Source organism: Camarhynchus parvulus, chromosome 24 (genome assembly GCF_901933205.1).
Source record: "Camarhynchus parvulus chromosome 24, STF_HiC, whole genome shotgun sequence".
In the NCBI taxonomy this organism is placed as follows: Eukaryota; Metazoa; Chordata; class Aves; order Passeriformes; family Thraupidae; genus Camarhynchus; species Camarhynchus parvulus.
The window spans coordinates 1,673,460-1,741,230 of record NC_044594.1 but is presented as its reverse complement, the minus strand read 5'-3'; the positions used below and the strand labels follow the sequence as shown (position 1 = coordinate 1,741,230).

Genomic DNA, 67,771 nt, shown 5'->3' with positions numbered 1-67,771 from the left:
CAAAAAAACCAAAATCCAGGTGGGTTCTGCACAGAATGGAACCCAAATTCTGAGCTCAGGCTGCTGAATTCGGGGAGTCCCAGGAGTTTGCGTTCAGAACCAGCTTAAAATTAATAAAACATAAATAAAATTAATGAAAGGATTACAAATTAATGAAATTAATTAATGCAAATTCCGATTTCCAGCCTCTTTCCCGAGCAGAGGGCGGCCCTGGCAGCCTGAGGATCGAATGGACCTGGAGGATTTTAACACCAAAGTTTTCTTTGAGCTGCTGCTGAGGCAGTCCCAGTCGGTCACCGCCACCCTGGGCCGCTTCAAAGAGGAGGTAAAAATTCGTATTTTCAATCAAAATAAAATTTATTCGTAATGAATTCATTTTTCTGCTGCTGCTTTTCACGTAGAAAAGCCTGAAATTGAGTCTTTTTCTCTCTATTCCCATCACTTCATCATCAAGACTATGAGGTAGAATTTTTATTTCGAGTTTCTTTAAATAAATCTGTCCTCATTTTATTAAATATTTTCTAAAAGTGAGGGGTTTTAAGTTAAGAAGAGGAGTTTTAAGACAAAATACTTTTATTTTCTTAGGATTTTTCCTCTTGGTGCTGAACTGACAATTTTTGGGAAGAGACTTCACCTTCCAGCTTTGACTTTTTATCTGTAAAATGAAAAAAAAATTGGATTTTCTGCACTGGAGAGCTGCAGGTTAAGCTGAGGAGAGGCGAATAAATTATTTGATGAGCGGGTTATTAAAATTTTATTGTAAATAAATTAATTTTGCTGCTGAAATCAATAGGAGAGCAGTTCACAGCCCAAATCTGAATCCGCCTGTGGCGCTCTGGGAATTCCAGGTGAAGGTTTTAAAGACAGCAGAGGGAGCTGGATCACAGTGAGCATTTATAAATAAATAATTGTATTATCAAAACGATTAAATAAAAATAATGAAATAATAAATAACGGGGGAAAATCATCATTCCCCAAGCCGTCATCGATGTGTTCACACCAAAAATTGTCCCCAGAGTTTGGGGTTTCGTAAAAAAAAGGAAAATTTCACCAGCTCCAAATTATCCCTTCACTCCTAAAATCGGCTTTTTTATTTTATTTATTAATTAATTTTTATTTTCTTTTTTGTGCCTCAGGTGAAAGTTGTGTATCAGAGGGTAATGAATGAAATCTCCTCGCTGAAGAACCTTTGGCTGAAGGCTCTGAGCATCCCAGCCAAGGGGGAGGAAGAGGAGGAGGAGGAAGAGGAGAGCACAGTGGGAAAAGAGCAGGTAGAGCTCAGCTCAGCAGGAGTTAGAGGTGGAAAAAATGAAATTTGTACATGGAACAGCAAGTTGAATTCATACATGGAATAAATTGGATTTATACATGCAAAGGTGAATTGAATTTATACATGGAATAACAAAAAAAAAAGTTGAATTTATACGTGGAGCAGTAAATTGAATTTATACAGGAAATAGCAAAAAAAAAGTTGAATTTATACATGGAACAGTAAATTGAATTTATACAGGAAATAGCAAAAAAAAAGTTGAATTTATACATGGAACAGTAAATTGAATTTATACAGGAAATAACAGCTTGAATTTACATATGGAATGGTGAATTAAATTTGTACATGGAATAAATTTAATTAATACATGGAACAGTAAATTGAATTTATACATGAAATAACAACTTGAATTTACATATGGAATGGTGAATTAAATTTGTACATGGAATAAATTGAATTTATACATGGAACAGTAAATTGAATTTATACATGAAATAACAGCTTGAATTTACATATGGAATGGTGAATTGAAATTAGTACATGGAATAAATTGAATTTATACATGGAACAGTAAATTGAATTTATACATGGAACAGTAAATTGAATTTATACATGGAACAGTAAATTGAATTTATACACGGAATAACAACTTGAATTTACATATGGAATGGTGAATTGAAATTAGTACATGGAATAAATTGAATTTATACATGGAACAGTAAATTGAATTTATACACGGAATAACAACTTGAATTTACATATGGAATGGTGAATTAAATTTGTACACGGAAAGGTGAATTGAAATGAATACACAGAATAAACTGAATTTATACATGCAAAGGTGAATCAAAATTAATACCTGGAGTAACAAGCTGAATGAAATTAATACATGGAATAACAAATTGAATTTATGCATGGAATGGTAAATTGAATTTATACACAGAAGGAAAAATTGAATTCTCTTCTAGAAATTTTAGGCACAGCCACGTCAAATGTCACTGTTAGTGCCGCAGATATTTCATATTTTACAGGCTGCAAAACAATTTGTCCATAAACAACAGGTGACACCCAAAACCTGCAAGGGATCAGAGCAAAATAACATAAAAATTTATATGAGAAAGGCGTTAAACATAAGGCAATATTCAAATCATATTTGCAACATTTCCACGAACTTGGAGGGTGTGAAAAAAACGGAGAGTTTGGGACAATAACCACTGGAAAAGGCTTTGAAATTGCTGCAGGATTTATTGGATTTGGGACAAATCTATAATTTAAGATTTACATAAAAAGGCAGGGGATGCCAGGAGGTTTAATTTCACAATTTTAGATTTTTTGATGGACATCAGAGAGCCCCATTGCTGTTCCAGGCGCCTCTCTCTGGGTCCCCTCGGGGATTTGGGAACTCCCAGAGCCCCAGGCTCCATGGCATCAGTAAAATCCCAAGCGATCCACAGGAATTCATCCCCCAAAAACTGATCCCACTGCTCCACTCCGTGCTTCAGATGCTGCAGGAAAACAGAAAAAACAATTTACCACCTGAGAGCCCAGGTAAGAGAAAAGCCCTGCCACTCCCCCTTGTTTTATTTGTACATCATTTCAGCGTAAAATCCACAAGATTCTCCTACAAATCAGATTTTGGTCCCGTTTTGTTGAGGAGCTCCGTGGGCTTAATGAGCAAATTAAATTGGGGGAAATTCACCCCAGGGTGGGATGAGCTCGCAGCACCTCCTCTGCAGGGTAAATAAAAACTGAAATCATTCTGACTTTTCTTCCTTTGCCCACCACCGTTTCACCTTGCCTACAAAATTCCCCGTGCCAGAAACGTTTTCTCCAAAACCACCATGAGAAAGGGATTGTGTAATAAAAGAACATTTCTGGGTTTCTCTGAGTGAAGGAGCCCCCAAATCACCTGAATTTGCAGCTCTAAATGCCACTTTTCCACACCTCGTTTATGATTAGATTCTCTAAGAAAAGTAAAAATTTAGACATTTCCTTCATTACCTTTATAATAATTCACAGCGCATCAGCAGGGATTCATGGTGCTTTGAAAAAGATTGAAATAAAGATGAGAAATGCTCAATAAAACATATAATATATGCTCAATAAAATCAATAGACTAAAATTGTTTTATCCACTCGTATTGCTGTGTTACCTCTTGGACAAAAAGAAAAGCAATTTTTTAAAATCTAATTAAATTAATTAATCTAAAATTCTACTGTTCTTGCAGCAGAATCACACAACAAGTGGCTAATGAAGAAAAACCAGAATTTCCTTCCCCTCCTGAGCAGCAGTGGGAGGCACAGCCTTGCACAGAAGGCACAGTGAGCAGAATTTCTTATTATTTACTATTTAATCTTATTATTTCACTACCTTGTACAGTGAAATTTGCCTCTCTGGTTGGCTGCTGTGACGATGAAATTTTAATACTGCCATTTCTTCTCTCTCAATTTCAACTTTTCCCTGGTTTTTTTAGCCCTGGAGAGGAAACTGTGAGTTCTCTGTCCCCTTCAGAGCTGGAGGATAAAGCGGATGCGCTGACTGAGGAGCTGCTGCAGATTGCAGAGGACGAGGAGCAGTTTTTAAACAGCAAAGGCAACGAAGATCTGCTCTCTTATTACCTTGAAATAACCAGCCTGGAGAAGGAGAGCTTGGTGAAACAAATCGATGCTTTAGAAGAGGAAATAGCCCAGGGCAGAAAGTCATGATGCTCAAAACTCCCTGGTTTGATTCCTGCTCTGGGAGAACAGAGATGAGGGATGTGGGACTCAGGCAGCTCCTCAAAATGCAGTTTATTACAAAAGGCAGTTTATTCCATCCAAGGTGTCACAGCAGTCCAGGGTGACAGAGCTGTGCCCACAGCTGTCAGCTCCAGCTGCAGGCAGGCCTGGAGACCTTTTAATTTTGGTTACCTTGCATTATATCCTTTTCTTTTGGTCACAACGCATTCTATATTTTTCTTTGCTGAGCCTCTTCATACAGCAGAACCAATCTATACCTTAACCTTTATCTATAACCTATCATAACTACTGTAATTACCATATTCATGTTACTGTTCTCTAATCACTAAAAGTCAGTACATTACAGTTTAAACTGGAAGTTGTTTTTCAGTTTTCTTGCAGTAGAAAATTATTTTTCTACTTGCAACTTTGCTGCCTTGTTTGCCTGTGCTCTCTTTCTGCTTGGTAAAAACATCTTCTTGTTCAGGGTGGGTTTATCCTTTACTCTAAGCCATAAAAACCCCTTCTAACTAACACACCCTTTGCCTCCTTGGTTATCCAGTAAGATTGGCTCAGCAATTCTTTTCTTCTGTATCAAAACTTGCTTTCATTTCTATTCCTTCTTCAGATTCTACATTCAAAAATCTTTCTGCTAAGCACACAGATCTGTGAGACTTTCTTGTCAAATTTTCATCCTTCCCAACACTTCTCCCCTGCATTGGGCATTCATTAGGCTCCAGCCCAAAGGAAATCTCTATTTCTGCTTTAATTCCAGTGTGTCCAGCCCAAAGGAAATCTCTATTTCTGCTTTAACTCCAGTGTGTCCAGCCCAAAGGAAATCTCTATTTCTGCTTTAACTCCAGTGTGTCCAGCCCAAAGGAAATCTCTATTTCTGCTTTAACTCCAGTGTGTCCAGCCCAAAGGAAATCTCTATTTCTGCTTTAATTCCAGTGTGTTCCTCCTCTCCATCCCAAAGGCTCACTAAATCAGGAGGGCCAGCAGTGCAGGGATTGGAGTGACACGATTTTGGCCAGAGGAAATGACATCTCTGGCCACATCCAAGTGCTGAGAAGAAATATTGCAGCAAAAGCCCCGACTCAGAGTTTCCAGGAACAGGAGCAGAAAATAGAACCACTCAATTCCTAGTGTGAAATAAATTATTCCTTCAACTAATGCATCACTCCACGAGGTGTTCTGAGGCCTCTGCAGCTGAGAGCTGCAGTTTTCTGATCTTATGACACAGCAAAAACTGCAGATATGCAGATAATTAACTTGGGTTAATTATAGCTGTTTAATTACATTTAAAATGGAAGAAATATTCTTTTCCACCATTGAAGCAACTTCTGAAATTGCCTTATTCAGCTCTGTGCTGCCACCCACCCGGAATGCACTGTCCAGGACCATTCCTGCTCTTCAACCTGGGGAATCCATCTGTCCTCCCAAATTCCAGAGCCAAACCCCAAAACATGAAATATTCAATATTTCCCAATACCAGCTCAGCCTCCAGTGTAGATAAAAAGTGAGGGAAGAGCAAAGTCACTCAAAACTCTTTTTTCCCCCCCCAACAATACAAAACTCGTGGGTGCACAGCAGAATTTAAATATTTTTGTGAGTCATTAAATACCCCAGATATTTCTGCTGGTGATATTTGGGTCTTGGCTCCTGACACCTCTGCCAGAAGGAAGCAAAGTGTTTTTCAAAGCAGCTTGGGGGTGTTTTTATCTTCCTTCCCCTGCTGGTGTTTCCACCAAAAAACTCCTGAACACCCTTCAAGGCACCACCAGCAGCTGGCTTTGATAAAAAAACATCAGCAGATTTATTGATTTATGCATTTCCTTTTTAACTCACAAGCAGGGTCTCACATTACATCTTCAATCTTATGTTAACATCAATTAAAACACATTTAAAATCCTGGAGAAAAAAAAAAATAAATCCCCCAAAATATTCATAAATACGGAGTCAGAGACAGGGATCAGCCAGAAGTGCTGTTTTTATGAGGTTTTGCAGTGCCAGCCTTCACCCCCTCACAAAATCAGGGCTCCAAAGTCCCAGAGGAGCCCTGGCTCTACCTCTTGGTGTTGATCCAGTGGTACCTGTCCACCCGCGGGCCAGCGAAGGTGGCCGTGGGTCTGTAGGTCCTGTAGCCCCTGTGCTGGCCAGGGTGGGAGCCCTCGGCCAGGTGGGGCTTCCTGTGCAGGTACTGCCACCAGGGCTGGGGGGGAGCCTTGCAGAAGTCACCAAACTGAGCAGCAAAAACGGGGGAAAACAAGGTTAAAGTGTGCTGGGGAGGGAGGGGGAGCAGTCAGGACACCCCAGTCCCACCCCACTCCTTCCTGAGGAAGCTGAGCCATCCTTCTGCCTCCTCCCAAAGCTCATCCCACCCACAGCACTGCTGAGGCTGGGAAAGCCTTCCAAGGATCAGCCCAGCTCCGCCCTAGGCCATGTCCCCAAGTGCCACATCCTTTAAACACCCTCCAGGTGACAGCATCAGGGCTGGTCACCACCCCACGGACAAAACTCCGTTCTTCAAACACTTCATACACTGCTCATCCCGCCCACAGCACCGTGGAGGCTGGGAAAGCATTCCAAGGACAAGCCCAGCTGTGCCCTGAGCTGTGTCCCCAAATGCCACAACTTCTAAACCCTTCCAGGTGACTCCATCAGGGCTGGTCACCGCCCCGCGGAACAATTCAATTCTTTAAATAGTTAATACATGTGGAGTGGTATAATGAGAATTAGTTAGCAAGAAATGGGGCCACAATTCCTAAACTTTGCTTCACAAAGCGTGGGCAAGCGTGACATTGAAAACCAACTTTTATGGGACAGTGACACCACGTGCCAGGGCTGGAAAACCCTGCCAGGGGAGAAATCAAACCTGAACCTCCCCTGGAGCAGCTCAGGGCTGTTTGCTCCCATCCTGTCCTTGGGAGAGAAGCCTGACCCCGCCTGCCAGAAGCTCTCTGGAGGGATTTTAGGGTGAGGAGCTGCCCCAGAGCCCCGGCTCACCTGGTAGATGCTGTTGGGGTTGCTGACGGTGGGGATGGCTCTGGGCTCCCTGCTGAAGCTCTCCTCGTCCGAGGAGCTGCTGGAGTGATAGTCCAGGGCTGCCCTGCCCACGGCCAGGCTGATCTGCTGGGGCAGCTCGGGGTTCTCCTCCCCACCAAAGTGTGCCACGGTGAAGGGCCGGCTCCTCTCGCCGTACCTGCAAGGGCTCACCTGAGTGCTGCTGGCACTGACAGATTTCCTGAAAAAACCCTTGGCCAGGATTTTCCTCCTGGGAAGCTGAGAAGCCTCAGAGAAAAAAATAACAATGATCTGATTTGCTTCTCCTGTGTGTTGCTGCTTTGGAACACGTTTGGAGATTGTTTCATTAGTTTTTACTGTGAGTTGTTTTCACCCTTCGGTGAATCAGTGCCAAGCTGTGTCAGGACTCTGGAGAGCATCACAAGTTTTCACTATTATCTTTTTAGCCTTATGTAAGCATCCTTTCTATATTCTTTAGTATAGTATAATTTCGTATTTAACATAATTTAATGTATAATATATATTTATATATATCCTATATCATCTACACGATAATATCTATCATATACTCTATATTTTATATATCATATATAATATAAATATATAATAGATATTTTATATAATACATTAATATACACTATATATAATATATAGTATATATACTATATGCTATATATAATATATACTATATATTATATATTATATATACTATATATAATATAGTATATATACTATATATAATATAGTATATATGTAATATATATTATATAATATGCGTAGTATATTATATAATTATATATACAACACATTTAATATATTCCATATACTAGAATATAGTATAGATATTATATAATTTATACATTTATATTATATACTTCTATTAATGTAAATATAAATATATAATATAATTATATAATATTAATATATTATATAATTTAATATATATCATATTAAATTATAATATACTATAATTTAATATAATATAGCAGACTATATCATAGTATAATATAGTATTATAAAATAACGAATTAGCCTTCTGAGAACGCGGAGTCAGATCCATCGTTCCCCACGAACCCAGCGCCAAGGCACGCCCTGGAGCTCACCTGCAGCACACCTGGAAGGGATCCACCCACAGCGTCATCTCCTTGGGCAGCCCCAGCAGCTCGAAGTCCACGTCGCTCTGCACACACGCCTGCTCCAGCAGCGGCTCCCGAGCCCGGTGCCTGTTGATCCTGATGCACCTGGGGACAGCAGAGACGTCACTGCGGATGGCACTGCAGCCCTGCAGGGTCTAATCATGCAGAGCACGCCCAAAATCCCAATTTATTGTCTCAGCACTTTTAACTTGTTGATGCAGGCTCTCACTCGCAGCCCCAAACAGCAATTCAGCCTCACGAGTTGATTCATCAGCTCAAAGAGGACTTCGATTTTAGTTCTCTTCAGTAGCTGATGAGGCAAGTCCCTGCTTTGAGTGTTTAAAACAAAACCATCCCAAAAGTCGCTGTAAGACCACCTGAATTCTGCATCCTGGGAGTCAGGGGCTACTTGAGACATTTGTCTTAATATTTCCACCTCAGTTCTCTAATCCCACATTTACAGGTAGAAAAACCATTTCCACCTCACTTCTCTAATCCCACATTTACAGGTTAAAAAAATATTTCCACCTCACTTCTCTAATCCCACATTTACAGGTTAAAAAAATATTTCCACCTCACTTCTCTAATCCCACATTTACAGGTAAAAAAACCATTTCCACCTCAGTTCTCTCATCCCACATTTACAGGTTAAAAAAATATTTCTACCTCAGTTCTCTAATCCCACATTTCCAGGTAAAAATAAAAATATTTCCACCTCAGTTTCCCACCTCTAATCACACATTCACAGGTTAAAAAAAAAAAAAGTAATTTTCACAAATTAATAATTTTTCCTTCATGCTTAAGGGATATCTTGGTGGTTCCCTCTGCATTATTTATTTCACTTTAAGGCCTCTTGGATGCCAACCTGAGGCTCCACATTCTCTCCTGAGCCCCCCTCACCTGAAGGCCTGCCCTCGGGAGGGGTTGTCCAGGTACCAGTGATTTTTGTACTTTTCAAACAGCAGCGTGGTCAGCTTGGCTGCAAACTTCTCCATTTTGTGCTTGCTCAGCCTGTCCTCCCTCTTCACCAGCTTGGTGATGAAGAAAACCGTGGCAGCAATTTCATCTTTCATCTTAAATTGGAGCACAGGAGGTGCTGGAGCAGGGATGGAACAGCACAGCAGAGATTTAATAACATTAAGGCACTGTCAGCTTCCAAAAACTGATGCTGCAAAATCCACACAAGCCAGGAGAGAAAGAGCCTGGATGAGCCTGACTGCCAAACAGCATTTTAAATTTAGTTTGGGATATTAAAACCACTCTAATGCATTACTAGAAGGTATCTGCACTAAGCAAATTAGAAGATAAAAAAGAGTTTTTCTTAAGACATAATAGCTCTTATTTTTCACATACATTATAAGCAGCAGACCTTACAAAGAGAGAGCTTTTATATAGAAAAAAAAAAAACCAAACAAAATACCACCTTTTCACAGCAGAGACAGTAAAAACTTGAGATAAACTTCACAAACAGCTTAAAGAGGCACCAAAAAAAACCAGATAAAACCCCCCAGGGCCCTGGATCAGTCACACAGGAGCAACCCCAACAGCCAAAAGCTCCCTCCCTCTTTCCCTGGTAGAGCTGGGTCAGGTTTTTATGGAACAGGACCCATGTGGAGCTGAGGAATGTAAGAATCTTCAGGTGTGCAGGAGCTGCAGGTGTGTGCTGGATTAATTAACAACCTGTTCCAAAGATATTCCCAATCTCCTTGGCTTCATTCCTGCATCAGCTCCTTCTCTGAGCTGACAAAATTGGGAAATGTCAAAAAGCAAGGTTTTCCACTTTAAAATTAGGGGTGATGCACATAACTTTAAATGTCTAAGTTCTTCTCAGTACATTTAATCCACTCTGGATTTCCTAGACAATCCCAGACTCACAGATTGGGATTCCTCTAGGGATGATTTTTTCTTTCTGGCAAAGTCTGGATATTAAGTCTGATTTCTTTGATTTCACATCATTTTTCCTCAATATCCTAGTAAAAGCCATGACCTCTTCCTCTCGCCTTTGATTTCCTTTTACTCTTGAGCTACCCAAGCTAAAGCAGCAGCAGCCGTGGTGGGGAGTGCAGAATTCCCTCATCATTCCTCACCCTGGCACATTTCAGCCCCAGGAATTCCTGGACCAAAACTGGCGTGGCCATAAAAGAGCAGCCAACAAACTCTGCTCCCGCTCATCCCCAGCTGCATCCAAACAGGAATTCCTCTCATCCCAGCAGATTTAGCAGAACCCAGCATGGACAGTTCTGAGGAGATAAATGAGATGTTTGTGCCTTTTGGAACATGATGCTGTTTTAATCCTTATTAGGAACAGGGAAAAAAAAAGCCAAACCACTAAAAACCAGCGCCTGGATATCCATGGGACTGATCCAGAGCTCTCTGAAACCAGGGAAATGTGTCCAAAGCCTTGAGTGGGACTGGAATGGGCCCCCAGCTGGGCAGGGGCATTCTCAGCCAGATTAAATGAGCTGTCCCTGGGTCAGCAGGCAAGCCCAGGCTTGAGCCCGGCAGGGACAGACCCAGGGACAGTTTCTGTAGTAACTGCAGCCCAAACCAAGAGCAAACACTGCTCCCCCAAGCACACTCTGTCTGGAGCCACCCCTGCAGGACTTTTATGCAGTTTTCCTGCTTTAAAGGAATAAAATGGGAATAAAGAAGCCAAGTGCAATCGCCCCTCTGCAAGGCATTTGATTTTTGTGGGTGATGGAAGGCAGGCTGTTCCTCCAGGTAAGCAGCTGCAGTTTGTAGATATTGATATAAAAATCAGAAAGGCTGAGTGATTTCCATAGGGAAAAACATCTTTGGTGACAATCTCCTGAGGGAAATGCAGCTTGCTTTTGTTTGGTCACTGTCCTGGTCACATCCAGAAGTACCAATCCCATGGACCACTAAATCAGAGGCAGAAGAAACCTCCTACCTGGAGGTTACAAATTTACACACCTGCACTTAAGCCATGCAGTCTCTGTAAAAAGAATTATTGTGGACTGGAGTGAACCAGAAGCTGATTCTGATCACCACCACAAAAATTGTGAGGGTTTGAGTACTCCATATTGCTAGAATTTGATTTAAGATTTAGTGATTCAAGTAATAAAATAAACCTAAAAACCCCAGTGGTGTTGACCCAAGATGTTCTAAAATTAAACAACAAAGGAAAGACTGCAAAGCCCCCTGGGTTTATTTTATGGAGTCTAAGAGCTGTTGCCATAACTCTTAAAATTTTCTGAGTTTGCTTCCTCTGTGTGTGTGTGCCATGATTTTCAGAGCTGGACAGATCCAAGAGCAGTGGCTGGGCAGACCCCAAAAACCAGGGGAGAGGTGCAGGAGGTGGCACAGCACGGGACACTCACCCCGATTCTGGGCATTCTGGGGATTCTGAGCTCTTCTGGGGATTCCTGGTGGGAATTACACCAGCCTGGAGCCCCAGGGCCACCAGCTGGGACTGCCACCAGTGCCACCAGGGCTCACCCTCCCCTGGGGCCGTTTGGGTGGAAATTCCAAGCTCTGGGTGTGTTTCCCATGTTGGCTTTGCCCATGGAAACCTCTCTTGCAACAAAGCTCCCACGGCTGGGGCCACCTGAGCTGTCCCCAGGTCCCTCTGGTGGGGTGGCCATGGTGACAGGAGTACACAAAGCTCCCAGGCGGGGCTGGCCTGGGGACACTCGGAGCCAGGAGCCCCAGGGGAAAAGATGGAAGCAACTCAGGAGAAAAGGTGGGAACATCCCAGGAGAAAAGGAGAGAACATCTCAGGAGAAAAGGTGGGAACATCCCAGGAGAAAAGGAGAGAACATCTCAGGAGAAAAGGTGGGAGCATCCTCAGGGAAAAGCTGGGAACATCCCCAGGGAAAAGATGGGATCATCCTAGGAGAAAAGGTCAGAAGAAAAGATGGGAAAATCCCCAGGGAAAAGATGGGAACATCCCAGGGGTAAAGATGGGAGCAACCCAGGGGAAAAGATCAGAAGAAAAGATGGGAACATCCCAGAAGAAAAGATAGGAACATCCTTAGGTGAAAAGATGGGAATATCCCAGAAGAAAAGATGAGAGCATTCCAGAGAAAAGGTGGGAACAACCCAGGAGAAAAGGTGGGAGCATCCTCACGGAAAAGATGGGAACATCCCCAGAGGAATTCTGCCAGGGAAAGGCTCCTGAGGAAGGGAACAGGGAGGAATCTAAATACTAAATATAGATACAAATATAATACGTAAATATATTTAAACTATATAAGTATATGAATATGAATATAAATATATATTTATTGTATATTTATATACATCTAAATATGTATATTAGATGTATATTTGCATCTAATAGAAATTTATATCTAATATATATTTACCTCTAATTTATATTGGGTACATATGTAAATATGTGTGTTTACATATAATGGAAATACACCTCAAATATAAATATAAATATAAATATAAATATAAATATAAATATAAATATAAATATACCATATACATATACATATACATATACATATACATATACATATACATATATACATATAAATATAGATATGAATATAAATATTTGGAATTTAGCAGAATAAGGGTGATATGACCAATATTTTCCATTATTGCCAATTCTTTATTATTTTAAGAGCATTTGAGGAGATGGAGAATATGAATATAACTATTGGAAGTTTTTTCTTTCGTTGCAGGTTTGCATTCCACGACTCCAGGAGAAGTGCTTGGTTTGCAGGCAGTGTAGTTAGCTGATTGTCTCCATCATCCCACAATCACTAACCTCACTGCCATCAAAACAAGGCACAGCATTCCCTGCTCCAGCCTCGGCCTGGAAACTCCCAATTTCCTACTGCAAAACCATCAATAATGGGATTTATCTGCAGCTTTGTTCCCAGAGTTTTACCTGCCCGTGTCAGTGTGTGCTACATGTTGGTAATGGGAAGTGAAACCTTGGATTTCTTGAAGTTGGTGCTAAAATCTTCAGGAATTTTCCTGGACCAAGAATCCTGTTTTAAATGATTAATTTACTGTATACTTAATTTTTAAGACAAACCGACTGGCCTGTGAATTATTCTAGGTTGCATCCTTCAGCTTCTCTGCCAGATATCAATGATTTTCTATTTTTTATTCATGTTTTATTAAGCAAGGCAAGTGAAGGGAGTTCTGAGCAATGATTAGACTCAAATGCAGCATGGTGCTGTGTAGTAATTTGTATTTTAGTGTTTTAATTACTTTGCCTTTGCACCCTTGAAATGGTCTTTATGTTGTGTTCACTGCAGCTTTTATAAGTAAAAACTCCTGAAATGTGGAGTGGATATTAAACTCACTGTAGGTATAATCACCACTTAGCTTAAGTAAGATTTTTAATTGGAGAAAATAATGATTAATGCCAGAACTTGCTGTAGGAGGGGATTTTGGAAAGAAAAATAGGGGTGAAATGTAGGAGTGTGCTCTTTGTTGATGAAGTGACAAAATTATAATTTGTTTTTTTCAAAAAGGAAAGAAGTTTCTCTCCTGGATTAGGCGAAAAAAGCCACCTCAGGCTTGGGGGATTGTGGTGGTGTTTGAGGGTCCCAGGATTGGGAAGAGATGAGAATCTTGACTCCATGTTTCAAAAGGCTGATTTATTATTTTATGATATATATTATATTAAAAGAAAATTGTATATTAAAACTATAGTAAAAGAATAGAAGAAAAGATTTCATCAGAGGGCTTGAAAGGAATAGAAAGGAATGATAATAAAATCTTGTGACTGACCAGAGAGTCTGAGACAGCCGGACTGTGCTTGGCCATTAATTAAAAACAACCACATGAGACCAATCAAAGATGCACCTGTTGCATTCCACAGCAGCAGAAAACCATTGTTTTTCTTTTCCTCTGAGGCTTCTCAGCTTCTCAGGAGAAAAGATCCTGGCAAAAGGATTTTTCATAAAATGTGTCCGTGACAGGAGACTTCACCTCAAACTTCAGGATAGTTAATTGCACAGGAGCCAAAAAGTCCTGCTTGGGCAATTAACTAAAAAAGGAGTGAACAAAGAAACTAATTGCTTTTGTAAGGTGTTTTCTTTACCAGGAGCAAGAACTTCTGGTACTTGGTTTTCTGTTTGTTATTTTGCCTTCTATTAAACCTTTTTTGTTTCTAACACTGCAGCAGAAGCCATTTTGCTGATTTTTATGCCTCCAAGGTTAGCTGAGTTATCTTAGGTGTGTTATATTGGTTATATTGAGTTATATCTATATATAGGTGTGTTATATTGGTTGTATTGTGTTATATCTACATATAGGTGTGTTATATTGTTAAGTGTATTATATTGGTTATATTGTGTTATATCCATATATAGGTGTGTTATATTGTTAGCTGTGTTATATTGGTTATATTGAGTTATATCTATATATAGGTGTGTTATATTGTTAGGTGTGTTATATTGGTTATATTGAGTTATATCTCTATATAGGTGTGTTATATTGGTTATATTGTGTTATATTGGTTATATTGTGTTATATCCATATATAGGTGTGTTATATTGTTAGGTGTGTTATATTGGTTATATTGAGTTATATCTCTATATAGGTGTGTTATATTGTTAGCTGTGTTATATTGGTTATATTGAGTTATATCTCTATATAGGTGTGTTATATTGTTAGGTGTGTTATATTGGTTATATTGAGTTATATCTCTATATAGGTGTGTTATATTGGTTATATTGTGTTATATTGGTTATATTGTGTTATATCCATATATAGGTGTGTTATATTGTTAGGTGTGTTATATTGGTTATATTGAGTTATATCTCTATATAGGTGTGTTATATTGTTAGCTGTGTTATATTGGTTATATTGAGTTATATCTCTATATAGGTGTGTTATATTGGTTATATTGTGTTATATTGGTTATATTGTGTTATATCCATATATAGGTGTGTTATATTGTTAGCTGTGTTATATTGTTAAGTGTGTTATATTGGTTATGGTGTGTTATATCTCTTATATAGGTGTGTTATACTGGTTATATTGTGTTATATCTCTGTATAGGTGTGTTATATTGTTAGCTGTGTTATATTGTTAGCTGTGTTATATTGGTTATATTGTGTTATATCCATATATAGGTGTGTTATATTGTTAGCTGTGTTATATTGTTAGCTGTGTTATATTGGTTATATTGTGTTATATCCACGTATAGGTGTGTTATATTGAGTTCTATTGGTTATATTGTGTTATATTGGTTATATTGTGTTCTATCTCTATATTGTGTTATAGACCTCCGAGAGCTCATTAGACCTGGCTGGAAGAAGGGGCAGGAGCAGTGACAGGCTCTGCCCTCAGCCTGGCTGCCAGGCAGTGTGGTTAGCTGATTGCCCAAAGCAACAATCACTAGCCACACAGCCAGGTGAACAGGTCTGGAACGCTGGGAGCAGGAATTTGGGAGCAGGAATCAGAGCCCCAGCAAGGCTGGGCACACCAGAGAGCAGCACCAACAGACAGGCAGTGAAATAAAACATGACCTGCTCTCCTGCCAAGCCAATTTTCCCAGTGATCCACCTCATTTACAGCTCGTTTCTATTGAAAAACATGAGGATAAAATGGATTTTTCGGTTTTTTCTGCTCCAAATTTGCAGGTTTTGACTCCCATTCTGACTGGGCCCACCAAGACCTCTGTTCTCACATGTCCCTCCATTTATTCTTGTTGAATAAATGAAATTAAAGCCTTTAGTGGCAATTGTCCCCATCCTTGGAGAAGCTGGGCTGGAGTGGAAATGGCCTGAAAGAGGAAGGAAACTTCTGCTGGAGCCCCAGTTATTGACTTGGTTAATTACTGTGTCTCATCATATAAATAAAGCAAACTCAGATTTTCAGCCTGCCTCTGCAATTCTCCCTTTTTTTATTCCTAATTCTAGTAAAGCACTCCCCATTTTCAGGGAAAAGCTGGGTTTGGGAACTGGAAGTCGACAGGAGTAGAAATGGCCTGAAAAAAGATGGAAACTTCTGCTGGAGCCCCAATTACTGAGCTGGTTAATTAGTGTGTCTCACCATCAAGAGAACACAAATAAAGCAATTTCAGGCAAACCATTAAACACAAAAATTGCATTTTCAGCCTGACTCTGCAATTATGATTTTTTTTCCCCTAATTTTAGCACAGCACTCCCCATTTTCAGTGGAGAGCTGGGTTTGGGAGCCAGGCCAGGCAGAGCAATCTGCAGGAGGTGCTGAGCTCTGCAAGCCTTTCCTGCGAGTCAGCAATCCCCCCTTCCCCATCAATAATCCCAAAAGGAATCTCATCCATCACCAGCCATTAGCCTGCTCTGAATTCTGCCTGCAGCCAGCAACAGTTCACTGAGGCTCCCCTTCTTTTTATTTTTTAATTTTTTTTTATTTTTAATTCCTTGGAAGGTTGGACTTGATGGGTTTGGAGGGGTTTTCCAAGCAGGGATAAAAGCCAGGGTTTGCAGCTTTGGGCAGCCATAAAGACTCATTTTAAGCAGTAAATGGCTTTACACAAATATAGGACATCCCAAAAGCATCCCATAAGTCTAAGAAAATTCAAATTAATGCAGTGGATAGAATAAGAATAATGTTCAGGTTATTATCAGTCACGGATATTGCTTAGTGTTCAAATCCAGATTTCAGATTTGATTGAGATGTGAACAAATCCAAAGGAGCAAACCCTGGAAATTGTATAAATTGGGAAGAGAATGTGGGTTCATCCAAAAAATTCCTTAAGCAAAGAGGATCCTGCAGGCTGGGGAATTCCAGGCCAGGCACAGGAGGTAAATGAAGTTTAAGTGAGCTAAAAGAAGTTATTAAGGACAATTTTCTACATCAAAACCACAAGAAATAAGGCAGTGAGTCTAAATTCCTCAGTTTAATATGAAAGGAATCTTGACAATCTGGCCATTGTTATTTTTTTAATTTTTATTTTTTCCATTGCTGTCTCCAAGTTTTTACTTGCTGAAACACAAACACTCAGTTTATAACCAAATTACCAAACTGGCCGCTCTGCTCCCTAAAAAGCTCTCAGAAACTGGATTTGAGCAATAAAGCAAGAATTCCATTTGGGGATTTTTATTATTATCAGCAGTGAAATATAGATTTACTGATTTATAATGGTTTGGCCTGGCCTGGCCGGATGTTTATCAGGAGAATAAAATCCAGAAGAAAGAGGTCTGGATTCTATTAAGGCTTTTCCTTCCTCCTGCTGTAATTCCCAGGATACAAAGCAGAGACAAACGAGCTGAAGGTTAAGAACCAAATATCTGAATTAACACAATTTAATTCCTCAGTTGTACAGAGTAGCGCTGAGATATTAAAGCTGATAAGTGCAGAGATTGGAGAAATAAGCTGGAAAACAAGATTTCAAAAGGTACTTTCAGGAATGACGTCTTCATTTTGGACATAAAAGCCTCCATTTTTCCTTCCTCCTTATTTAAGCTTTTCAGTTGGTTCCTATTAAGCACTTCCTCTTCTCAAAGTTTATTAAAATGCTGAACTAAGTCTGTCTGCTTGGCTCAAATTCTGGGTTTTATTTCCCTGCGTCTAAACACTCAGATTCTATTTAGGGGAAAAATATGTCCTGGATAAAATTATTATTATTACTATTACTATTATCATCATCATTACCATTCTTTTTATTATCATCATCATTACCATTATTTTTATTATTACTAGTACTACGACTACTGCAATAACTACTCTGTTTTATGCTGTACTAATACATATTTTTACAAGATTTAGAAATGAAAAGGCTCCTGCTGTTTCTCTATACTCCTCTCCTTTATTTTCTGTATATTTCCCATTTATTTCTCAATAGCGGCCAAGAGAAGGAAATGGAAGCTTCACCATTTTTTAATTTTGCTTTCATTCTGGAAGGGGTTCAGAAAGGCAGGGAACAGAGCGGTTGTGGAAGAACTTTTATTTTTCTGGAAAAGCCAGGAAACATCAGAGCCTGCTCCTGTTTCCCAGGCGTGACACACCCTCAAAGCCAGCAGCTTTCCAACACTTCCCTCTGGAATTCCTGAGGGAATTCCAGCCTGGACTGAGCTGATTTCGTGGCATTTTAAGGATTTTCTTCCCCTTAAAATTCCAATTTCAGAATCAGCTTCTTCCCTTAACCTCCCAAGAGCAGCTCAAAGTTTTAAATCTTCTATAAAACCATCGATCTTCTATTTTAAAGCATCAGTCCTGGCTTTTCTCTGCCTGAACAGATTCACTTTGCTGCTTTTCCTGGGAAAATGTCAGCATCTCTTGCATTTTTTCCATATTTATCATTGGTTTGTGCATTCCAGAGCTTTTCCTATTTCATTTTGGTCTTTTGGGCATTACGGTGGGCATGACAGATGAAGGAAAGTGGTGAGTAAGCCACCTCTGGAAGAACTGACTTCCCTTTACATGTGTTGAGAGATTAATGGCAGTTTCTGGTTTTATAAACTGACCAGATTTATGGTCAGTTGTTGCACAGATCATGATTTAAAATCTCAGCTTTTCCTTTTCCTCCTCCTGTATTGAACACTACAGGTTGGTTTGGCAAGGAATTTGCTGCTTGTTTCACTGTTTGGGGCATTTTTTGGTCCAGGATATGGCAAAGCCTTTCTGTTGCTCTGCTCAGTGTTCTGTTTAACCAAAATAATGCATGTCTGAGTCTCACATGCAGCAAATGTGCAGCAATTTTGCAATTAAAATACGTGACAGCCTGAGCCATAAACAGAGCTGGATGGAGAGCCCGGGCTGCAGGAATCAGGTGCAGAGCAGCTTCCCAGGAATCCATGCAGGAATCACAATTCCCTTGCTGTGCTTCCCTTCCCAGGGCTAAGAACACCGAGATTTTGGAGCCAATCCCAGGATTTTGCACTTGAAGTGTTCCTTGTGGTGATCCCTTCCTACTCAGGGTAGCCAGAATATTTAGAATAGATTCAAGAATATAGAATATAGAATGTAATATAGAATATACAATGATTCTGTAGTTAGATTTAGAACAGTTAGCTTTTGAAAATAGTCAGTTTGATTTAGAAAACTGGGATTGGGATGGATTAAATTGGCTGGAGTGGCAGGAAACCATAAAGCTCATCCTACTTCTCTGCAGCAAATCAATCCACAACGGGGGAAAGAGAAGGAAAAACCTTTCCAAAAAAACCAACGAAACAAACAAAAAATCCGAATAGTTAGATTTAGAAAACTTTTCTAAATCTAAAAAAATCAGGGATGGATAACAAAGTCAGTGGTTGGCTGGAGCAGCAGGAGACCCTAAAGCTCATCCCGCTTCTCCGCAGCAAATCCACAGCTGGGAAAGCGAAGGAAAAACCTTTCCAAAACAAACAAAAAAAAAAAAATAAAATAATCCGAAACGGGCAGCGCGGGGCTGGATCCGCCCGTGGGTGGCTCCTGGTGGGCGGGGGGTGGGATGGGGCTATAAGGCGGGCTCAGGGGGACGCGGGCAGAGCGATGCGGGGCTCGGGGAGCGGCGGCCGGACAAGAGCGCTCAGCGCCGGGACAACGCCGGCTCCGCGGGGCCGGGGCTGAGCCGAGGAGGAGGAGGGAAGGAGGCAGAGAAGGAAGGAAGGAAGGAGGAGCTGTCGCTGTCGCTGTCACTGTCGCTGTCCCGTCCCGGCGGAGCGATGCTGGCGGCAGCGGCGCTGTGCGCGGCCGCGCTGGGCTGCGCGGCGGGGGCGCGGCTGCTCAGCGGTAAGAGGGGCTCAGCATCGCCGGGGATCGCTGTGAGATTGTGCGGGGACCCTCTCTAACCCAAAAAGACCCCCCCGGCCCCGCCACCCCCGCCTCTGTGGCTGGGAGGGTCGCGATGCGCTGTCGCGACATGGGCAGGGATGCTGTCGCGACATGGGCAGGGATGCTGTCGCTTGGCGGTGGTGCAGGGGGAGGTTGGGTTCGGTCGTTCTGGGGGTCTTCTCCAACTTTTCCGGCCGGTTTTCCCCGCCGCCCTGCCCCGGGGAGCTCGCTGGAGTCAGATCCCGAGTGAGGAGCACAAGGAATCCTTTCAGGCCGGCTCGGAGCTGCACATTCCGGCTCCCAGACCGAGCACTGAAATGCAGCCAGGAATCAGCTCCAGCTAATTTCCTCTGCTGAAAGCGATGGCGAGCTTGGCTGATAAGGCAGAGACTTTCTTCCTCTGTTTTTTTTAATGAGGAAAGAATGTGTTTGTGTATCAGGGAAGAGCTGAGTGCAGTTTTTGTGACAGTTTTGAGAGTTGCAGGTTTTTAACGACACTGTGCTGTCTGTGTTTTCCTTTTTGCCTCTCCCAGCAGCAGTGGACATTTCCCTCAGAAGAGGTAAGGGGCTTTGCCTTTTTCTCAGGGTGTCAAATTGCCAAGAGAAACACAGGCTGTGCTAGAAATGAATTTTTTAATAGTGCTGTTGGAGTAAAAATCCTGCTCCTATTGTAATCCCTGTGCAAAATGTTAGCAAACTCCATTTCTGGCTATTCAACTGCTGAAAAATTCCAGTGTGAGCGGTGTTTAAACTCCCACTCCTCCAGTGACCAACATAAAAGGACAAAGCAAAACCAGCAATGATCCCATGGCAGGGTTTATAGTGACCTGTCCTTGCATTATCCATTTGTTCCAAGCACACCACAAGTGTTGCTGAATGTTTCCCTTCTGTAAAAACATGTAGGTTAGCAGATTGTGCCTGCAAAGAAATATTTACTGAGCAAAACAAAGCTGTTTGTTTCCACAGTCTAAATATTGGGACTGCTCTGCTGAAAAAAACACCCGAGTGCATCATTTTGGATGATGTGTCTTTTCACTTTGATCTTCCCTCGGAACCAAAATAAGCTCTGCTGCTTCTGCATGAGACAGTCCTTGGCTTGTGACAGCCTGAAAACAGACATTGTTTACTCCCTGGGCGGGCAGAAACATTGCAGAGCTGGAAATTGGGCTGTGGGAACTCATCTTGTGATCCCCAGTACAGACGCTGGAAATGCAAGAGTTTGAGGTTGGATGTAAATCAGAAATTCTGCCCTGTGAGGGTGGGGAGGCCCTGCCTGGCCAGAGCAGTTGGGCATGTCCCATCCCTGGGAGTGCCCAAGGCTGGACTGGGCTTGGAGCAGCCTGGGATGGTGGGAGGTGTCCCCATGAGAGGGTTTTAAGGTCCTTTCCAACCCCAAATATTCTGGGATTCTGTGGCACTGCAATACCCATTGAACTATTGCATATTGATATATTATATCTATATTATATCTATATTGCATAGAGATATTATCTATTACATCTCTATATCTATATTGCATAGAGATATAATATGCAATATAGATATAAATTTATCTATATTGCATCTTTATATATCTACATTGCGCTGAGATATATATTATATATATAGCATACCTATATTATATTTATATTACATATTGATATATATTATTTCATTTAGATATATATTGCATAAAAGATAAATTCTTGCTATCTCTGCTTGTATAAGGAAATCTCTAATTTTGACCATTTAACTCCTTAAAATAATGATTGTTTTAAAAGCCTCTTGGAACCCTCGCAAGGGAGCTTTGTTTTTTAAGAGGTTGCAGGTGCCAGCTTGCTCTGGCACAGTTTCTTTGGGAGGAGCTCACAGGATCTGCAAATCCCAGAAAAATCATGAGAAGAGCAGGGCATGAAAGGACCTAAACTTTGAGATTCAACAATAAAAATGTGGAGGTGCCATTTACCAGCCCAGTAATACAAGAAACTTTTACCTGTGTTGTGTTTTCCACATAAACAGCACAAAACTCATCCAAACTGATGGTTTATTTTAATTTTGGTGCCGTTTAGTGCCATTCCCGTGACAGTTTTCTCTTTCTCCCTGCAGGGCAGACGGTTTGCAGGCGTGGGACGCAGAAACCCTGCTACAAAATCGTTTATTTCCACGATGCCTCCCGCAGGACCAGCTACGAGGAAGCTCACCTGGCCTGCAGGGCTGACGGGGGACACTTGGTCAGCATCGAGAGCCCGGCGGAGCAGAGACTGATTGAATCCTTGATCAGGAGCCTCCTGGCCTCAGATGGAGACTTCTGGATAGGGCTCAGGAGGAGGAAGGAGGAGGGGGACAACAGCACTGAGTGTCACAGCTTCTACTCCTGGTCAGATGGGAGCTCATCCAAATTTCGGTGGGTACCTGGGAGTGGGACTGGCAGGGCCCTCAGGAATTCAGGATTTTGTCCAATAAATCCAGGCAGGGACGTCCCAGCTGTCACTTGTGCTCCTTCTGTGTTGTATTTTCTGAGAGCCCCGCTGTTGGGAGGAATGATGACTCTGACTCCATGTTCTCAGAAGGCTGAATTATTATTTTATGAGCTATGTTATATTAAAGAATGCTATACTAAACTATACTAAAGAATACAGGAAGGGTACAAACAGAAGGCTAAAAGATAATAATGAAAAACTCGTGACTCTCTTCTCAGAGTCTGACACAGCTCCAATTGGCCATTAAGTCAAAACAATCCACATGAAACCAATGAAACAATGTCCAACCACATTCCAAAACAGCAAAACACGGGAGAAGCAAATCAGATAATTATTGTTTTCATTTTTCTCTGAGGGCTTCTCAGCTTCCCAGGAGAAAAATCCTGGGCAAAGAGGATTTTTCAGAAAATGTGACTGGGATACTTCTGCACCCATCCCATCACCCTCCTGGTGCTGCTCCATGGGAGTGGCTGCTTTAGGCTAAATTGATCATTTTTGGGGGCTAAAAGGAGGGGAAACAACAAGTGGTGTGGCCTTAAAATCTCTGATTAAGCAGCTACAAATGACCTGAAAGTTCCTACACTGCAGATCCCATAAAGTTTATACCTGCTGTCCTGAAAATGAAAAAATTTATTCCCCTACTGAAGATTCCTGCACTGCAGATCCCATGAACTTTATACCTGATGTCTTGAATAATAAAAAATGTGATTCCTTTCCTGAGGGAATAATATTTTTTCCTGTGAGACAGCAAAATATTAGAGCTGCAGAATTTATTGCAGCCGTGGAAAACTAAAGTTTTCACAGCAATTTTTAGATTTCTGCCTCCTTGTCTAAGGAACCACAGGATTTGTTATAATTAAATTATAAAAGCAACAACATTGACACCAATTTGCATCCTTATATCAGACATGTAAAACCACCTTGAAATTTTGACCTTTTTGCTCTGGGAGCAGCCCATGAGGCATTTCAGTCACTCAGAAATGAACAAATAAAACCAGGTTTTAGCATTATTTGATATTTTCAAGTCTCTCCTGTGGCTCGGATGTTGGGGGTGGATAATGGGAAGCTGGAACCAGAATCTGCTGCTAAGAAACAGGCACAGCTTTCCTGCCTTCCATTGGTGAGACACTCTTCTTTCTGCTGAATGACAAAGCCAAGGAAAACACCAGGGGAGGAAGGAAGTGAGGGAGGAATAGAGCATTGGAATGGCTGGAAAAACTCCATTTAAAATGGGTGTTCTCCCGTGCTGAGTACCTCGGGATATCTGGAATTATTTATGTCCTATCCATAATTTTTGGCAGGCAGAACATTGCTCATTGCAGAATCAGTGGGGATTGAACAATTGGCAAAATCAGGGCACTTTTAGAGGTGTTTTCTGAGCTGCATAAAATATCTTTTCACCAACAGTGATATTACAGTGCTGCCTCCTTGCTGAGCACTGCCTGGAAAAGCAGCACAGGTAGCTGGTGGTGAGGTTTATTCTTAGAAAACAAAAAAAAAAAGAAATTATCTGCAAGACTGTGGCGGTGCATTTCTGACAGAGGAAGCCAGGTTCTGCTTCAGATTTTTCATTTTTCTTCATTAAATAGGTGCCAAAATTCTGCAGGCGCTGAGGCTGAGAGAGCAACAATGATGATTTTTGCACAGGTTTAAAATTAAGTGTTAAAACTGAGTTCCTCTGCAAGGCTCAGTGAACTCAGGAGAACTTCGACTTTTTCTACACAATTGCAGCTCATTTTGAGTTACTTTAATGTTCAATAAATTACTTTGTCTATGAGAAAATAGTGAATTCCAAACCCACATTCTTAAAGATGTACCCAGGGACCAGAACTGAATCCTCGTGTCTGGTTTATTCCATGCTTTCCATGCTCATTGCCACTACATTTAAGAAATAAATTTGTTTTAAAATAGTTATAAAAATCTGTTAATTGCACTAGCTAAGACCTTTTGGTAATGCTGACTGGGACAGGAAGGAGGGAAGGGAAATTGTGAGGAGCTCAGCCCTTTGCTCGCTGATATTTGTCAAACACCTGTCTTGCAGAGGTTGGAAAAATCTGAATTAAAAGAACAAATAACTGCATTTCATCCCTCCCATTTTACATTTTCAGTGGAGGGAAATTTCCCTTCAGAGGGAAATTTCACCCTTTGCTCACTGAATTGTGGAACGTGCTTGTAGTTGAATTGAATTAAAGAAGACTCATCCCTTTTCTTTTCAGTGGAATTTCGCTTAGATATTTCCGTCAAGAACGGCGTTGTGAGGAGCTCAGCCCTTTGCTCGCTGATATTTGTCGAACGTGCTTGCGGAGTTTGAAAAAAATCTGAATTAAAAGAACAAATAACTGCATTTCATCCCTCCCATTTTCCCCAGTGGAGCTGCAGGCTGTGCCATAACCCCTCTAACTCTGCTTTTTTCCCCCCTCCAAGCCGCTGGCAGGTGGCCCTGAGGTGGTTTTTGTGTGTTTCCCCAGGAACTGGTACGTGGACGAGCCGTCGTGCGGGGCCGAGGTGTGCGTGGTGCTCTACCACCAACCCTCTGCCCCGCCCGGGGTGGGGGGCCCCTACATGTTCCAGTGGAACGATGACAGATGCACCATGAAAAACAACTTCATCTGCAAATATTCCCTGGGTAAGGAGGCTCTGTGGGGTTGCAGGGCCCCGGGAGGAGGAATGAGGAGCGCGGTGGCCGAATACGGAAATTATAGAGGGGCTTGAGAGGTGGCCTGCAAGCCAAGCTGAATTAATAGAATAAATAACAATTGATGATTAAATAACGATTGATGATTAAATAATAATTGATGATTTTTGAGTATATCCACAGCAAGGAAGGAGACAAGGCTGGGAACAGGTTAGGAAAGATACATGAATATTTTTGTAAACTGGACTATGTGCATCAGTAGATGTGTATGCGTGCCTTATTAAATTTCTGTTAAACTCACAATTTTACACAGCAATTGTGTAAAACTTACAGAAATTTCTCTAAGTTATGCAGAAATTCTGTTTTACAGAATTTACAAAATTTCTGTAAGTTTACAGAAGTTCTGTGAATTTACAGAAAATTGTTAATTGCTTTGCACCAATGAATATAATAAGTTATTGTGGTACAGTTAATGATTTAAGATCAGGCTTTGTTAAGAGTATAGAAGCTGGGGAACACTCAGAATAAAAACTTTTTCTCCTTAGATATTGAGTGTGTGTGTGTGTGTCACATCCAACCTAACAGGGACAGGAAACCCTCCCTCAGTTTTTAATTAATGCAGCAAATGAGGAAAAAATCCCAGTGTCTGTAGCTGCTTGTGGTTGGCATAAATTCCCTGGGGGTTTTTATGAGGGGTTTGAGGTCTCAGATCGGGGGAGAACACAGAAGAACAGTGCTCAGGTTGGAAATTGTGTGTTTCACTCATGGGGAAATTCTGCATTTCTCTTTTCTTCCAGAGAAGCCAACAAGAGCTCCAATAGACAATTCCCGAAGAGGTGAGTTGGACATTGCTGTTTGGGAATTAAAAAAAAAAATTATTGAAATATTTTAATCATTAATTATTTCAATGATTAATTATTTAATTATTTTTTTTAAAAAATTATTTCCGCTGCTGGCTTGCAATGGAAATACTCTGCCATTCATTGCCAAAGACACCCAAAAAGAATCTCCCCTGCAGTTTGCACTTTCCCTGTGCTGTTCCATGCTCCATCCTGCAGGGAAAACCCTGCTGCAGGTGATGCAGAGTTGGGTGATGCTGCAGGGATTGAAGTGCAATATCCCAGTGCACCTCAAACATCTTTGCAGCTCCCAGCCTCTTCAATCTCCTCACAGCCTCACATTTTATTATTAAAAAAAAAAAAAAATCTGCAGAATTAATGAAGCTGCTTCTTTCCAGCTGTGGCAACAGAGCCCTGGAAGCCAAAATTCGCAGAGGAACGCTGGAGGAAAGGTGCCAATGGAACAGCTGGGAGAGCCAAAGGTAAATTCTGCTCTCAAAACCTCATTTCAAGTGTTTGGCTCAAAATGTGGAAGGCTGAATATAGAAAGCAACCTCTGGAAAAAAAACTTCCTGCAAGTGTTTCCCATGACAGAATAAGGAGGTTGCTCTGGAGGTAAAAATGTTCAAAATCCAAAGCTGTGCCAAGTATTTTGGGTGTGAAAAAGCCACTTTTATTATTTATTTATTGTGAATTATATTATATTTATTGTGAGTGTTATATAATGAATATTATGTTATTATTGTTAATTTTATTATTATATTTATTGTGTGTTATATAATGAATATTATATTATCATTGTGAATTTTATTATTATATTTATTTTGAATGTTATATAATGAATATTATATTATTATTGTGAATTTTATTATTATGTTTATTGTGAATGTTATATAATTAATATTATTATTGTGAATTTATTATTATATTTCTTGTGAATGTTTTGTTTGTACACCTGTGATTAACCATGAAAAATTTGCAATTTCTTCTCATGACCCTGCTTCATTTTTACCCCCAGAACCTGTTCAGGGCCTTGCCTTCATCCTTATTTCCAGCGTTCCTGTGCTGCTTCTCCTGCTGGCCATCACAGGCATCTCCTGCTTTTGGCTGCTCATGAAGAGGTGAGTGGCATTTTTCTGTTCTTTCAGAATGAGCAGTGACACCTTGTCCTGTTCACAGCTAATTTCACCATCCTGTAAAAAGCTCTGACAGGAGTGTTTGCAGCCAAAGAAATGCTGAAAAACTGGGGTTGGTGCTCCAGGCTGAGTTAATTGGAAATAAAACTCTAAGTAAATCACATTATGTTCTTTTCTTGCATTCACAGACATAGCAGGCAGGGAAAAATATCACCAAGATTACAGTTTTGATGTGTTAACCCTTCTACTTTTTTATTAAAGTTTTGAATTTCAGAAGTTCCCCTTCAAAAGCAAAAAAAAATGCAGCAATGGAAATAAAAGAATAAGAATTTGGAGCAGAGAATGTTTAGCAATGTCCTCTCCTTGCTTTCCCTGTGTGCACAGCAGCTTGGGGAGGAATGCTGGCTGGGATTTGGGAATGTCAGGAGGAGTTTTGTTGCCCCAGCATCTGCAGGTCCTGGCCTGGGATTTCCCAGGAGAGCCAGCTGGAATAAGGAATGTCCTGAGCCCAGCTTTGCTCAAAGCCCATCACCAAATCGCTGTCAGAGCTCTGCTTTGTGTTTTCCTCTGTGCTGTTTTTGTGGTTTTTCCTTTTTGCCCTCCTAAGGAGACAGGAGCTGCTGGATGTGGGCCTCAGCAGGTCCTGCCCTGGGATTTCCCAGGAGAGCAGCCTGGATTGGAATAAGGAATGTCCTGAGCCCAGCTTGGCTCAAAGCCCATCACCAAATCGCTGTCAGAGCTCTGCTGTTGGTTTGTGTTTTCCTCTGTGCTATTTCATGGGTTTTTTCCTTTTGCCCTCCTCAGGAGACAGGAGCTGCTGGATGTGGCCCCGAAGGGTGACAGGACGTGGCTGCCCCAGCCCGGCAGGGACAGCCCCAGGCTGGACATCTCCAGGGTGATCCACAAGCAGTCTGAAGCTGACCTGGCTGGGGCCAGGCCTGGCACAAAGAATTCCTCCTTCCGTGCCCAGGAGGGGCTGCAGAGCCCCTGCAGGGACCCCCAGGACACCTCCAGCAGGGGCTGGGTGACGCTGGCCAGCACGGAGAGCGGCTTTGTCACCAACGACATCTACGAGCTCTGCGGGGACCGTGTGGGCAGGAGCAAGGAGTCCACCTGGGTGGACAATGAGATTTATGGATATTGAGGGAATGGACCCAAAAAAAACCCACTGGAATTTGGATTTTGGGTGTCAACGTGACTTTTCTTGCCCTCTCTATGCACTTGTTCAATAACGCAGTATTGCTATAGGACACAAAATAAAACAACATGTGGTGGTGTTCGCAGGAGTCCCAGGACAAGGGAAGAGATGAAAATCTTGACTCCATGTTTCAGAAGCCTTTATAAGATATACTATATTAAAAGAAAATTATATACTAAAACTATACTAAAAGAATAGAAGAAAGGATTTCATCAGAAGGCTTGAAAGGAGTAGAAAAGAATGATAATAAAATCTTGTGACTCACAGAGAGTCCGAGCCAGCTGGACTGTGATTGGCCATGAATTAGAAACAACCACATAAGACCAATCACAGATGCACCTGTTGCATTCCACAGCAGCAGATAACCATTGTTTACATTTCGTTCCTGAGGTCTCTCAGGAGAAAGGATCCCAGCAAAAGGATTTTTCATAAAATACGTGACAACAACGTGGACACGCGACTCTCCAAGGTAAAAAAGAGAGAAGTTTCATTTCTGACTCCAACATTTATAGATTTCCAAAAGTGACAGTGGATTGGAGGGTGAAAGTGACACCTCTCAATGATACTGGACAAACCAGCAGCCCATCAAATTTCTCCTCCTCCGTAGAAGAATGCAAAACAATCAGTTATTTCCATAAAGTGTGTGAGAAAGTTCATTGCAAGAATGTAAACATCAGAAGGCTCAGAAAAACTTTAAAAAATCAGGGTGACAATGGTGTGTGTGTGGTATTGTCCTGGTTTTGCATTGTGCCCTTATTCTTCTATTTTCTGCAAGAATAGGGGTTTTTAAAGATCCAAACTGAAAGGAATGTACAGACTTTGCTTTGCGCCAAGGCCCCAGGAATGGCTCGTTAACACCCCCCATTCCTTTTTGTACCAAAGATATGCCTTGAAACTGAAGGACAATCCAAAATCCTTATTTATTTATAGACCTCCTCCTCAAAGGTGCTAAAAGTTCCCTGTAGTGTGTGATGGAGCTTCCCTGGAGATGCTGAACATGGCAGGTTGGGCAAGGAATCCCTTGGTTTGCTTTGCTTGCGTGTGTGACTTTCACTGTGCCTATTAAATTTCTTTATCTCAACCCATGAGTTTGCTCATTTTTCCTCTTCTAATTCCCTCCCTCATTCTGCTGGAAGGGGCAGAGACCAAGAAGTGGAAGGGGAATGGCCAAGCAACCAAAGAGTGCCCGGCAGGAACACAAATATTTCACACCTTTTGTTCTGCAGGGGATTTTCTGGCTCCAGGAGAGCAACATTGCTGCAGGCCAAGACTATGAAGCACCTAAAATGTGTTTTGGTTGCCTGAAAATTTGCTGTTCTCCATTGCATGTCAATAAATAAATAGGAAAATGAAAAAAAATCAATTCATAAGCTGGAGGAAACAAAGGTTTGGCAGAAAGGTGTTTTAAATGTGGCTGAAACAACAACAGAACTGAGTGCAGGCATAGCCATGGATCTCTTCTGCCAAAATAGGCAGGAAGAACTTTCCAGATCTCTGAGCTGTTGCTGACTGCTGCAAACACTGAAATATTTCAGTTGTCACAGCTGCTTCTCACTTCCTAAATGTCCCAGGTGCTGTGGCTGCAGTGTCACAGCGGCGGTTCCTCCACAAGGACATGGGGCAAATAAAGCCCTGAAAGGAGAAATCCCTTTAAAAAAGAAATAATCTTCTATCTGTTTTGAAAGCGGCATGGAGTGGGCAACAATTTCTCCTGAAAAACAGGAGAGTGGTCAGGGCTGGGCACTCACAGTATCTGGAGTTCCTAATGCAGTAATTAATGCAAATCAAGCAAAATTCCGTCCCCTTTTAATCTTGTATTCTTGGCCTTCTTGTTTTGTTTTGGTTTTTTGTTTTTTTTCTTTTTGGCAGCTATTAAGCATCTTTTAGGCACTGAAAAAGACGAAACTGAGGGGGAGAACTTGTCAGATGCTGGAGCTCAGCTGTGTAAAGCCAAATTTTGGCAGCCAAATGTGCGATCCGACCTCTTGAGCCGCCCGTTGGGCTCGGGCAGTGACCTGAGTGTGCTGGGCGCTATTAAAGCGGGGAAATTTTATAAAGTCGTATAAATTTTATAAGTTTGACCCCTCCTTTGGGGCATCCCAGCTGCGGGAGGATGCGCGGGAGCAGCGACCACACGAGGGCATGTGCGCTCCACGTTGCGTCCTGGAAAATCCGCTCAGCCCGGTTTGGGAGGGGTTTGGATCCCTTTCCTTGGAGCAGAGCAAAAACCATCAGCCTCCGCTGAAAGCTGCCCCGCAGAGGATGTTTTTTTGTGGGTGAAGTTCCTCTCGCTGCGTTTTTAAGCCCTGTTCTTGCGACCTGAACTTTCCGGCTTTGTGGTGGGGTTTCTGCAGAAGTTTTCTCTTCCGAGCACCAAAATCTGGCTTAATCGTTCATTTTCATTAATCTGGCTTAATCATTCAAATCTGGCTTAATCGATCAATCATTCACCCTCACCAGGATGAGCCTTGAAAGTGGGCAGGAAGCAAATAAATGTTTGCAGGCTAAAAAACTTCATTTAGGATGACGTGACTGAGAAGGAGTATTAGGTAACATTCTGTAGGAAAAAAAAAAAAGTAACTTTTGACACGCCGAGTTTGGATTTGAAGAAGAGGTGAAAGAGGAGTGAAATTTGGCAAGTGGCAGCTGGGGATGACACCATTTGCTGTTCAAAGAGGATTCTGGAAGGCTCTCTCACGTAGCCATCAATCACTGAAAGGGTGGATGTCTGACTAACCCCAGCCATCAGTTACTCACTGCCAGAACTTCGGCAGGGGATAAATAGAGCAGCAGCAGCTCCCTGCTTCTCCATGGCAGCCCGAGCCAGCAGCGTCATCCCCAAATGTCACTGCTTGGAGGAATCTCATCAGCAGTGAAGGACAAGCATTAATTTCTGCACAGAGACCTTCAGTTCCCTCTGCAGAACAGTCATCGCTGCTTGACACTCAACAAAAGTAACTTTTCACAAGGATGAGGCAGCTTTACGTGTAAAACCTGCCTAAAAAGGGAAAGAATGACACAACTTTGTTCCTTGCATTCTTCCACTCTTTTTTTTTTTTTTTTTTTTTTTTTTTGTGTCCACTCTGTGTGCTCATCAAGCTCTGTGGCTGATTCAACAGGCACGTGCTGTGCCATCAGCTTTGGGATGGGCCTGGTTTAGTCAGGGGAACGAAAAGATTCCAGGGGTGATTCCTGGTCCCCAAATGTCAGGAAGGTACCAGTCCTCCGGCCTGGGATGGAGCAGGGGAGAGGGAGGGAGAGGCATGAACTCAGAGAGCAAAGATTGCTGAAACAAACAGGGAATTTGAAAACGTAAGTGCATCTTTTAAACGCTCACTCAGTAAGTGCATCCTTTAAATGCACACTTACATCCTAAAGCAGAATCAGTGGACTCAGCCCTGAAAAGGAAATTCAGCACTGAAAAGGAAATTCAGCAGAAAGGGCCTTAAATTTCTCCACACATTCTCAGCTCTGATGGTCCTCAGACCATTTCAGGTCAAAGGGACCAACAGAGCTTCCGAATCTGCCTTTCCAAATGTGCAGGAAATAAAACAGCAGAATAACTCCCTGAGAAGGGACCTGCAAAAATCACCCTGTGCATCTGCCTGGCCACCTCAGGACATCACAAAAGTCATTTAAGGGCTTTATTCAAACACCCCTGAGACACTGCCAGGCTTGGGCCACTGACCGCCTCCCTGGGAAGCTTTGAGCACTCTCTTGGTACAGAAATGCTCCATAACCTCCAGTCTGGACCTCTCCTGACACAGCTTTGAGCCATCCCCAAGTGTGCTGTCACTGGGAGAAGGGCTCAGCACCTTCCTCTGCACATCCCCTCCTCAGGAAGCTGCAGAGAGCCTGAGGTTGTTCCTCTTCATCCAAAAACGAGCTGGGTGTGCTCGGCTCACAGAAGGCTGAGGGGATGTCACCAAGGTGTATAAACAGCTCCAGAGGGTGTCAGAGGATGGGGACAGGCTCCGTTCGCTGTGACAGGATGAGGAGTAACAGCTAGAAATTTTAAAAAAACCCAAGTTCCACCCCAAAACGGGTCAGAACATCCCACGGAGGCTGGCTGGAGACACCCGAGGCACCCGGCCGAGGGCGCGGAACCGGGAGATGCCAGCGCGGAGGGGTCGCTGCGGTGGCTTCCGAGCCGTGGGACACAGCGCGGGTGTCGCGGCTGCCACCGCCAGGCACTGGCACTGTCCCAGCGCGAGTGGCCCTGTCCCAGCGCGGTGTCCCGGTGTCCCTGTGCCGGTATCACTGTCCCCGTCTCCGGTGCCCCGGTGTCCCGGGTGTCCGGGTGTCCCGGTGTCCCGGTGTCACTGTCCCCGTCCCCGGTGTCCCGGTGTCACTGCCCCTGTCCCTGTCCCGGGTGTCCCGGGGTCCCGGTGTCCCGGTTGTCACTGCCCCTGTCCCTGTCCCGGGTGTCCCGGGTGTCCCGGGTGTCACGGTGTCCCGGTGTCACGGTCCCTGGTGTCCCGGGTGTCTCGGGTGTCCCGGGTGTCACTGTCCCCTCGGTGTCCCGGGTGTCCGTCCTGTCCCCGGTGTCCCTGTCCCGGGTGTCCCGGGGTCCCGGGTGTCCCGGGTGTCCTGGGGTCCCGGGTGTCCCGGGTGTCACTGCCCCTGTCCCTGTCCCGGGTGTCCCGGGTGTCCCGGCTGTCACTGTCCCCGTCCCTGTCCCGGGTGTCCCGGGCTGCCGGTGCCGCGCCGTGCCGGGGCGGGCCGTGCCAGCGCGGTTGCCATGGCGAGGCCCCGCCCGCGGTGACGCGCGCGGTGACGCCGCTCGGTCGCTCGGTGCCTCGCTCGGTGGCGGGGGGCGGCGCGGCCCCGGGGGCGCCGCGCGGAGCCGGAGCCGGAGCCGCCGCCGCCGCCGCCCCCGAGCCCAGCATGGTGATGGCCGAGCCCCGGCGGCCCCCGGCGCTGCTGCCCCGCGGGCTCGGGCCCGTCCGCGTCGGCTTCTACGACATCGAGGGCACGCTGGGCAAGGGCAACTTCGCGGTGGTGAAGCTGGCGCGGCACCGCATCACCCGCAGCGAGGTGGGCACGGCGCGGGGGCGCGGCGGGGCCGCGGGGGCTGCGCGGGGCCGGGGCCGCCGGGGCCGGGGCCGCCGCTTTTGTCCCTTCCGGCACCTCCCGCGGGGACGCGGAGCCCCGGCCGCCGGCCTGGGGGGGTTCTCCCGCTCGCATCCTCCGGGGAAGGGCAGGAGAGCGCCTGCGAGGCCGCGGGGGGATGCCCGAGGATGGCACCCGCAGGATGTCACCCCCCTCCCCTTCGGGATGTCGCCCCAAAGATGCCACCCGCGGCGTGTCACCTCCGGGATGGTGACATCGCCCCAGGGTGGTGGCATCGGCGGCAGGGTGGCACCCCGAGGATGCTCCGGTGCTGCTCCAGCAGCGCTTTCTGCTCCCTGCGAAGGGTCAGACCTTGCGCTGTGCCTGCCGTGGTGCCCTGGGTATTTTGGGGTTTCCTGACCCGGGCGATGCTGGGTTATCTGTTTCAGCAGAGGAACTTGGGGTGTGTGTGTGTGTGTGTGTGCGCTGAATTCTCCAGCACGGCATCCTCCAACTTCACCAAACCCAACCATTTTTAGCCCCTTTGTTTCACCGCCCCCGTGTATTACCCGGTGATTATTGTTAATACCTGGTGCTTTACCTAAAACAGAAATGATTGTCAGTCGGCCTGGGTAAAAATGCAATCGTGTTCACTTAAAAAAAAAAAAAAAAAGGAAAGAAAAGAAAAGAAAAAAAAAAGGAGGTATTTGATGAGAGTAATGGCTCTGGAAGATCAGCTTCCTCTTCTGCGTTGTTTTAGGTAGTTTTAGTTGCTACACCTAGAGGTGAGCTTTTTGTAAGGCTCTCCTCTGGTCGATTTCATTGTTGACTGAAGAAGAGGTTCCTGCTGCTCTGTACTTGACCAGAGTCATTAAAACCCCGTCCCAAGCACGGACTGGAAGGGCTGCAGGTATCCATCCCCGTGAGCTTGTGGGGGGAAATCATCCCTGAAGGAATGGGAGCATTCCTGAAATCTGGAGCTCAGCAGAGCCCCGCTGCTAACAGGGCTCTGGCCACGCTGTGATTGATGAGCTCTGCGTCGCAGGGACTGAAACAAAGTTCTCCTCTTGCCTCATTTCTCAAGTTCATCATCAGCTCGGTTCTTTCCGAGCCCTTCCTTGCTCCTGCAGAAGAGCCAAGCGGTGCCAGCGCTCCCTTTCCAAGTTTGGTGCCATGTGCCAGAATTGCAAATGCTCCACTTGAAGATGCTCGGTTGTCGTTGCTCTTCAGCCCTCGTTTCCTTGGCAGGCTTTGTGATGGAGATGAAAACTTTAATCTTCGTTTTTATGGTCGTTTTAGAAAGCCTGTTTGTTTAGCATTGTTGGAAATAACAAAGGTTACAGAAAACACAGAGCTTAAAAAGCTCCTCAAGTCCTGGATGATTCTCTCATCTGTGTCCTAAGGAACTGAATTCTGGTATCTTGATTTTTTTTTTTAACCAGCTTTTCTGTCCAGCCCGCAGCCTTTTTATATTCCGTGGGATTTTTACAGCAAATTTGCCTGTGCTGGAGGATTTTTTAATCAAGGTCTTTGATTTTTTTGAGTCAGCTCTGACTTCTGCAGCGAGAGATGCAAGAGTGTTTTTCTGGAACTGAATTGCTGACTTGGTTGCTGGAAGTATTTACACAATCTTTGAGGAAGGGGAACCCTGTTAAGATCACTTCTGGTGATGTCAGAGGAAATTAATTCCAGCCAAATACTCTTTGGAATAAGCACTTCCAGCTTGGAGCAGCTCACCTGATTGTTGGATCCCTGAGCACACAGAGTGGAAATCCTGCTTGGTAATGACTCCAGCCTGAAGGGTTTGCATATTTCAAGCTTTTTCTAGACTGTTGCTGAAGTTCCAGTGGAAGAATATTCAGTTTTTAGGTCCTGGAAGGGCTGTGCTGGTGCACCCTCAGGTCTGTGCTGCAGGAGGATGCTGTGATGCTGCTGAGATTTGCTCAAAAATCCTGTTTTAAAAGGAGTCCTCGTCAAAGTTTCTCCTGAATCTCCTGATTTGAACCCTTTAGATTCAGAACCTGTTTGTTGTTGGGGTTTTCTAGCACTGGCACTTTGAAATTGTGTTTTATATGATTTTGACCTTTAAAATATTTGGTTTTTTTTTAAACACAACTCTGCCTAGCCAATAACCATCAAATTTTAAAAAATGGGCTCTTATTACCTTGAATGCAGCACTTACGGGTTGTGTACAATCCATCCTTTCCATGGAAAGACTACAGGTGAGAAAATAAAATCGTTGCCATAAATTGTGAGCAGAGGTGGAAATTAAATGGAAACAGACATGAAGCAGAGAAAACACAGGGTGTGTGCAAACAAAATCAGAAATCATAACGTGAATTAATGCAAGTTCTAAACAACCATACAGAAGTGTCAAAGTTGGGAAAAATGGGGAGATTAATAAAGATATTGAGTGATAAAGATATCATGAATAAATCAGTTAATTAGAGATATTAGGAGTCGAGGTGCTGCCTGACCCTTTTTACTGCCAGTCCACCCAGGTGTGGGACTAATAAAGATATTAGGTGATAAAGGTATCAGGAATAAATAAATTAATTAAAGATATGTAGGAATAGAGGTGCTAACTGACCCTTTTTACTGCCAGTCCACTCGGGGGGGGGGATTAATAAACATATTAGGTGATAAAGATACCAGGAATATATAAATTAAAGAAAGATATGTAGGAATAGAGGTGCCTGACCTTTTTTACTGCCAGTCCATCCAGAGGGAGATTAATAAAGATATTGAGTGATAAAGATACCAGGAATAAATAAATTAAAGAAAGATATTTAGGAATAGAGGTGCTGCCTGACCCTTTTTACTGCCAGTCCACCCAGGTGTGGGACTAATAAAGATATTAGACAATAAAGATATCAGGAATAAATAAATTAATTAAAGATATTTGCAATAGACCCTTTTTAGTGCCAGTCCACCCAGGGGGGATTAATAAAGATATTAAATGATAAAGATATCAGTAATAAATAAATTAATTAAAGATCTGTAGGACTAGAGGTGCTGCCTGACCCTTTTTAGTGCCAGTCCACCCAGGGGGGAATTAATAAAGATATTGAGTGATAAAGATATCAGGAATAAATAAATTAATTAAAGGTATTAGGACTAGAGGTGCTGCCTGACCCTTTTTAGTGCCAGTCCTCCCAGGGGGGGCTGAACCCGACCTTTGCCTGCCTTGTTTGGGTGTTTGGTGCCATTTGAGTGGAGGCCACGTGGCTTTTCCCTGCCACGCTCCATCCTTGATCCTGCTGCCCAGAAATCCTGTGATCCCGGGGCAGCTCCTGCTAATGAGGCGTGGAAATGAGCAGAGATTTTCCTGGGGAGGAGGAGAGCAGGGAGCAGGAATGATAATTGGGGAGTTGGGAGAAGGTGGGGAGATTTGCTTCCAGTGAAATGGGATGGGAATGGAATAGGGAAAAGGTTTGGAGTGTAGGGGATAGAGAAAAGATTTGGAGTGTAGGGAATGGGGAAAGGTTTGGAGTAGGTGTGGAATATGGAAAAGGTAAGGAGTTAGGAAAAGGTTTGGAATGTAGGGGATAAGGAAAAGGTTTGGAGTGTAGGGAATAGGGAAAGGTTTGGAATGTAGGGAATTGGGAAAAGGTTTGGAGAAGGTGTGGAATATGGAAAAGGTTTGGAATGTGGGGAAGTTTGGAATGTAGGGAAGTTGGGAAAAGTTTGGAATGTAGGGGATAGAGGAAAGGTTTGGAATGTAGGGAATGGGAAAAGGTTTGGAGAAGGTGTGGAAAAGGGAAAAGGTTTGGAATGTAGGGAATAGAGAAAAGGTTTGGAGTGTAGGGAATAAGGAAAAGGTTTGGAATGTGGGGAAGTTTGGAGTGTAGGGAATAGGGAAAAGGTTTGGAGCAGTGAAGGTGCTGCTTGGAAAAAGCAGGGAATTTGGGAACCCACCCCTAATTCCTTAATTAACCCCTTCCCCAAGGCTTAATCCCCTGCAGAGGAGCTCTGCTCGCTGCTCCCCAGGGGAAAATAAAACCTGGCTCTCCCTGTGCTCCCAGATGTGCTTTCACACAGGGAATTTGTGGTTTTCTCTGGAAAAAAGTATGGAAAATAAGCCCCTGGTTTGATCTGTGGCACCAGCTCAGGTGTGCTCAGGTATTTGCAGAGTGAGTAACTCCAGCAGAGACAGCAGCTCCCTGTGCCACACAACAAAATACGGAGTTTTTCCAGACTGAAGGAAGCTGTGTTGGTTAATTTTAATGCATTTTATCTATTTTAAGAATGTCCTGGGTTAACAAAGCTGAATTTCTGTAACCTGCAGGGACAAAGCTCTGTTTGAATGTGAATTTGTAACAGGAGGTTGTGTTGTGGTTTTGGTTTTTTTTTTGTTTCATTTGGGTGTTTGCTTTTTGCCTTTGTTTTTCCTTTCAAGAATTAAATGAATAAAACAGAAACAATGGAAAGTGACAGTTGGAGTAGCTGAGGAGCAGAAGAACTTTCATCTTTTCTTGACAAGCATTTCGTCCTCACTCCTTGGCAGCTGCAATTCCCAGATGTCAGGGGAGGATTGAGCAAACTCCCATTCCCTGGGCCCTCAGTGGAAGAGGGAAGGAAATAAGAAATAAGTGCAGTTCCTTGGGTTTTTAAATGAGGAGGAACCATGAAAGCTGCAAAGATACCTTGGAATTTAACTCCTTAAGCAGCAAAACCTGGTGGCAGGGGGAGATCAGGGATTCCCTTTTGGTTTTCCTTGTCAGGTGAAGCATGTGCTGACATTGTATCTTGAAATTTGGGATTTTTATTGTTTGTTTCAGACTGTTGCCAGTAGTTTTTGGCAAGCTGCATGTTTAGGAACAAAACACGCTTTTCACATAGGAAACTGCTCGGTGCCTTGAAGGAGCTTCTCCACCTCTAAGAATTACATCCCTTTTCCTGTCATCAAGAGACAGCTGAGCTCCAAAAGGAGCTGCTGAATTCCCTGCTCCTCCTCACATCCTCAAGAAGACTTTGCTGGATTTTAAGTATTTTCAAGTGGTTCTTCTGTAAAATTCCCTCCTGGTCCTGGCAAGATGAGGATGCACAATGAGCTGAGGTGTTTAATCTGCATTTGAGTGGAGGAGCTGCTGCTCTCCTGTGGTATTTTCATTTTATGGACAAATTTCCTGCACACTTGGAGTTGTACGTTTTCCTGGGAGTTGGGGAAAGACAGGAGACTTTTAAAGAAGGAAAATCAGAGTGAGCTGAGGTAAAAAAAAATAGTTAATTGTGAACTCAGGGGGTCCATAATCAGTGTTAGCAGGTATAGCCATTTTATATTCCTGCACACTTGAAGTTGTACACTTCCCTGGGAGTTATGGAAAGACAGGGGATTTTTAAAGAAGGAAAATCAGAGGAAAAATCAAAATTTATCCATTTTATGGATAAATTTCCTGCACACTTGAAGTTGTACGTTTTCCTGGGAGTTGGGGAAAGACAGGGGATTTTAAAAGAAGGAAAATCAGAGTGAACTGAGGTAAAAAAATAGTTAATTGTGAACTCAGGTGGGCCCACAATCAGTGTTAGCAGATATACCCATGTTAGCAGGTATATACATTTTATGGATAAATTTCCTGCACACTTGAAGTTGTACGTTTTCCTGGGAGTTGGGGAAAGACAGGAGACTTTTAAAGAAGGAAAATCAGAGTGAGCTGAGGTCAAAAAATAGTTAATTGTGAACTCAGGTGGGCCCACAATCAGTGTTAGCAGATAATGAGGCTCGCCTCCCGTGGATTTCTGTCTCCAGCTCTCCCCTGTTCAATAGTTTGTGAAATGCTGTCATAATTGGAAGCATTAGTGGGACTCACATTGTTTGCTCCTGCTTCAGCATTAATACATTGGCATTCAGGCTGAATAAACACCATTTCTATATTCAGCACTATTTAGCATTTTTACCCTTTGCATGTGCAGGGGCTGAATTTTCACTTTCTTCTTGGTTTCAACTTTCAGTTTCTTCTGTTGAAGCTTTTTAATCCTTTCAACACCTAGAGTTATCTTCCCTTTGCATTTATTGGCTAAAAACACGGTCAGCAGGGCCAGGATGTGTTTTGTGAACTAACTGAGATGTGTTTCCAAGGTTTGACTGATAAATTCATCTGCAGAGTTTTTTCTCTGAAGGGATGAACTGCAGATCCCCTTTTATAACAGCATTTGGATTAATTAAACATGTCACAGCTGCCATTGCATGGATCCCCTAGGTCTGGATTGTTTGTGTGGAGCCAAGTTTTTCTCTTAAAATGCCATTTTTGTGGGACTCAGATTTGTCACCTTGACTCCAGAAATGGGCACCATTAAGAAGATTTTAGTCACTGCAAATTGTTGATTTAAGAGCATCTGGAGCACTGGCCTCTCTCACCTGTTCTGTACCTTCCATTCCATAGAAAATCTGGTTTTTTTTCATGGAAAATCTGCTTTTTCTCATAGAAAATGTGCTTTTTCTCACTGAAAACCTGCTTTTCCTCACATGCTGCTGTGGGTGGGAGCCCTGCAGCCCCTTGGAGGGACCCCAGACCCTTCCAGTGCTGCCCTGCTGTATTTTTCAGCCTGGGATTTGCATTTCAGAACTCCCCAGAAAGGCTCCAGTTACCTGGGGCTACATTTTTCCCTTCCTAACGAGGGTGAACTCACATTGGGGAAGTATTTAAACCTCATTTTTGCTCTTGGTCTACAGGTGGCAATAAAAATCATTGACAAATCTCAGCTGGATGCTGTGAACCTGGAGAAGATCTACAGGGAAGTGCAGATCATGAAGATGCTCGACCACCCACACATCATAAAACTCTACCAGGTGGGCTCAGAGGGGCTTTCTCCCTTTTTTTTCCTTTCTTTCCCCCTTTTTCCCCCTTTTTCCCACTTTTTTCCCTCTCTTAGTTCCGCTAAACAAAAATGAAGATCCCACTTAAGACCAGTTCAGCTTTAAATTAATTTTATGCAGAAGAAACTTCTAAAATATTTCAAAAATAAATGATCTTTAATTTAATGGTCTATTTAAAAAATAAAACTGGTCTTTAAAAATATTGATGTGCCAGGTAGAGGTGGAGCTTAAGGAGTTAAATTTGCAATTTATATATTTGCAATTTATTGTTTGATGATATCTCCCCTCAGTTCCCTTCTGAATGAATGACACCACTCAAAAGTGGCAGAGGAGAGGCTGAAGATCAGCACTTGGAGGGATGGTGATGCTTGGGTGGTGCTCACTCCTTCAGTGACTGGTTAAAAATGCAATTTATAAATGAGTTTATTTTTAAAATAGCCTTCAAGTTGTCTCCCTGGTTTGCTTTTATTTGTGAGCAGTCTCTTGGGTCTTTCAGGACAATTCATAAATAAAATGCAGAACCAAATTCACAAAGCTCTTGCCCACGGACAAGTTCAGCTGATGCTGAAATGTTTCTCTGAGGTTGTGGAAATAAACCCAAAATACCTTGAAATTGTCCTGAAATCTGAAATGACTTTTTGAAGAGGGGGATTTTTCACTCTCAGTGAAGCTCTTGATTATTTTGTTTGCACACATTGGAAGATTGTGACAATTCCAGGTGTGAGGCAGAACTTTCACAGCTTTAGGAGAGAGCCATAAAAATAAAGATTCTTTTGGGTGATTTTTGGCTTTTTTGCTTTTCCCACGAGCCTTCATGTGTGATTTCTGCATCCACAGGTGATGGAGACCAAAAGCATGCTGTACCTCGTGACAGAATTTGCCAAAAATGGGGAGATTTTTGGTAAGCAGGAGAATATTTCCATGTTCAACTTGTTAGTGCATTCCTGGTCTCTGTATAAATAAGGATTTTTTGGGTCTGTTCTTAGATTGAATATTTCTGTGCACCTGCAGAGTTAAAAGCCTTTTAGTTTTAAATTCTATTTACTCTGTTTCAGTTGGTTTCCACTGCCTCTTGTCCTTTTGCTGGACTTTGTCTTGGGACAAAATCCTTTGGCTGTGAATCCAAAATCACCGCTGGCTTCTATTTCATTATAATAAAATCCAAATTATAGAAAATTATCTACATATATACACATTATATGTATTATATAATATACATCATTGTATATATTCAATATGCATTATATAATACATATAGATTGCATATATACAATATTCATTATATAATATAATATACATTATATATAATATAATATACATTATATATAATATAATATAATGTAATGTAATACAATATATAGAATATTCTTATCTATAATATATATAATATAATATACATTATATGTATTATATAATACATATACAATACATCAATATAATTTAGTTATAATATGATAATAAATATACAAATAATATAATATACTAAAATTAAAATAATTTTTATTGAGACTAAAATTAATTTTTAAAACTGATAAATTTTAATTTTTATTATACAATATAAATATATCGGATTATAATAAAATTATTTTTATTATACTATATAAATATGATTTTATATCTATTTTTAGACATTAAATAGAATAATAATAAAATTATTTTTATTATTATACAATCTAAACATTTATAATTTTATATCTATTTTATATATTTTTAAAAATATCATTATAATAAATTTTTTTTAAAGCCCCAAACCCTGCTGGTTAATGCACAACCCCTGCAGCTGCAGGAGGGACAGGGCTGATCCCAGAATCAGGGATCTGTTCTGGGTTTGGGATCTCTCAATAAATGCTGACAGGGCCATAAAAGCCAAGGCCAGCTTGGCTTCATGAATGTTGGGGAAGATGGAACAGGAAAGCCTTATCAATATGATTGCCTGGCAAAAGATTTTGAGAATATGGAAACTATAAGCGAGATTGAAATGAAAGCAAGCTTTGAGACATTTTAGTTCCTAAACCACTGGGAAACAATGGTGTGTCTGGCTGAAGGTGATCCCCTTTTGATGGAACAACACCCTCTGCTTGCAGACAGCTCCAAGGGTCAGAGCAGACCCTACAGCTTGGCAGAAGGGGCCCAAAGAGGAGTTTTTAGGGTTTAAAATGTAACACAGGATGGTAATGTAATGTGGTTTAACTCTCCTTACAAGGTTAAATATAACGTTTGTGCACAAATTAGAGATAATGGCAAGCAAGTGGTTTCAGAGCTTTGGATGAAGGGGACACAGAGGTTCTGGGGCTCTGAGCAGGCTGCAGGCCTGGCCTTGCTGTCCAAGGCTTGGTGAGGAAAGAGCTTGTTTAAAATGTAACACAGGATGGTAATGTAATGATTCTTATAGGCTGTGTGTAAATGCTGTAGGATTTGTATCTTGGACTAGATTGGTTAGTGAGAATTAGAATATTCAGCACAGAAGAAGATTTATGGTGTTGTAACGGGAACTTTGCTCTCCTTTTCCCCTCTTGCTTTTATTCCTCTCTCCTTCTTTGGGGCTCCTCTTTGGGCCTGCTCCGAGCTGAGGCTGGCAGCTCCCAGCAGGGCCCTGCACCCAGGCCCTTTGCAATAAACCCCAAATTCCACGACCAGAAGAAGATTTATTGTATTGTAACGGGAACCTCACCCTCTGATCCTCTCTTTTACTCTCTCATTCTCTCTTTACCACACTCTTGCCTTCTTTATCTTTACCTCTCTCTTTACTTCTCTCGGGCCTGCTCCTAAGCTGCAGCTGGCAGCTCCCAGCAGGACCCTGCACCCAGGCCCTTTGCAATAAACCCCAAATTCCATGACCAGAGGAAGATTTATTGTATTGTAATGGGAATAAACCCTGCTTGGCAGCTCCCTGCACCCACATCCTTTGCAATAAACCCCAAATTCCAAGCCCTGGCTTCAAAAATCTCTCATCTCCATCCATCCTTGACCGTCCTACCCCGTCACTCCTACCATGAACTCATTCTGCGGTGCCAACAAATGCTGGATTAACAGCTCAGGGCTAATTGAGTTTGTGCCTTTGATATCTGACTTCACCTTGCTGTCATATGATTTGTCAGTCACTCTGTGCCTGGGTGATATTTAGCTTGCAAATATTATGATCTCCCCTTACTGCCAGGCTTTTGTTTGTTCTTGTGCTTTGCCAAGTGAAACCAGCTGAGAGTGTGTGAGGTGGGGTGGGAGCTCTGAGTTTTCAGAGCTGCAGCTCCCACAGACCAGCTCTGACCACAGAGAAGAGTTGAAATGAAAATATTGCCAAAGTTACAAAGCCCCTAAATGATATTTCAATTAAAAATCCTATAAAACACAGGCTAACAAAGCTCCCTAAATGATACTTGAATTAAGTCCTATAAAATACAAGCTAACACAGCCCCCTAAATGATATTTGAATTAAAAGTCCTATAAAGCACAGGCTAACACAGCCCCCTGAATGATATTTGAGTTAAAATCCCATAAAACACAGGGAACAATCCCATCACCAAGGCACGTTTGGAGCTGTGCTGGGCAAGGTGCTGCTGCTGGGATCTGATGTTCCACAAGTGCTGCAGAAGATAAAATTAATCACTCTAAAATTAATCCCTATAAAATCTCTGCTCTGGCTGCTCCTTGGCCATTACCCGCATTCTTTGTGGGGTGTTCTGAACCCATGCCAGCCCCTGATTCTCTGATTTTTCCCCCAAAACAGGGCTCTGGAAGCTGCTCTCTTACCCAGCTGCTGCTGCTCCCCTTGTTTTTGTTCCGGAGGATAAATGGAGTTTTTGGTTTCAGGGCTGCCGTTGCTTTTTACAATGTAATCCAATATGAAAACAAAATGTTCTCTCTGCCTGTGACGCAGTGGAGAGGGGAGAGAGGTCAGCATGGGCACCTTTGGGGCGCTGGTTTTATTCCCAGAAATTAAAAAAAAAAAATACATTTATCCACCGCACAGCCACTGCTGAGGCTTCAGAGGGTGAAGCGTGATGTGAAACTTAAGAGGAATTAAAGTGTGAAGTGTCCAGGATGATGAAGTAAATTATTCCAAGTGTTCCTAAGAATTGCAGTGTGAAAATATTGTGGAAATATTGACCAGGTCGCTGTAGAAGAAGGAGCAGAGAACAGTTTCCTCTTTTTTTCCATTTTTTTGGAGGGTTGAGTGGGAGAGCAACAAGTTGGAAACTGGTTTGAGTGCTAATTATTTGGGAGAAATTAAATTTCAGTGTTGTTGCTTGCTGCCCAGTCCATTTAAACCTGAATTGTTTGATTTATGATGATTTGAGCTCCCAGGTTGTGAAAATATTGACCAGGTAGCCATAAAAAAAGGAGCAGAGAAAAATTTCCTTTTTTTTTTTCCATTTTTTGGTTGAATGGGAAAGCAACAAACTGAAAGCTGAAGTTCCTTTGTGCTAATTATTGGGGAGAAATCACTGAGTTTCAAGCTTGTTGCCTAAATCCATTTAAACCTGATTTCCTTGATTTCTGCTGCTTTTATTTCTCAGATTTCCATGAGTTCTATTGTGAAAATATTGTAAAAAATATTATAAAAATAGTGAGCAGGTAGCTATAAAAGGAGGAAGAGAGAAAAATTTCCGTATTTTTCCATTTTTTCAGAGATTTGGCTGGGAGAACAACACACTGGAAGCTGATTTGAGTTCTTTGTGCTAATTATTGGGGAGAAATCACTGAGTTTCATGATTGTTGCTTGCTGCCCAGCCTGATTTAAACCTGATTTATTGGAGTTCTGCTGGTTTTGTTTCCCAGATTACCAAGAAAAAATTATGAAAAAATATGAAATATTATGCAAATGAAAATATATGAAAATATTGTGCAAATATTGACCAGGTAGCTATAAAAGGAAAGAAAAATTTTCCTTATTTTTTCCATTTTTTCGGCGGGTCGGTTGAGAGATTAAGAGCCTGGAAAACTTTGATTTTCCTTGTGCTAATTTTTTGAGGTGAAACCATTAAAAATCAGCATTGCTGCCTGCTGTCCAGGCTGATTAAAAGCAGATTTGTTAATTTGGCGTGGTTTATTTTTATTTCTCAGATTACCTGGCCAGCCACGGGCGCCTGAGCGAGGCCGAGGCGCGGCGCAAGTTCTGGCAGATCCTGTCAGCAGTGGAATATTGCCACGGCAGGAAAATCGTGCACAGGGACCTCAAAGCTGAGAACCTCCTGCTGGACAACAACATGAACATCAAAATAGCAGGTATTCCACTTTATTTTTATGTATTTTTTAAATAAAACCTCTCCCGGTGCTGCCTGAGATTCTGTCGTGGTTTTCCATGTGAATTTTTCTCCATGGTGGGTGTCAAAGTCCATCCAAATTTCCAATTTTAACATCCAGGAAAAAAAAAATTATTTAGTTATAAATATTTTATAATAGTTATAGACATCAATATATATATATATATATATGTAATTTATATTTATATATATAATATATATAGACATTGTATATAATATAATTATATAATTTTATATAATGTCTATATATAATATAGACATTATAATAGTTATAGACATTATAATAGTTATAGACATTATCTATATAATATATCTTATTAATATATATTATATATTAATAATAATATATAATATAGATAGACATTATAATATATATAGACATTTTTTATGGCTGTCTTCAAAGCTGCCAGATGTTCAGGTTAAAACAGAGTTAATCAAATAACTTCTTTCAGCATTAAAAAAAAAACAACTCAAAATGGAAGCTTATTGATTTTTTTTTGTTCCTTTTTGCATGCATGATTTCACTTTAATTATAAATTTAGACACAGCAGATGTTGCTAGCAATAGAAATCATTTTCATTACAATTCCACGGATCCTTCCATGCTGACTTTAGCCCAGAGAGGCTGGAGATGGGTAAAATAGAGAATTTCTTGATTTGTTGAACTTCAGCCTTCAATAATAGGGGAGCAGGGAGGGAAGGAGGAGGAATTCCCCTTTGTCCAGCTGAGATGGCTGAAATGATGAAACATTTTTGGGTTATTTTACCTTTTCATTTCCCTGCTGGCATTTCTGGCATGGTGGAAGGGTTGTGGAGCATTCCCCTGGTGGGTTCATCAGTGCTGCCATTTCTGGGGTGCTTTTCCTGTGCTCATTTCTGATTTCACACTTGAACCCACCTCCATGACCCAGATTTCCAGAGTGACCTCTACTTGTTTTCCTCTCAGCTCCTGCATCCAGGGCTTTTCCTGCCCTGGGTGTCCTGAGCACTGCAGGGATGCAAATCCCCTGGGAGAAATTACCTCCAGAGCATCTCAGGAGAGCCAGGAGCTGTTCTGGCACTGGGAATTCATATTTAAGTGATAATTTGGGGTATTTCAGCTCTTTTTATGCTTCCTAGGAAAGGCTCTGGACCTGTAGTGCTCTCTCAGGAGCTCCAGTTTGGTTGCTCCGAAGTGAACCAGGGTCCCTTTCAGAATTTCCCTGATTTTCCATGCTGGACTGAACTCCTGCCTTGTGAAATTTGCAGGCAACCCCAAAATGGGAAGAGATGAGAATCTTGACTCCATGTTTCAGAGGGCTGATTTATTATTTTATGATATCTATGATATTAAAAGGAAATTATATATTAGAACTATATTGGAAATGGGATTGAGGAGATTCCACCTGCTCTGCCCTGCCCCAGCTGCTCTCCTGCTCCACTTCTCCAGTGCACAGAGTTAATTACAGGTGGGCTGCATGCAAATGAGCCCATGAACTGGTTCCTCCATGGATCTCAGTCCTTATCAGGTTGATAAGAACTCCCTGTGTCCAGCCTGGCTGCTGAAGGAAAGTTCAGGCTGCTGGAAACTTTGTAGTGATTTGTGCCGAGTCAGTTGTTGGAGTTTTCACTGCAGAAGAGAAGGATGACGAACTGCACAGGGTTTATCTGGGGTTTTTGGAGTTATCTGGTCTGTGCAGATCCCTGGGAACAGCCTCTTCCAGTTGTTCATCTTGCTCATGGCTCGTTTATCAGGCTGGGGAAGGACAGAGGGCAGCCAGGATCCCAGCTCTGATAGCTGGGATTTTCCTGTGGTTTGAGGTCATGTAGGAATTGAAAAAACCAGCACAAAAACTGATGAATTATTTTGATAAACTCTTCTAAGCTTCCAGTGGGCCTCTTGGTTTGTTCTACTGCTTCCAAGATTTTATTGAAGCTTTTTAGTCCTCAAGAACACAAATGTTTTTATCAAACACTGAAACATGCACAAAGTCACCTCGCTTGGTTTGTTCTGCTGCTTCCAAGGCTTTTATTGAAGCTTTTTACTCCTCAAGAACACAAATGTTTTTATCAAACACTGAAACATGCACAAAGTCACCTCTGTATTTCAGCCACCAGGAGAATAAACTAACATTCAGAAGTGTCCCAAAACCTGTGGGTTCATAAGATTGCCACCTCTGATGCCTGAGGCTGGACTGAAATCCAGTAGTTTTGTGTTAATATTGCTCTACAGGGACAGGGACTGGCAGAATTTAAAGGATCTTTTCTCTCTAACTGGACAATAAACAGAGGATGAGTAAAGAATTGAGGTGAGAGCTTTGGTAGGTTTATTTTGTAAAAGATAGGAGGTGGTTGGGAGCAAAGCCCTCAGATTTTAGTGTAAGTAGCAAAACTGAAGGTATCAATGACATAAAATGTCCATTGAGAAGGGGGAAGGTGAGGAATTCCCTGCCAGGTTTAATGTGGAATTTGTGCTCAGCACTGGCAAGGCAATTCTGCCTGGTTATTCCCAGAGTTCAGCAGCTGCACTGGTGCTGTGTCCTTTGCATTTGCTGCTTCTTGAGGGCATCATGTGAGGCATTTCAGCTCCCTGAGCTCTCTCTGAGCTCCACCTTTGCCGTGCAGCCAGAGATCCACCAGTGAAACCCAAACCCTGCTCAGAATGGGGACCCTGCTCCTGTTTTTGTCCTTGCAGCCCCAGACTGAGGTGGCTGCAGGAAATTGTGACACCGTGCTGCTTGCAGCAGCCCAGGTAGGCAGGGACTGTTATTTTGAAGGAGGCTGGAGCTGCTGCTGGACAGGGAAATGTGCATTGACGTCAGGAGAGGCTGCTCAGCGCTCAGCCCCTGAAGTGGGTCAGGTTTGCTGCTCATACCTTGCCTTTATCAGCACCTCTGTGCCCATTATCTGCCAGGCTCACATTTCTCCTCCAACAAAAGCTCCCTGTGGCTCTCTGCAAGGCAGGCAGATTGAGTTCTGCTCCTCCTTTTAGGAGAATGGATTAATTATAGCTCTGGAGCTCCTTCTGGGAGGCTTCTGGAGGCACCACGGAGAGGCTCTGCCATCCTGCTGGAGGCTCAGCACAAGCTGCAGTGGCTCTGCCATTTCTCACGTTGCAAATGGGGCTGAAATCTCAGGCTGGGTTTTTTCCATTTTTAAGGGGAAAACAGATTCCGCTGGCGTGATGTGCGCTCGAAAAAACGATACCTTCGAAATTCAAGCTTGTTCTGAAGGGGGTAATGAGATTGAGAAACCAAATACCACAACTGTGCAGAGCCAATATTTGCAGATTGCACAAACACAGAGTTTATTCAACTGAACACAATGCTGCAAATGATGGCCTTTTTTGGGTTTTTTTGTTGTTTGTTTGGTTTTTTTTATTGTAACGTGCAGATTCAGGGAAATGTTAAGGAGATCACTCCATTATATAATCTCAGTCCTCTGGTAATGAGCCCAATTTCAGTCCTTTTAGAATTCTGTGGCTGGCATATGTTTGTTTTATTTTGGATTTTTTTGAGGGCTGGCACATTTTTTCCCTCGAATATCAGTGATGTTTCCTCTGGAACGAGACATTTTTGGGGTTAAAAATGACTACTTTGGGTCCAGAATGGCTGTGACAGATCAGCAATGGCAAAAGAGGAACAAGGTGGAAGGGGGAGAATGAGAGATTTTTTGGTGCTTAAATGAATCCTGGCCACTCCAAAAAGTGGGGCAACTCAACTGACAGCGCAGTAATTAAAAATTGAGGAAGCCCCATGGAGCAAGCATCCAGGATCCTGACTAAATCCTGATTTTTTTTCTTTGAAAGGGTTTTCATGGATGTTATCCATGCTGGGGTGCTTACAAATTGTTTCCCAGCCATTTGTGTGGGGAGAATAATGGAGACAAAAGGGGTGAGCACAAGAAGTTGTGTACCCTAACAAATAATGCTCATCTCCCCCACCCAGGGAATTATTTTGTCCAACAGCAGAGCAGAATTGGATTTTTTAAAGCTAAGAGCCAGTTGCTGACATACAGAGCACTGGTTTTAATTCCTGTATTACATGAAAAAGCCCAGTGCCAGTCAGGAGGTGTCTGGCAGTGCTTTGTGCTGCTGAAATTCAGATCTGAAGGGTTCTGGTGTTTCATTGGTCATGAAAAGGGAAGGAATTGGAGCTTTAGAAGTGCAGGGTTGAGGCAGAGTGGGGCAATCATGGCCCAGGTGTACAGGACAGCACTGCAGGCACAGGGGCTGGTGAGGAATTCCCACTCACTGTGGCTGCTCCTTCTGGTAGCAATTCACAGCCTCTCATTCATGGATTTTCTAATAAAACTCAATCGTCTGTGCTGTCACATCAGAGCCAGCCAAGAGCTGCTCTCCAGCCAGTTCAGCACTGCAGTTCTGCACTTCTCCTGCTCTGAGGGGCCAGCAGCACCTCCAGGATGTGTCCCTGCTCCTGAGGTCCTCTTGGTGACCAGAAATAAAACCTGTATGTGTCACAAAATTCATCATCTAAGGATAAAAACACAAACCTGAGGCTTCTCTTATTTTGGCATTTTTGCTGCTCAGATTTCTTCATGTTTCTCTTTGGTGCCCAGAAATAAAACCTTTATGCATCACAAAATTCATCATCTAAAAACATTAATAACATAAACCTGGGGCTTCTCTCACATTGGCTTTTTGCTGCTGAGACTTCTTCATGTTTCTCTTTGGAGACCAGAATTAAAACCATTATGTGCTACAGAATTCATCATCTAAACATAATAATAACATGAACCTGAGGCTTTTTGCTGCTCAGATTTCTTCTTGTTTCTTTTTGGTGCTTTCTTCAAAGAGGTGGCTTTAAATCCCAGTCTGGACAGGCAAAGAATGTCACTTTTTTTTTTTAGGATTTGCAATCCTTGTGCTCCCAAGCAGGTCATGCTTTCTTTAGCTGTGCTTACAAATAAATGTTCTTGTACTTGTGAATCTGATAGGAAGATTTATGAGGGTGGCACCCGAGGGAGAGCTGCAGCTCTGAGATAAAAACCTGATGTTTATCTGCACTACGAGGATGTTGAAAACCTGACAAATCCGAGATAAGTGAGGGGAGAAATCAGATTTAAGGGCACCTACACGGGGTGGCAAAATGCTCCTGTGGGGAGCAGGAATGGCTCCGTGCCTCCTGAGGCGTTGTCACCGTGGCCAAGGCAGTTCTGAGGGAAGAAAAAGGGAATAATGATAAAAAAAATCACAACAGCAGTCTGGCTGTGATAGGGGAAAAAAGGGGAAAGGTGAAAGAAGGGAAGAGGGGAAAAGGGGGAAAGGTGAAAGAAGGGAAGAGGGGAAAAGGGGGAAAAGGGAAAAAAGGGAAAAGGTGAAAAAAGGGAAGAGGGGAAAAAAGGGGAAAGGGGAAAAAAGGGGAAAGGGGAAAATGGGAAAAAAGGGGAAAAAAGGGAGGAAAAATGAAAAGATGAGAAAAGGGAAAGGGGGAAAAAGGGGAAAGGGGAAAAGGTGAAAAAGGGGAAATGGAGGAAAAAGGGAAGAGGGGCAAAGGTGACACCATGCTGGGGGTTACCAGAGGGATGGGGGGATTTGGGGTGGGTTCTGTTGTCCCCCCTGTGTTATTCCAGCTGAAGGCTTTGCAGAACTGCAGGGGCATGAGGGAGGGAGGGCAGCAGGGCTGTGCTGTCCTGTTCCACCCCTGGCTCCTGCTGAGGTTTGGAATCTGAGCCGGCCTTGGCCGCCGGGCCCGATGACGTCCCTGGGCCGCGGTGGCGTCACCGTCCCTGCCCGTCAGGGCTCTGTGTGACACCCTGGGCTCTGCTGTGACACCCTGACCTTCAGAGCCTGCCTGGCAGCCAGCCTGGCTGGCAGCAGCCTTTGATGGTGCCCAGGTGCCAGAGTTCACCCTGCAGGGTATCGGGTGTGCTGACCCTGGTCCCCTCTGGGGCTGGGACACTCGTGTTCTGCACGTACCAGGGGTTTAGGGCACTGCAAGGTGCTCAATCCCAGCTCCAGAAACCAAAGCTGTCCCCAAAATGCTTCATTTTTGACTGGTCTTGCAGGTAGAGATGCATTAAAGGCTGCTGGGAAAGCAGCTCCCAGTCCTGTCCCCCAGAGCTCCGTGTCAGCAGCCCCAGCTCTGCTCTGCTGCTCCAAACCAACTCCAGGGTGACTTTTTCTGATTTTTTTGTTAAATCTCTCTCTGTTTCTCTGCTTCTGAGGGATCTCCCGTGGTTTTCTGGCTCCTCTGAGCAGCACAGGCAGGGTGAATGGGATGGTTCAGCAGAGCCTGTGATAACCACAGCATTTATCAGCTCTGGGATCTGCTGGTCAGCATTCCAGCAGCCTGGGAGCATTCAGAGCTGGATCAACAGCCTGATGTCACCCTGTTTGTCACCTCACAGCATCCCTGTTTGTCACCTCTGATCATCCCTGAGAGCATTCAGAGCTGGATCCAGAGCCTGAACCCTGTTTGTCACCAAACATCATCCCTGTTTGTCACCTCCCGGGAGCATTCAGAGCTGCACCAACAGCGTGATGTCACCCTGCTTGTCACCTCACAGATTTCTGGGAACATTCAGAGCTGCATCCACAGCCTGATGTCACATAGTTTGTCACCTCCCAGGAGCATTCAGAGCTGCATCCAACATCCTGAGCCCTGTTTGTCACCTTCCAGCATCCCTGCTTGTCACCTCAGATCATCTCTGGGAGCCTTCAGAGCTGCATCCCCAGCCTGAGCCCTGTTTGTCACCTCCCAGAGTCCTGTTTGTCACCTCATAGGAGCATTCAGAGCTCCACCAACAGCCTGATGTCACCCTCATTGTCACCTCCCAGGAGCACTCAGAGCTGCATCCCCAGCCTGATGTCACCCTGCTTGTCACCTCACAGTGTCCTGTTTATCACCTCAGAGCATCTCTGGGAGCACTCAGAGCTGCATCCCCAGCCTGAGCCCTGTTTGTCACCTCCCAGGAGCACTCAGAGCTGCATCCCCAGCCTGATGTCACCCTGCTTGTCACCCCTGTCACAGCAGCACCAGCTCGAGGGGAGAAGCACCAGCCTCTGTCTCTGAGCTCCTTTCGCTTCTCACCCCTGAATTATAAAAATTCTGATTAATGTCAGACCACAGCTGGTCCTGCACAGAGCCATAAAAAGCAACACTTAAAAGAATGTTTTATTTGTGGGCTGCAGGCAGCCCCAGTAGCAGCTAAAGTCTGTCTGTCCTTCCCAGCTTAAGTCCCCGCGCTTTCCCATCCTGTTGCTCTTGGCACAGCTCCTTCCTCCCAGCTCCAAACCTTGTCAAAATTCGTTGTGTGTTCAAGGCTAGAAAGCACCTCAGGAAAGCCCAGGAAATCTCAGATTATCTCTTAGCGAGTCAATAATCTCCTTTATCTGCTGGGACTGTCAGTTTGTTGAATTTTAACGATGGCTTTGTACAACTGTACTTAAAGCTGCTCCAGGTTGGGAAGGTTTTGCGGTGTTTCAGTAATTCCACAACACAAAACCAGCAAAAAGCAGAGAACATCCAGCATCCCAATATGGGGTTGAGATTGTCCCCCCAGAAGGATTTGGGATGGAATCACAGAGGGGCGTGCCTGGAATTATTCTTTGCGCTGCAGTGGAAGCTTGGAGTGACTTTTCCTTTTCCCTTCTGTTTTTTTCCCCACAGATTTTGGCTTTGGGAATTTCTACAAGAGCGGGGAGCCTCTGACCACGTGGTGTGGGAGCCCCCCCTACGCAGCCCCCGAGGTCTTTGAAGGGCAGCAGTACGAGGGACCCCAGCTGGACATCTGGGTACCATCATCCTGAATTGTAACTGCATTCCACTCCCCTGCTGGGAAGCTGGAACCGATATTTGATTGTTCTTAAGATGCAGATTTGGAATATTTCATTTTTCTTACCTGCAGATCTGGAGTATTCCATTTTTCTGAAACTGCAGATTTGGAATATTCCATTTTTCTGAAGCTACAGATCTGGAATATTTGATTGTTCAGAAGCTGCAGATCTGGAATCCTTGATTTTTCTTAACCTGCAGATCTGGAGTATTTGATTTTTCTTACCTGCAGATCTGGAATATTTGATTGTTCAGAAGCTGCAGATCTGGAATATTTTATTTTTTAACCTGCAGATCTGGAATCTTTGATTTTTCTTACCTGCAGATGTGGAATATTTGATTCTTCTTAAGCTGCAGATCTGGAATCTTTGATTTTTCTGAAACTGCAGATTTTGAATATTCAGTTTTTCTGAAGCTGCAGATCTGGAATCTAATTTTTCTTAACCTGCAGATTTGGAATATTCAATTTTTCTTAAGCTGCAGGTCTGGAATCTTTGATTTTTCTGAAGCTGCAGATCTGGAGTATCTGATTTTTCTTCACCTGAGAAGGTGTTGGTATTTGAAATAAAATCACCTTCACTTCTGAGTTAAGGATTCTGTGAAGGTGCTCGGCTTGCAGCAATCCCCAGTTCAGTTTTTCACAGGGTTTTCTTTTGTAAAAAAAATCTATATTTAATTGTAAAATCTCAGCATTTTTACAAAGTTAGGAGCTCTACACCTGCTTTTCCCCCTTGAGAGACCCAGTGCTGTGCCAGGCTGCTGTGGTTCTCTCACTGGGATTTTTTTTGGCAAGAACATTCCCACTGGCACTGCCAGTTCATTGCATCCTTCCAGGAATAAGCAATTGCAGCAGAGCTCTTGCCCAGAATTTCCCCTTTTGCTCACACTGAACAATCCCCTAAACTCAGTGTTCATAGAAACTCCTCCCCACAGGCTTGAAATGGAAAATATTACAAATATTGCAGTTTTTCACTTTGAGTGGCTGCTGTGTGAAAGTTGCTTTTGTTTGGGCAAGGCTGAGATTAACAGTAAATTAAATAAATAATAAAGAAATATAAATGTAATCATACTAATAACAAACATATAAATAATATAATAAACAATTCATAAATATATAATAATATTCTATTAAACATATAAATAATATAATAAATAATAAATATAATAGTATTAGTAATAAATATAAAAATTATATAATAAAAATATACTAAATATGCCATAATATTAACTAATATAAATGATACATAATGTAAAAATAATGTCTTAATAATAAATAATAATAATACATGAATAATAAAATTAATGATAATAAAAATATTCCAATTTCTCAGCTGAAGTTGGGGTTCACTTCTCAGTCACCCATGTGCAGCTCCCTCCTTTGCATCTAAATTCCCTTTTTCTGCAGAAAATATTTATTTCTGCAGGAACAATTGGCTTGCACTCTCAGAGACGCTGCGTGGAGCTTGGAACTGAGCTGAAAATTCCCTTTTTTTCCCCACAGAGCATGGGGGTGGTGCTCTATGTGCTGGTGTGTGGAGCCCTGCCCTTTGACGGACCCACCCTGCCCATCCTGAGGCAGAGAGTGCTGGAGGGGAGGTTCAGGATCCCTTATTTCATGTCAGAAGGTAACACTGGAATGGTTTTATTCATTTTGGTGTTGTCTGAATAAATTCTGGGGTAACCACAAGGTGGGCAGGGGGAATTGCACTGCTGGCCGTGACGAATTTGGATTTTTCTCCACTTTAATGTGATTTTTAGTCTTGTTTTGAGAGGTTTTTAGCAGCAGTGAAGCAGCTCTGGGCTTGTATGTGGCTAAGTTTAAAATTCTTATTTTTATTTTCCCCTTTCCAACAGAGTGTGAGCACCTGATCAGGAGAATGTTGGTCCTGGACCCCTCCAAACGTTTGAGCATTGCTCAGATCAAGGAGCACAAGTGGATGCTGGTGGAGGTTCCTGCCCAGAGGCCAATCCTGTACCCAGCAGGAGAGGAGAACCAGCCCTCCCTGGGGGAGTACAACGAGCAGGTGCTGAGGCTGATGCACAGCCTGGGCATAGACCAGCAGAAAACTGTGGAGGTAAAACTCGGATGGGGGTAAAACACACATAAATGGGGGTGAAACATGCTGAAATGGGAGTGAAACGTGCTGAAATGGGGATGAAACATGCTGAAATGGGGGTAAAACATCTCAAATGGGGGTAAAACACACTGAAATGGGGGTGAAACACTTAAATGGGGGTGAAACATGCTGAAATGGGGGTAAAACATCTCAAATGGGGGTAAAACACACTGAAATGGGGGTGAAACACTTAAATGGGGGTGAAACATGCTGAAATGGGGGTAAAACACACTGAGATGGGGGTGAAATACTCTGAAATGGGGGTAAAACTCAGATGGGGGTAAAACACGCTGAGATGGGGGTGAAACACACTGAAATGAGGGTAAAACATGCTGAAATAGGGGTGAAACATCTCAAATGGGGATTAAACACGCTGAAATGGGGGTAAAACTCAGATGGGGGTAAAACATACTGAACTGGGGGTGAAACATCTCAAATGGATGTAAAACACACTGAAATGGGGGTAAACCCCACTGAAATTGGGGTAAAACACGCTGAAATGGGGGTGAAACCTCAAATGGTGGTAAAACCTCAAATGGGGGTGAAACACACTGAAATTGGGGTACAACATACTGAAATGGGGGTAAAAGGCACTGAAATGGGTAAAAAACACCTCAAATGGGGGTACAGCACACCTGTCCTCAGCCCCAGGTGTGAGGCGAAGCCCCAAAGGTCCCATGAGGTGTCTTCAGGAGAGAAACTTCTGGGCTTTTTTACCTTTTTAAGCCGACAAAGAATAATTTGGCCGCTCCATCAACAGGGGGCACATTCCTACACTGTGCTTTATTTTTTTATTTTATTTTTTATTTTTGCAGTCCCTGCAGAACAAGAGCTACAACCACTTTGCTGCCATCTATTACCTGCTGGTGGAGAGGCTGAAGTCGCACCGGAGCAGCTTCCCCGTGGAGCAGCGCGTGGACGCGCGCCAGCGCCGGCCCAGCACCATCGCCGAGCAGACCGTGGCCAAGGTCAGCTCCCTCCTCACCCCTGGGCTCCTCTGCCTCGTTCCCCTCCAAAATCCCTCCCTTCCCACCCTACAATCCCTCACTGCTTGGTAGGGTTTCATCCTGAAGTTTAAAATGCTTAAAATGCCGGCCCGGCGCCATTGCTGAGCAAACCATGGCCTAGGTCAGCTCCCTCCTCAACCCTGGGCTGCTCTGCCTCTCCCTCCTCAACCCTGGGCTCCTCTGCCTCGTTCCCCTGCAAAATCCCTCCCTTCCCACCCTACAATCCCTCTCTGCATGGTGATGTTTCATCCTGAACCTTAAAATGCCGGCCCAGCACCATCGCCGAGCAGACCATGGCCTAGGTCAGCTACCTCCTCATCCGTGGGCTCCTCTGCGTCATTCCCTTCCAAAATCCCTCCCTTCCCACCTGGGATCCCTCACTGCTTGGTGTAGTTTCATTCTGAAGCCTAAAATGCAAATACTGCATTTTAAATATTGCTGCTTGGTGATGTTTCATCCTGAACCTTAAAATGTCGGCCCAGCACTATCGCCGAGCAGACCATGGCCTAGATCAATCCTGGGCTGCTCTGCCTCTCCCTCTTCAACCCTGGGCTCCTCTGCCTCATTCCCCTCCAAAATCCCTCCCTTCCCACCCTACAATCCCTCACTGCTTGGTGTCGTTTCATTCTGAAGCCTAAAATGCAAATATTGGGTTTGGCTTTAGCGAGGATCTCATTGCTCCTGTCCCGGTGACGCCTTGGGAAGGCTGACCTGGAAGATTCCCTTTGGGATATTTGGGTTCTGCTGAGGTGAAACTCAGCTTCAGTTACGAAAACACAGGTCCAGGAACAGCGTGGCAAAGATTAAGCCCGGGTTTAAGTTTGGTTCTTGTGATAGAAAGTCATGATATCGCAGAGAAAATTATCACTTTTAAGATGTATTAATGATCAATTTTAAGATGTATTAAAAGCAGGATGAACAAGGAGGAATAAAACACCTCTGGGAGGGGGTTCCTTGTACTGAATTCCTGCATTTTAGAGCCACATTCCCACTTTTTTCTTCAGTTACAGCCTCCCAGTTGTCCCAAGGATAATTTGTTTTCACACGTGGTGGCACCACAGCTCCTGGCTGAGGGTGATTGTTTCCTCTTGGCCAGTGGTGTGGATACTGCACTCCAGGAAATAAAGGTTCAAAACCAGGAGAAAATATCCCTGTTCTCCTGATTTTTAGGAAATTTCCCAAAAAAGAGTCATTGAAACCATTCCTGAGCCTCCTGGGTAGCAGTCAGGGGGTTTGTACTCAATATAAAAAAGGAGTTTTAAAGCACCAGAAAGCCCCAAACTCTGTCTGTGCTGCTGGGAATAAGTCAGCTTCAATAAGTACGGAGCTTAATTCCATTTGGGGTTGGCCTGGCTGTTTGGGGGTGGTAATGTTGTTTTTTTCCCAAGTTTAAAGGCTAAGAATGTTCTTCATCCTGAACCAAGCAATAAATCTCGCACTTCTGCTTTGGCACTGGGCTGCACATTGTTCCATCCGTGACTTTGGACGTCGCTCCCCACCTCAGAGTGTTCCAGTTTTGAGTTTTTCAGTTCTGTTTTCCAGGCCCAAGCCGTGGTGCCCTCGGTGAACCTGCATTCCCCAAACCCAAGGCTGCTGCAGTCTCCAGGGCTCCCCTCAGCCTCAGGAGCAGAAACCTTTTCCTTCCCTCCCTCCAGCTGCCAGGGAGAGGCAGCTTTTATGGAGGAGGAAAGGGTTGAGACGCCAAAGGTACAGCTTGAAATCACCCTATTATTTGTTTGTTTGGGGGTTTTTTCCAGAAATCATTCCAGCTAAAAAATATTGTTTTCTTTTAAAAGCACAGCAGTGCTTCCTGAAATTTAAGTATTTAAGCACCAAGAGCTGTAGGTATTCCAAATTCTCCTTCCCTGTGACTCCCCAGAGCTGTGTCTTTTCTCATCATTCTTCTGCCTCCTGTTCTTTGCTCTCATTCCATTCTCACCACACGGCTTTTGGAAAGGGAAAAAAAAAACCCAAAAAAGTGGATTTCCTTCCCTTGTTCGTCTAAAATGTATTTTCAAGAGCTCTGAAGACTTTTCCTTCTTACACAGAGGGGTCCTGGATGCAGCTGAAGTGTCCAAAAGGAGCTCCAGCAATTAAGAGAGGGGAAATAGCTTAAAATAATTACATTTCTGAACTATGTGACTCTCATAAAACCTCTGTTGTTTTCTCTCATGTTGCACCACGTTATAACTTGAATTTCAGCATATTTATCCTGCCTGGTGCCAGCTGGGGTTTGATTTCCTGCCTGCCAGTTTGAAGGGTTTATTGCTGCCTGGTTTGTTCCCAGCATCAGGAGTGTGGCCCTGGTTCTCAGCTCAGCCTCCTTGTGTGGTCTGTGGCAGCTGGAAAGCACAAACCAGTTCAAAGGCACTTCAAAATGAACATTTCCAGCTTTATTTCGCTTTATAGCTGCAGTTTGGCCAGGGTAGGTCAGCAACTGGTGACAGCAGTGAGGTGGCAGGGCTGAACTCACTGGGGAATATTCCTAATTTTTGTAGGACATGATGAGCACTAAAGATTTCCAGGCTCTGATCCCTGGAAAATCTGCAGGGGCCAACGTGGGATGGGTTCTGCTCCTCCTTTCTGCCAGATCAGTGCCAGGCATTTGAGTGGGGAAGTCCCAAATGGGAAGGAAGGTGTTAAAAAAAATTAAATTTGGAGGTAAAATCCATTCAGTCAAAACAGAGGCAGCAGAGCCAGAGTTCTCCCGTGCAGGAATCATCATTTTCCTGCCTTTAAATTATTTATAGCTGTTTCTTGATATTTTCCTACCACATAGTTCTGTCTCAAGACCATTTGTTAAGAGTTGCTGTCCATGCAGTGAAATCTCTTTTCCAAACACTCCTCCTTTGCAAAATACCAAAGAACTTGGAGGAAAATTCAGGAATGGCTCCCAAAAAACGGCTTTACATAAAATCAGCTGCAGCAGTGCCAGGTTTTGTGGTAAAGGGTTGTGGCTTTTCCATCCTTATTTTAACCAGTGTGATCCCAAATGTGCAGCAGGACAGTAATTACAGGACAGAGGCTCCAAAAGCTGCAGGACATGGAAATATTTATAAATAAATAAATAACTATATATAAATATATATATATATTTATATTTATATTATATTTATATTTATATTTATATTTATCTCTTTATATATAATATAATATACAATATAACAACATATATAATATATAATATATAATATATAATATATAATATATAATATATAATATATAATATATAATATATAATATATAATATATAATATATAATATATATATATAATATATAATACATAATATATAGTATATAATACATAATATACAATATATAATATATATTTTATATGTATATTATTTATATATAAATAATACTAATATAAATAAATGGAATGTTGATGAAATATTTTAAATATATAAATAATAACATATTTAAGTATATTAAAAATAAGTAATAAATAACAATAATTAAATGTATAAAAATAATATTTTTCCCTAAAACCCATATAATTTCATATGGCAAAGAATTAGTTAAGGTGCATGGCAAAGTGGCTTGGAGAATAAAACCAGAATTAAAATCCCAGGAGCAGTTTAGGTTGGGGAGGTGCCTCTAAAGGTCTGATTCAAAGCTGTGGGAGGCTGCTCAGGGCTTTATGAGGCTGAGTAAATCCAAGGAGGGAGATTCCCCAGCTTCTCCAGGCAACCTGTGTTTGCAGGGGAACAGCATTAATCAAGTGGAGTTGTGCTGGAAAAAAGGTGCATTTATGGAGTTATTCCTGAGCACAGCCCTGCAAGGATGAAATGCAAGGCTGGGGTTTTTCCTGGTGTTTATCTGAGCCTGATAAATGAGCACAGGAGGTATTGGAAGGGGGGAACAGCAGTATTGCACATTCCAGAAATATTTTATACTTGTGGCTAAGCTGGCAAAGTTTTTAATAACTCAAAAAAAAAAAAAATCCAGAAAACCCCAGAAAACCAGTCCTGGAGAGCACAGAACTGTGGGAATAAGAATATTTAATTTTAGAGAATTGAGTGTTAGGGGAATGTAAATAGGAAATGAAGAATTGTACATGGCAGGCCTTACTTAACTCAGCAGAGTTAAAAATCCCAAGTGCCCTCAGGCCAGGGAGTTCCTGCTTGTGAGGGTGATTCTTTGGGTATGGAACAAAGGTGAGCACAAAGAAAGGTGGGCACAGAACAAAGGTGGACACAAAACAAAGGTGGACACAAAGCTGGGCACAAACAGAGCTGGGCACAAAGAAAGGTGAGCACAAAGGTGGGCACAAACAAAGCTAGGCACAAAAAACTGGGCACAAACAAAGGTGGACACAAAGTTGGGCACAAATAAAGGTGGGCACAAACGAAGATGGGCATAAACAAAGGTGGGCACAAACCAAAGCTGGGCACAAAGTTAGGCACAAAGCTGGGCATAAACAAAAGGTGGGCACAAAGAAAGATGGGCACAAAACAAAGAAAAGTGGGCCCAAACAAAGTTGGGCACAAACAGAGCTGGGCACAAACAGAGCTGTCCCTGTGCCCCCAGGTGAATGGCTGCCTGCTGGACCCCGTGCCCCCCGTGGTGATGAGGAAAGGGTGCCAGTCCCTGCCCTCCAGCATGATGGAAACCTCCATTGATGAAGGAATCGAGGCCGAAGGAGAGGCAGAGGAGGACCCAGCCCAGGCCTTCGCTGCCCTGCAAGGCAGCTCGAGGGGGCAAGAGGAGGCACACCCTGGCTGAGGTCACCAACCAGCTGGTGATGGTGCCAGGCACAGGTACAGCTCAGCTCAGAGCTCATTCTCTCCCTCAGCACTCAGGCTGATCACATGGGGTGAGGGTTTATGAGTGATGAGTACAAGACAGTTTGTATTTACTAGAAAAGACAAAGGGAAAAAACGCCACAAAATAACCCAAAAATCTGCTGTTGAGACGGTATAAAATCAGAGCAGCAAATTTACAGGAGATCAAATTAAATGTGCAGCAACAACTGGGGAATCTGGCAAAACTGGGTGCTTTCTCAGCTGAATGTCCCCAAATCATTCCTCCCCTAAAGATGAGCTGGCAGAGAGCAGTGGGGAAATGAAACCCTCTGGACTCCAGCACCAGTGAGGTGACCAAGCCTGTCAGGCTACAGTTTTGTCAGGATTAAAAAAAACCTGAACCCTTTCCAGTGAACATCTGCAGAATGTCTGTCTGCTGCAAGATACTGCAAAAACCCAGCAGCAAATCCCCATTACTGTACTGCAGGTTTCACTTGACAATTCCTTTGTCCAAATTGATTTCTTAGTTGTTCAGTCTAAGATAGCTCCTGTTGGCAGGAGTAGCTCGAGTCAGTGGTGCTGATTCTCACTTTTATCCTGTTTTTTGGGGTTTATTTTTGTCCCAGGGAAAGTGTATTCCTTGGATGAGAACTCCTCCCTGGGCAGCATCGACTCGGAGTACGACATGGGCTCCGTGCAGAGGGACCTCAAATTCCTGGGCGAGACCCCTTCCCTGAAGGAGATGGTGCTGAGCAGCCAGCAGCCCCCAGGGGGGACCTCCCCATTCCTGGGGCTCAGGCCTGCCAACCCAGCCATGCAGGCCCTGAGCTGCCAGAAACGAGAGGCTCACAACCGCTCGCCCGTCAGCTTCCGCGAGGGCCGCCGCGCCTCCGACACCTCCCTCACACAAGGTAACTGCTCTGCTCAACGCCAGTCGTCTCTTCAGTAACCTGCTTGAAAGGCAGTGGCACCCAGGCACGGCAGGAAATGCCCTCTGTGCTCAGCTGTGGCTTGGCTATCACTCACTGTGCTAACCAGAAAATCGGATTATTCTGACAAGGGGTTTTTTTTTTTCTTTTCTTTCTTTCTTTCTTTTCTTTTCTTTTCTTTTCTTTTCTTTTCTTTTCTTTTCTTTTCTTTTCTTTTCTTTTCTTTTTTTCTTTTCTTTTCTTTTCTTTTCTTTTCGACTCTTTTCTTTTCGACTCTTTTCTTTTTGCCTCTTCTCTTCTCTTCTCTTCTCTTCTCTTCTCTTCTCTTCTCTTCTCTTCTCTTCTCTTCTCTTCTCTTCTCTTCTCTTCTCTTCTCTTCTCTTCTCTTCTCTTCTCTTCTCTTCTCTTCTCTTCTCTTCTCTTCTCTTCTCTTCTCTCTTCTCTTCTCTTACTCTTCTCTCTTTTCTCTCTTCTCTCTTCGCCTCTTCTCTTCTCTCTCCTCTCCTCTCCAGGAATTGTAGCATTTAGGCAGCACCTCCAGAACCTGGCACGAACCAAAGGAATCCTGGAGCTGAACAAAGTGCAGCTGCTGTATGAACAGATGGGATCAGAGGAAGAGCCTTCCCTGACATCAGCTGCCACCCAGCTGCAGGACCTCATTAACAGCCCTGCACAGGTAATTAAGCAGAAATCGAGCTCCATCTCAGTGCTGTGGGACAGATCAGGAGAGGATGAGGTGGTGTGGAGATCTGGGAAGAGCTGATTGACAGATTTAATGTCCTGTTCTCCTTTCTGCCTTCCCCAGACTGGATAATTTGCAGCCTTTGCCCACCCTCGTGGTGTCAGTGAGGGGCTCTACCCACTTCCCAAACCCAACAGCCGCTGCTTTCAGTCTGAGGGGTGTTTGGGATTTAGCAAAGGCCAGTGACACCTTTTCTTGGTGGAGGCACAACTGCAAGGAGCAGATTGCAGTTACACACAGACTGATGTGCAGAGTGAAGGTTAAACAGCTCCCAGTGAGGTGTTTTGAGTGGAACAGGAGCAGAGCAGAACCTCTGGCAGGGAAAACCCTCAAAGCGAGGCTTAAAGGAGCCTTTCTGGCCATGCAGCTTGCTCCTCTTCCCCCTGCAGGAGGAAGGCTCCCAGCAGCAGCAGCAGCAGCAGCAGGAGGCTCCAGCTGCTTTCCCCAGCAGTGCACAGCCCCCGCTGCTGTCCCGGAGGCAGAGCCTGGAGACTCAGTACCTGAAACACCGGCTGCAGGTACCCCTGCCCTCCCTGTGAATGCCACACTGCCCTCTCTGTCCAACAGTCCAATTTCTCCTCCTTCATAAAAGAATGGAAAACAATAAGTTATTTACAGAAAGTGGGAGAAGGTTTGTTACAAGAATGTTAACATCAAAAAGCTTAAAACATCTTGAAAAATCAAGGTAACACTGCCCCACCCTGCTCTGCCCCAGAAGGGTTCTGCATCAGCACCTTCTTAAGCCCTTGGGCCTTCCTCTTCCACACCCCCTTTATTTCAAACCCATTTTCCTATACCTTTAGTTCATTAAAAACTGGGTTTTTCCCCAGTTTTCCAACTTGCAGCATCTTCCGCTTGGGAAGCAGCTTTCCGTGGATTTTTATGGCATAACCTCTCCTGCAAAAATATTGCCTAAGGGTTAGGAGCCAATGGGCAGCATTATGGGTTTAGAGAGTGGCTCTGTGCACAGCTGGGCAGTTACAGGGGTAGAAAATATTTCTTGTGCTTTCTGGACTCATTCATTAAATCAAAAGGCATTTAAAGCAGCTCTGCTTTCCCTGCAGAAGCCCACTCTGCTCTCCAAAGCTCCCAACACCTGCCAGCTCTACTGCAAAGAACTGCCCCGGAGTCTGGAGCAGCAGCTCCAGGAGCACAGGTGAGAATCCCCCAAACTAGGCACAAAAATTACTCTCAAGAGTAACAAAAGAACTGGAACTCTCTTTGTCCATTTAGAAATAATCTGAAAAAGGAATGTTTCACTTCAAAACTTCTTTTAGAAGCAAGAACAAGTCCTGCCATATGTTTACAGATTTCTCTGCCTGATCTTCAGCTCCCAGATTCCACAGAGCAGTGAACAGCAGGTTTTGAAATACAAACACAGTGCATCTCATTCTGAACAAACTGAATTAAACAATGCATGGGGTTAGCTTAAAAAATTGATGGAGTTATCAGAGATGTGTGGTAACACTGAAAGGTGATAACTGTGATGTGCTGCAGCAGTCAATGAGCAGGATTGCCCGGGGATTTGGAGCTGTGTGAGTGGCCCAAATGGCCAAAATAACCATTTTTTCTGTCCTGCCTGCAGGCTGCACCAGAAGAGGCTGTTCCTGCAGAAGCAGTCCCAGCTGCAGGCCTACTTTAACCAGATGCAGATAGCAGAGAGCTCGTACCCGCGGGCCAGCCCGCTGCCACTGCCCTGCCCGGAGGAGCTGCAGCCCCAGCAGCAGCAGCAGCAGCAGCAGCAGCAGCAGCCCCAGCAGCCCCAGCAGCAGCAGCAGCCAGCGCAGTTCAGCCTGCAGCAGCCCCTGAGCCCCGTGCTGGAGCCCTCCTCGGGGCAGCTGCGCTTCGAGCCCTTCCTCAGGCAGTTCCCCAAGGTGCAGCTGGAGCCCGGCCCGTCGCGCCTGTCCCCGCCGGGGCAGGGCCAGCCAGCACAGCCCCTCCCGTTCCCCTACCAGACTTGTGAGCTGCCTGCTGTCCCCTCTGCCCCCCAGAGCACCGGGGCACTGCCTGAGAGCCAGAGCAGCTCTGCAGAGGCTCAGCCCAGCTACGACTCCCTGCCCTTGCCAGAACTGCCCGGACTCTTTGATTGTGAGATGATGGAGGCTGTGGATCCCCAGCACGGTGGTTATGTCCTGGTCAATTAGCACCCAGGGCACGCTGGAAGGACAAAAGGAGAAGCATGTGAATTTTTGGTTGGTTTTGTTTTTTTTTCTCCCCCTGTTCCTACCCCCCCTCCCCCGTCGAAGTTTTTCGACCCTCAGATTGACAGGGGAACTGAAAATCCACCTGGCTGGAAGGAAACTAAAAAAGCAGGAGGTGTTTGGCCCCAGTGGCAGGGGCTGGAGAACAGGGAGTTCAACAGCAGCTTCATCCCACAAAGTCTGCGTGGAAGGAGGCAAAAAAGGAGAATTTCAGAGGAAGGAAAAAGCCCCTTCTGAAAACATTCGGGGAGTTTGTCAGCATTCATCCACCATCCACTCAGAGAGGAGAGTGAGTGCACACCTCTCGTACTTCTTGGCAATAAAAGCAATAGTTTTCACTGAAATTCAGGGTAGATTTGGGTCTGCGCTGATGGCAACTGAAATCCTCTGGAGAGCAGCAGCACGAGGTGGAATCCGAGGGAAGTTGCACTTGGGTTGAACTCCTGCTCTGGAATTCCTCTGTGGCCAGCCCTGAGCGTCTCAGGCAGCCTCCACTTCCTCCTGCTGGCAGCCAAACAGGATTTCCCAGACCTGCCAAGGAGCTCTCCACTGTCTGCTGAAGGAATCTGGACCCGGACTTTGTCACAAGGAACCTGGGACTGTGTGGAGAGACCTCTGGGTGGGGATTGGAATTCTGGAGGATCAAGGATGAGCCAACAGAGACAGAAGGTAAGAGAGCCATGAGAGAGAGCAAGAGCTGCAGGAAATGGCATTAAAAACAAAAATCAAATCCACCTGGGTGGCTTTTAAAATCACCCCCTTTTTCAGGAGGAATTCTGCTCGCTGGAAAGGATCCACCTGTCCCTGGGTTGCATTTTAAAAACAAACAAGCAAACAAAACTGTGTTTTGAATTTGCAGTATGTGTTGCTGGTGGTTTCTTGAGCTTTGTATATTTGGACAATTATTTAGGGTTTTAGAAATTTAAGGATAAAAAAAAAAAACAATGAGCTTATAAAAAGTTAAAAAAAACACCCCTGTGAAGTGATAGTGCTGTGCCTTTTTCAGTTCTTTATCAGCCTATATGCTTTTTTCTGAAGAAAGTAGACAATACCCCATTTATGTCCCTGCTGTGGCCAAAGTCCCTTCAGAGCACACGTCCCACCATGTGGGACATGTTTTAACTTCCTCAGTGCTTGAATGGCTCATGTATATAGGACACTGAAAGTATCACAGCAATATTTCAGCATCAAACTCTTGATGTGTCAACCATTTCAAGGGATGCTCCAGCACCACCAGGAGCTGTGTCTCCACAACTTTCCACTCATGAAACCCAGGTCCCGGGAGGGGGAGGCTCGGGGAGCTGCAGGAAGCTGAGATCTCCACTTTGGGCTTTGGCTCTGACCCTGAGGTGGTGCCGTGGGCCAGGCCGGTGGCCAGGCCAGCCCTTTCCTGAGCAAACATTAAGCACAATTGCAGCTTCATCAAAGCACAAAGAGACAGAGAGGAACTGTGCTGATCACACCAGAGTTTGCTGGAAGGTTTGGTCTTTGATACTGCAAATCCCCAGGGCACAGGGAGGTGAAAATCAGCGTTTACAGCAATAAGACCACATTGAAACACGGAATAGGAGGGGTTTGGGCACCCTGTGTGAAGGGGAGGAGGGTTTAACAGGTGACAGAAGGCACCTGGTGCCTGTGTGGGCAGGTAGAGACAACTCTGGAACCTTCTGTGACACTGGCCCAGTCCAAAAGTGCTCAGCTTCTGCCTCTGCTAGCACAGGGATCCTCAAGGCCGCAGCAAAGGAGAGCTGGAGGAGCAGGGATCACGAGATAAAGATGGCCAGAAAGCTGCTTTAAAGAGAAAGGGTTCTGTTGTGTGGTTTCCCTTCAGAAGGAAATCTGTGTGACACAGACCCAGTGACACCTGGAGGGAAGGAGCCTGACAAAATCTGCAGCAGAGCAGAGCAGGAGCAAGGAGCAAACAGAGCCCTGGCCTTGCACTCCCCCTTCCCACCCCACAGCACAACCCACACCTTCTGCAGTGTGGAATCTGTTCCTGGGCAGGGAAAGCTGCTCCCAGTGCTGCCAGAACAATAACCACTTCCTTCCCCAGCCAGCTCCAGGAGCCTGCACGTTTCAGGAGTCAGAAGATAAAAATAATTCCGTTCTGGAGCTCTGCAATTCATTTATCAGGATGTGCCAACCGGTGTGAGCTCCTTGGAGCTTTGCAGGGCTGGGCAGGGGGAAGCTGCAGTATTTTTTAATGTAGTTTAGACTGACTCCTTCCCCTCTGCCAAAAAAGCATATTTAACATTTCATGTAATTTCCTTTAAGCCAATTAGGACTAAAAGGCTTCTGAAGCCTTCTCATACAGAGAGGATCCATTGGGCACCACTTCCCGCTCCTTTGAAGTGGCTTTTTTGTTGCAATCTCTTCTGTTCTAACATTAGAGAACTGTGTACACTACTGTTAGAGTAATTATTAGCTTTATTATCTTGTACTACAGCCTCCTTTGAAGAGACTTTGGTGTGATGTATATGGGGTACAAATTTCATACGGAGAAAAGTGCAATATGTGTGTGTGTGGTATGTTCTTTAATGTATTTTTTTAAGGATTTAGAGGGGTTTAGTCTCTGCTTTGGGATAAATGCACTAGTTTTGTGAGCTCCAGTTTGGCAAGTTCATCTGTAGTATTTACATGCAACTGATCTGCTGGACTCTGTAAAGCAGTTACAGTGTATTAATACAAAATAAAGAATACGTGCATTTCATTTTTTAAATTTCTAGTGAGCTAAAGCAGCGCCTGCCACTCTTGTCTTCATTAGGGTCAAGTTATTTTCTCTCTGAGGCACCAAAACCATGGATGTCTGCTGCAAACACTGGATTTTCTAGACGAGATTTGTTCCTCATGGTTCTGACACACTTGGGGTTGTTGGCACCACTGCCTTTTTGCCAAATATGAATTTTGAAAGACTGGAAAACTTGGTGCCACAGGGTTGCCACAGCACTTGGCACTTTCATTAATAGAAGGCTCGTTCAGAATTAATTAAAATGAGATCAAAAGCCAGTGGAAAGATCCTCAGCAGCTCTTGTTTT

At 43.6% G+C, this 67,771-nt stretch overlaps 3 protein-coding genes across 5 annotated transcripts; 2 read left to right on the top strand and 1 right to left on the bottom strand.

Moving 5' to 3' along the window:
* Window positions 1-6,052: 6,052 nt before the first annotated feature.
* Window positions 6,053-9,220, bottom strand: BTG4 (BTG anti-proliferation factor 4). The gene is made up of 4 exons (XM_030965010.1): window positions 9,048-9,220; window positions 8,115-8,252; window positions 6,994-7,189; window positions 6,053-6,229 (listed from the first exon to the last, which is right to left on the bottom strand). The coding sequence occupies exons 1-4, from the start codon at window positions 9,218-9,220 to the stop codon at window positions 6,053-6,055; spliced, it is 684 nt and encodes a 227-aa protein (XP_030820870.1).
* Window positions 9,221-19,602: 10,382 nt separating this feature from the next.
* On the top strand, window positions 19,603-28,224 carry LAYN (layilin). Of its 3 annotated transcripts, none has more exons than XM_030964947.1 (8): window positions 19,603-19,781; window positions 20,360-20,383; window positions 21,909-22,206; window positions 24,751-24,908; window positions 25,715-25,753; window positions 26,155-26,238; window positions 26,775-26,877; window positions 27,697-28,224. In XM_030964947.1, the coding sequence occupies exons 1-8, from the start codon at window positions 19,715-19,717 to the stop codon at window positions 28,034-28,036; spliced, it is 1,113 nt and encodes a 370-aa protein (XP_030820807.1). In that variant the 5' UTR covers window positions 19,603-19,714; the 3' UTR covers window positions 28,037-28,224. The 3 variants fall into 3 exon arrangements, with proteins under 3 accessions (XP_030820807.1, XP_030820806.1, XP_030820808.1); XM_030964946.1 differs by having other exon boundaries at window positions 20,357-20,383; XM_030964948.1 differs by lacking the exon at window positions 20,360-20,383.
* Window positions 28,225-32,917: 4,693 nt separating this feature from the next.
* On the top strand, window positions 32,918-67,535 carry SIK2 (salt inducible kinase 2). Its single transcript, XM_030965046.1, is given in 16 exon segments — window positions 32,918-33,127; window positions 39,816-39,932; window positions 40,797-40,860; window positions 45,021-45,182; window positions 52,830-52,954; window positions 54,496-54,619; window positions 54,849-55,069; window positions 55,927-56,079; window positions 57,661-57,825; window positions 60,650-60,805; window positions 60,807-60,879; window positions 61,491-61,775; window positions 62,306-62,469; window positions 62,925-63,053; window positions 63,600-63,691; window positions 64,121-67,535. Coding segments are annotated over 16 exon segments (2,739 nt in total). The 5' UTR covers window positions 32,918-32,977; the 3' UTR covers window positions 64,680-67,535.
* The last annotated feature ends 236 nt before the right edge of the window (window positions 67,536-67,771 follow it).

Excerpts from the sequence above, each read along its gene's own strand:
- BTG4 (XM_030965010.1), bottom strand. The coding sequence starts at position 9,220 with ATGAAAGATGAAATTGCTGCCACGGTTTTCTTCATCACCAAGCTGGTG. Across the intron at positions 8,253-9,047 it reads TCCCGAGGGCAGGCCTTCAG|GTGCATCAGGATCAACAGGC; the intron begins GTGAGGGGGGCT and ends TGCTGTCCCCAG. Across the intron at positions 6,230-6,993 it reads ACCCCAACAGCATCTACCAG|TTTGGTGACTTCTGCAAGGC; the intron begins GTGAGCCGGGGC and ends TTTGCTGCTCAG.
- LAYN (XM_030964946.1), top strand. The coding sequence starts at position 19,715 with ATGCTGGCGGCAGCGGCGCTGTGCGCGGCCGCGCTGGGCTGCGCGGCG. Across the intron at positions 19,782-20,356 it reads GGGGGCGCGGCTGCTCAGCG|CAGCAGTGGACATTTCCCTC; the intron begins GTAAGAGGGGCT and ends TGCCTCTCCCAG. Across the intron at positions 20,384-21,908 it reads GGACATTTCCCTCAGAAGAG|GGCAGACGGTTTGCAGGCGT; the intron begins GTAAGGGGCTTT and ends TTCTCCCTGCAG.